General features: G+C 38.1%; 4 protein-coding genes across 4 annotated transcripts; 3 read left to right on the top strand and 1 right to left on the bottom strand.

Annotated features, from left to right (window-relative positions):
- Positions 1-1,575: 1,575 nt before the first annotated feature.
- On the top strand, positions 1,576-5,095 carry LOC134817109 (GPI mannosyltransferase 3-like). Its single transcript, XM_063826215.1, has 5 exons — positions 1,576-1,652; positions 1,943-2,027; positions 3,423-3,509; positions 3,684-3,775; positions 3,934-5,095. The coding sequence occupies exons 2-5, from the start codon at positions 2,011-2,013 to the stop codon at positions 4,854-4,856; spliced, it is 1,119 nt and encodes a 372-aa protein (XP_063682285.1). The 5' UTR covers positions 1,576-1,652; positions 1,943-2,010; the 3' UTR covers positions 4,857-5,095.
- Positions 5,096-25,505: 20,410 nt separating this feature from the next.
- LOC134816818 (carbohydrate sulfotransferase 8-like) lies at positions 25,506-39,764 on the top strand. The gene is made up of 4 exons (XM_063825810.1): positions 25,506-25,541; positions 32,986-33,060; positions 33,360-33,407; positions 38,846-39,764. The coding sequence occupies exons 1-4, from the start codon at positions 25,506-25,508 to the stop codon at positions 39,695-39,697; spliced, it is 1,011 nt and encodes a 336-aa protein (XP_063681880.1). The 3' UTR covers positions 39,698-39,764.
- On the bottom strand, positions 35,671-37,258 carry LOC134817279 (ras-related GTP-binding protein D-like). The gene is made up of 5 exons (XM_063826414.1): positions 37,206-37,258; positions 36,709-36,894; positions 36,524-36,593; positions 35,833-35,928; positions 35,671-35,684 (listed from the first exon to the last, which is right to left on the bottom strand). Exons 1-4 carry the CDS (start codon positions 37,251-37,253, stop codon positions 35,882-35,884), a joined length of 351 nt encoding a protein of 116 aa, XP_063682484.1. The 5' UTR covers positions 37,254-37,258; the 3' UTR covers positions 35,671-35,684; positions 35,833-35,881.
- Positions 39,765-45,922: 6,158 nt separating the features above from the next.
- LOC134816816 (carbohydrate sulfotransferase 9-like) lies at positions 45,923-46,747 on the top strand. Its single transcript, XM_063825808.1, has one exon. The coding sequence runs from the start codon at positions 45,923-45,925 to the stop codon at positions 46,745-46,747; it is 825 nt and encodes a 274-aa protein (XP_063681878.1).
- Positions 46,748-56,220: the final 9,473 nt, after the last annotated feature.

Genomic DNA, 56,220 nt, shown 5'->3' with positions numbered 1-56,220 from the left:
ATCACATTCCACCTCGTACAAAACCCGCATCACGTACATCACGTACATCTCGTACATCACGTACAATTCGTACATCACGTACATCACGTACAAAACACTGTTCTAAGAGTTTCTTTGCTTCATTAAAGTGTGTAGAGCTCTCTCGTATGTTTCAACTCATAATATGAAATTTGAGAAGATATAATCCCATGCAATGTCTTATGTAATGTAATATAATGTATAACGCAAGCCCTCCACATACCTTCCCACCTCTATAGTACGTAGTAATGCTACTATGTATTATGTAACGTAGTATGTAGGTAGTTACATACTACTGATTAATTGAGTGGATTAAAAGTGTGACATGCAGTTCTAAGTGGATAGAATATGCCAAGTCATGGGCTATACACTCAGTCAGTGATAGTTCACATATTAAGCAAGCCATTTCTGGCCGTTTTAGACTCCCTCCTCTCTCTGTAAACCACTTTACACAAATTACACCAGCGTTTACTTTGTTAAGCTTGATCATTATCTTTAGCTTCCAAGGGCTAACTTATAGCGACTCCAGCAGTCTTGTAACCGACATATTATTATAATGCCAAGTTGCCATGCAAGCCAGGGCAGATTAATGTTGTGGGATTTAGTTATAATGTTAACTGTTTACTGTCTAGACTCTAGCCTTATCAACTCAACTGCTTAGTATAGACAAAAGAGATGTATTATATAATACGCCAAATTAGTAATGAGCTGCTCTGGTTTCCTAGAAGATTATCAACTGATAATTGTAGGAGTATTTTATTATTTTTACGTATCAGCTGAAATTTGTGGACCAACAATTTATAATTTCATGATAATGACGTCTTAATGTACCAATCACCAGTGCGAATTGTTAACACGTGATATTTACATGCATTAAATTGTTCTTCAATATCTTATCATGATCCCCGCATGAAGGAGCCATGATAAGGGGCGATAACGAAAAAGAGAAAATATGTGCCTTGTTTAAGAAACGCAGTAAATTGGGCTAGTTATATATTTCACTAAAAATGATAAAACTTGGAATTTTGAAACTCTAAATTACTTGCTTCAACATGTTTCAATGATTCTACACATTATCTTCCAAACGTTACGATCATAACGCACACTGATGATTATCGTACACTGCTGTGATGTAAATACATCAACTAATTATCTGAGGAAACATAATGAACTAATTACCTGCCTACACACATTCTCCAAATAATATTCATCAATACATTCCCCCATCATTGCCTATTATCGTATCACAACCGACTGTACCTTGATTTAAGCAGTTTAGCCAGGTTGTCTAATTTTACCAAAACCCATAATTGGTTATAATATGTATAATAACGGAGTAATAGCTTAGTGGACCGCTGCCAGTATCTCCCTTACCCAAACAGTAAAGGGGGTAAATACTATAAAAGTAGAGGGGTATAATAGTATAGGGGGTATAATAGTATAGGAGATAAGGGCGATGGTCGTGCTTGCCAGCACTGTGATGTGTATATCAGTCTCTTATTAGCATACTAGTAAACTAATTGATAAATACTTAGTAACTCCTCTTCTTCAGGTACTCAAGTTACTAAGGTTCGACTCAGCTGCACTTGTCATTCTGGTACCTCGACTATTTCAAGCTCTGCTCTGTTTTGCGGGTAATTGTATTTAGGCAAACATTTTTAATCATCTATCAATTAGACACATCTTAGGTACATAATATGTAGCCTTTTTAAGAGTTTATCCCATTTTCATAACACCGGACTCAAATACGATGTCAGTGGAAATTTGTTAAGTACGTCACTTTTAGAATTGTATTATATTGTAAAAAGAAATTTATGACAATGAAACTGATGACAAGTTTTAAATTCTTTATAATATTATGTTCTAAATATTAAATCATAATATTATGATCTTATTGAATCTGACCTCCCTTATCATTGAGCAGGTGACGTGTTGTTGTACCGACTAGTGGTCAAGTTATACGGCCACTCCCAAGCTACCTACTCCGTCATAATGCAACTCTCATCCTGGTGAGGGAATGTTTAATTAGGACTAATTAGATCTAATTAGGACGTATTAGGACTAATTTACTAAATTAGTAATTTAGTAATCATCTTCTTTTTTGTTGTTGATTTGGTAAATAATTACCTGTGATGTACGAGCACTTGTTCACGAGGTCGCTGACACATATTTTGTGCTATTTCATGAGATCCATTGTACGGGACTCGGGGAGAACTAATTATTGTACAATTGGTAATGATATAAATGAACAAGTCACACTGATTGTAGTGTAAGCTTTTTCTAAAGTGGAGCTGTGGAGTTCGTCTTCATTGGTATTTGTAGACCTACTCACTTTCAACTTCCAAGCAATTCTTAACGTAGGTTTGACTACTATCAGATTGACACCGTAACCATCACAACTTCCTCATTATTTCTACATTTATAAGCCGAGCAAACTGATTAGATGTCTGACATCGCAGATGTGAATAACAATTAACATCTAATCGCTTACTTGATACGTTCAGATTTTGGCAAAATCAAGCGCGTTCGCGTAACGCGTGATACCATAATGGTGATGCCGTTCACGCGCACATACGTACGACCTCATGTTATAGATCATATAATAATATTATGTGCACTTAAAATAGATTCTTATCGTGTATTTTAACAGGTGATACCCGTACTATACAATATCTTTTTGTAATATAACATCTTCGATGAGTTGTGAAGCAACTCGGCGCGTGCGTTAATAGGCTATAAAACACACTTTTTTTATATGACCAGGTGGAAAACAGAAAGTACGGGACATTTTGCAGATTAAGGGGATAAGTCGCAATGAAACTACCGGACCACGATGTATGGGGACTTACCACCCCATGGCAACATTAAAATATATCGACTCTGTTACATCGTTTCCTGTTAATATAAAACTCCGTTACAAATTGAACGATGAACTTGGATCTGGCAATACTACAACTTAGTTCAATAAAATATGATAAAGTAATGTATAAAAGTCTGATAGAATATAGAAAACAAAATAGTATACTGCTTGAAAGCTTAACAATACACTGTGAAAGAGTAGTCCACGTTAATAAAACTGTTCCGATACAACTAAAGAAATAGATCACGCTAAAGGTAATATGCATATTGCATAAGGACACGGAAATCGTCTGTTGCGCGTGATAATCTTGGTTACTGACAATAAAGCAATAAGCACATGTTACTAATGGGCTCATGAAGACCAATTTTTGATTAGATTGTCAAGCATAGCTCGTCACAACATACCGTGAGGTGTAACATTTTCAATCAAGGTCACAAAAAGTAATATCATGGTTTGTTTTGTAATGTCAACGGAAAATATCGATAAACCTACCTGCTTTTCAAAATCTCCCTGTACTTCTCCATTTATAATGTCTAATTTCCAGGTACCTGTTTTACGTTTCCCCGCGTCCACTCGTCAACAACATTGAAACATTGCTGATAACAGCTACTTTGAACTTATGGCCGACCAGGTAAGCTTTTCTTTGTTATTGTCCACAGGGAACTTGATATTTGATCTTGAGTCCTCCACAATCTCCTAGTGGTTGATAATATTGGATATTTGCTTAAATGAATCGTATAAAAACTTTCATAGATCGTTGAAAAAAAATTGTGATACTCACTAAAGATAATGAGAGGAATCTCAGGTACAACGACAAAGTAACCTACCCGGCTGTAATACTGGCGGCTCTCAGTGTGGCTATACGTCCTACTCTGGTCCTTTTCTGGGTCTTTCTAGGTTTGCCATTCTTATAAATATCACTGATATTCATATTCATATTCCAATTAACAGCTATCTCTGGATTTTAACCTCCGATCTTAAACCGGTTCTTCTTTACACTGAAAACAGTTTGCAGGCTAGTTAGAAACACCTCGACTCACCAAACTAAACCTCAGGTGTCCACTACCTGATAAAATGTCCCGAGAGAAGATTCTCCTCGATCATCAAAGCATTTGTCATCGGACTTCCTACTCTTGTTCTAACCACCCTTCTGGACTCCTACATGTACGGAAAATTCACCTTCGTCTTCCAGAACTTCCTCAAGTTCAACATGGCTGGTAGTGAGGTGTACGGGGCACATCCCTGGCATTGGTACCTGTCTCAGGGTGTTCCCGCCATTCTTGGCACTCATTCTATTTTCATTGCGGTGGCGTTCATCAAGGAGCGGGACTATCCTAGGCAGTTCTTGGGTGTTGTGCTGGCAACATTGTTCTTCTTCTCGACAATATCCCACAAAGAGTTCCGGTTTGTGCAACACCTGATGCCAATATGCATGGTCTGGGCCGGGCTGGGTTTACATTGGATCAGTCGGCACATTGAAAGGTCCTCTCTTTACACCATCATAATGCTCAACGCCCTCGTTAATATAATTGTAGCCTTTTACATTGGCTTCTTCCACCAGCGCGGTACTATTTCTGTTGTACATGATTTATCGAGCTCAGTTAAATCGGGCGACAGTGTGGTGTTCCTGACACCGTGCCATGCTACCCCCTACCACTCTCACATTCACAATGCTGAGGTAGACCTCCGGTTTCTGGACTGTTCCCCCGACTTGTCCGGGCTCGAGAGCTACGAGCACGAGGAGAAACAATTTTATCGGGATCCTCAGAGTTGGTGGAAAAAGTTCAGCGGCGAGAAGAAAAGGGTGGCCAAAAGTACTGAGTACGTTGTGGCGTTCGAGGAAAATCTACCGCATCTTCATAAGCTGCTGAAGGATTCGGGTTATAAAGTGGACAGGAAATATTTCTTTGCTCATTTGTTGGTCGACGATAAACTTACTTCTCATTTGTTACTCTACAAGAAAACGTGGGGTACATGATAGCATGTGGCAATCCTAACTTCTAGTTCTATGCTGTGTGTGCATTTTATTTTTATTTCGATTAGAATTTGTCTCTAATATCTTTTCAAGTGATACCTATTAGGAGTTTGATGATTCCGTGAGTATTTTAAGCGAATGCATGTCTTTTTATTAATATTGTTTGATGTTTTTATTGCTATACCATGTAAACTTAGCTTATGAAGTCATTTTGAATGTTTTAGTCTGTGATTAACTTTATATACAAATTTTTTGTTCAAATGTGCCAAACACTGTCTTTTTTCTGTTTTCGATGTTTTGCGTCACCCTTTACTGGGCCGCGCTCAGCCTGTCATTCCGCCGAATCTCTATATGTTTATGAACATAATAGCGTGAGGTCCCCAGGTAACGCCACCCTATACTTTACCCATATTGCATATCTTTGTACAATTTACATGTATTATGTATTAACCAGCTAAAAAATTACATAGAAGTTTTACCTGAGGACCCCAGGCTATTATATTATTATGTTCATAATCATGAAATAGAGATTTGGAGGAATGACAGGATAGTGAGCGCCGCCCAGTAAATATAAGAAGTTTAGAACATGAAAGATTAAGTGACACGTTTGATTAAACGCGACGACGGGCGCGATATTGCAAGCGCGTCGCGTAGGGGCGCGTTTTCACGTTTTGTTAAATTACAAATTGAAGCGATGAGAGCATTTTGCATTAATTGATCATGCGCGGCGTGATATGTCTAGGTTCATAACTTAATTGACGATGTCACTTCATCGCAGCTCGGCGAGGCACAGTAGCGCATTTCGCTGCATGAGAAGCCTCATTGAGTGCGCGGCGCGGCACAGTAACGCATCGCGCTACAAGTTCATAACCGAACCAAGTAGTGCTTAAACTTACCTAGCCTGTTATATAATAAACTAGCGCTATTAACCCCTCGGATCGCTCAGTTCCCTTAACTGGGCGGTGCTCACTGCTCAGCCTGTCATTCCGCCTAATCTCTATTCGGTAATTATGAACATAAATATAATAGACTGAAGTCCCAAGGTAAGGTTACCTTCACGCATATAAAAAAATCGAATACAGAATAGTATAGGGATAAGCACGTTTGTTAAACACAAAAGTGCGCGCCGCGCGACAAGTTTGAAAAATTGATTTGCAAGCTATCGACAATATTTTTACTGGGCGGCGCTCAGCCTGTCATTCCGCCGAATCTTTATTATATTTATGAACATAATAGCCTGGGGTCCTCAGGTAACAATATTTTTGTAGGTTTATAACCTACCAGGACGTTAAAACAAATATTTTACGAGTATCAGCCGTTAACAATATTTCAAATATTGTACCGGCCGGGTACCGTTTACTTATTTTTTATGTTTAAGGTCAGAACAATTAAGAGTGATTCAAAATTGGTAAACGATAAAAAGTGCTGCAGCTGATTGTAGGGGGACAAAACATATACATTGATTGCAGTAATTTAGTATTACAGTAAATACTAAATTTAAGTTGAATCGTGTTCAAAGTCAATTAATTAAGTAAAAGTAAAGTAAAATGTATGACATCACATTATCACATGTCTACAAAATATCATCGCACTATGTTGTATGTGAAGAAATATGTAAATATTTCTCCACCAACATTAATTATTTATCAAATACAATATTTAAAAAAAAATTATCAAAATATTATCCTATTTTAAAAATTGAATGACGATTGACAAAGATGTAATAATATGGTCAACACTCCCAAACCCAATACTAAAAGTTCAAGAATGCTTGTTGGATGGGGGTATAACTGCTTTTGTTGTGAGTGAAGTTGTTATATATTTATTGCAAAGGGTTTTATTTTTAACCTCAGTTTTTAAAATTTGGACCATTAAAAAATATTTGTATAGGTCATAGCATGCTTTCCTTTATTTTTGTAAGTCGCGTCGGCTGACATCTTGGTTGTACAGTATGTAACAAGTTTATTAATCGGATGTCTACTTATATTTAATTATGATACATTATTCATTGTAATGGAAAATAAAATTTAAATTTTGTTTTATACTTATAATTTTGTTTTACTTTATGTGTATATCGTTTGAATAATTTTCTGCAAGAGCCACTTTGGTCTACTTGCCCGTGAGGGTGTCCTCAGCTAAAAATAATATGGTCCCAATATCAAATTATAACTAACACTTCAACAAGTTACTGGGCTGTGCCCAGCTGTTATTCCGCTGAGCCTACCATTCCGCCTAAATCTTTATGTTTATGAACATGATACCTAGTCCCAGGTAATTTAACAAGGAGTGTTATTTTACACAAAACATTTTCCTGCCCAATAAAGGGCCCTATTATTTCAAGTTGTTGCAACTGTATAGATTTATTATTATAATTAAATATAATAATCAAATTCCTGAAGTCAATCCTCAATGGCAAGGAAGGCAATATGGCTTGTTGGTGTGAATGATGTCCAAGCAGTGCGTAACGAAGGCCCGCTGACCCGCTGTTTGGGGGGGGGGATGTGGGGCGCCATCTTAGGGGGCGCCAAAATCGTCGTTTGAACGTACAATTTTGAAAAACTTTGGGGGGGGGGGGGCCAACCATTTTTTTTTTTTTTATTTAGAGAGGCTGGGCCTGGTTGGGCCCACGCGAGGATAGCATATGAAGCTTTGCCTACCTCAGGGGGATGGCAGTCCAGTGGGAGGATGCCAGAGGGAATCAAGATGTGAAATCAAGGGATGATGGTAAGTGTTGTAGGTTGTCATGGTTAAAACGCGTTAATTGGTGGTTGAGTGTGGGAAGAGAGAGGCGAAATAAGACTGGCGTTAAAATAGTCGCTAAGTTACAACTGTCCTGGTCCAACTCCTCTGCACCACTAATTAGTGGTGTTTGTCAAGTTGACAATGTGAGATGTTGTTGGTTCGACATATGTCATGGACAGAGAGGTATAGTCCCGGTAATATGTCCTCTTATTTGGCAATAAGCCGGCACTGTCCGAGAAAGTGTAGACAGCTCCGCTTTCGGTGCCGCATTAGGACAAGCCACTGGTGGCGGATTTGCGAATGGTTTAGTGTTTGTTTGTGGCCACAATGTCCCGTGATGAGGTGCACTGCAGTTCTATAATTTTGTCTGTTGTTACTGAGTGAATGTTTGAGATTTTTGATGTTTGAGGTTTTTTATGTCCAAGTGTCAAGTTTAGGTGTCGGGGACATCAGTAATCCATGATTCTTGATTAAGTTTTTGTGACTTTTGTCGTTGATCAGCGTTTGATGTAAGATTGGGAATTGGGCAATTCAAAGTGGATTCACCTGGTTGTACCATGTATTTGCCAGCCTCGTCTGCTTTTTCATACCCCCCAATTTCCATGTGTGCAGCTATCCATCTGATCTCTAAGGTGTTTGTGGATCCGAGTGTATTGAGGGTGTAAGTATATCCCCGGGTCAAAATCGGAAAAAATCCTACATTTTAATATACTTTAATATACGTACAATTAGAAGATTTATATTCTTCGTTAAGATTTAAACTGACCTTTAAACATGACCACCAGCTATACCACGGAACCATAGCTCCGAAATAAATAAATTGCTTTACATAGAAACATCTGGCCTGAATCCTATCAATGTGGTCCCCAGGGGTTCGTAAAGCCCTTACAGGCAACTTGTTCCCTTTTAACCAGCCACAATAAAATTGGGTCATGCCAGTACTCTCTGTCCATAAACTGTAACCAACTATTTAAAATTAATATCTTTTTGCTAAATTTTAAATTTTAAGTCCATAGAGCAATCTTCTTAAATTTTTAAATAAATAAGAATAAAATTTTACCCTAACTATGATGTGTGCATTTCATACTACACAACTAAAAATTCAACTTTGTAAGTAAATAATTACTGTGACAACAAAATTAAAGTTTAGAGACATCCATTCCTGCATTGTGTTTCCAATGTAAGATTATGATAGTATTGACTGAATAATTGGTATACATTTTTTGTTTTATTAACTTTTGTTTTATTAAATTAACATGTTGAACTGTATTTTTCACTCAGATTCGCATGATAAGCCCTGTTTTAGACTAGTACATGAATTTCCATTCAGATTGGTCAAAAATTGCTTGAGCTAGAGCTAAAAAATATGCCCATATTTGGCATAACCCTTTTGCCCAAATTCGCTTTTTTGCCCAAATGCGATAAAAGTTCAATATTTTTAATATACTAACTCAGTGAAAAGATATTAAAATCATGTTTGTTGAATATAATGGATACAAGTAAAAAAGACCTCAATGAACAAAATTGGGAAAATTGCACATAATACTTGGAACGGAATACTAGAGCCAAAATGGACTCATTAAAATTGAAATAACACCATCAGTTTTTCAATATTTTTTCAAGAACTTTTGATCGATTAAGAATGGCATTTCAGCTTATTTTGGTCAACAATTTTTGATGTAAGCCTCCTAGCGATAGGGATATATTAAAGTAAATTGTAGGTATATTACATATGTTAAAGTTAATAAACCCGGGACCCGGGTCAAAATCGGGAAAAATCCTACATTTTAATATACTTTAATATGGTTTGCCCCCCCCCCCCCAAACTTAACTGAGGTACTTGAAAACTGCGCGTTTTATGCTCTATGAACCGCTTTTTTTAGAGATTTTAAACTGGTGTATCTTTTAAAATCATCTAATGGTTCAATTTTAGGGAGGGGTCGCCAAAGGGGAGGGCATTTTCGGCGGGGGGGGGGGGGGGGGGAGCCAACAGGCATGGTTACCCACTGTGTCCAAGAATTGTTTATTGAGGGGTGATGCCTGTTGGCTGATAAAGATTTAGTTTCTTGAATATTTTCCTCTTGAGATAACAATACCTGGTCTCAAAGTGTCTGGTAATTGTGATGAAATGATATTGAGTTTCCCTGGATATTCCCCTGCTGTTTTATGTCCTAAAAGCTTGTGGCCGGAATCCTCGTATTTTGCACACCTGTTTTCCTGCAGCAGCGCTGCAGACAATTTACAAGCACAATTTGTAATAACAGTTCAACCATGTATAGATGAAGGCAAGCGAGTAAATCCAATATGGAAGAAAGTTGAAGAATAAATCGAAAAGTCCTATAAATCTCAGACATCCCATCTTTTAATGGACTCGGGTAATGTAACCCTCATTCGTGACAAAGAGACAGGGATTTGGAATTTGAATGACGAATTGAGCTGATAAACTGCTCCAATCGCCTTAAAAATGAAAACCAATACTTGACATTAACGGGATATGACACTCAAGCTACCCAGCATATAACTATCTTTTGTCGCTGCTTTTTTCTCTTCGTCCACTTTTGATTTCATAATTGCAACTGTTGGCCATCTTCCGAATTTTCTTTAGATATAGCTGGAATTTGCTCGTAATGAGACATTTTTGCCTTCACATTATCATTTGTTTCTGCAAATGGGGGAAAAAAAAAAGTGTCGGTCTTTTCAAATTTAACAACTGTGATTACAAGGGGAAAAAAAGAAACAAACTGCTTTAAAAACATTTCTAAAACGACAGCTTGAGCTTGGAATGAACTCATATTACTTCTCCTATCCAAAGTAGTCAAGGAAAGATTCTGCACGATCCTTCTGTTATGTAGATAACTATGGAGACATAAAGATTACCTATGGCACGAAGGTGACAATGCCACTAGTATTAAAAGAGAACTCTGAATTCTTTTGCGGAAACAGAACTTCCCAAAATCGGCCATAATATTAGTATCAACAGAGGTGTTTTCAGTGATCCAACCCGCAGACATAAGCTATCATTGAGTTGTTCACATACACATTTCTTGATATGTGCTTACTTATCAATCCACCCGGGGGGGGGGGTTCTAGATTGTAGAAATAAATGCATCGAAGACAACTTCTATAGAGTCCTCATCCCACACAAGTGGAACTCACTGGTTGATGTACACAATGACATGGAATTTTGTACTTGTACCATTTTCCTGGATCCAACTGTGCTTTTTATTGGTATCAGCATCATTGTTCTTTTTCCTTTTGAAGTAAGCCCTACTTTTCAAAGTTTTCGCCCATATAATTGGAAGCCCTATCACAAGGTGCACATCCGGAGATAAGCAAGGAAATACCACAAACAAGCTAGGGTAGCACTTTTTAATGAGTCCTTGGGACCCACTGTTGGTATTCCAACAGTACTCCAGGGTAATGTGTTCCTTCTGTGTAACAAAATGTTGTGTTGTTCATTCTGCTCCCTGATTTTTAATAAAACAAAAGTGATAAAAATGACACAGAAAGAACTTATTGCAAACAAAAATAATACAGTTGCATACTTTTTCAGATTGTCAAAACAATACTGGTTTTTAGTTTTTTTTCATCAATTGGAGACTTTTAGTACAAACACTATGAAATAAACATCATTATTCTCTAATTTTTAACAACATGGTTTGAGACAGCGCTTGTGTATACATAATTTAATGTGCTAATACACACTGAAATTTAAATTATCATTTAAACCCTCTGTAAACAAGCAAACCTGCTAGGGCAAAAATAAATTATAATGGTAAATAAATCTTGTTTCAATAGATTTATCATTCTAGGCCAACATTTTACGTCTGTGTTCAAGACAGTTGGAAGCCTCGTCAAGCTATGTATCCCAACAGTCCCTCTCAATCAGCTTAAGGGTATGTGGACAAACACACATCAGGAAAGCAGCATGAGATTTTCCAGCCCTTTTATCCAGCCTTAACTAATTTCATGTTTAATTTTAACATCATGATGAATTCCTACATACGGTTATCCTGAACCAGTTCATAATGCTGTGTGGCATTTATGTTAGTGCAAGTTCTACCATTCCAATGATATGTACTATAAATAACACCTCTCCCCATACAGTTCCAAGTGTGCAAGTTTACGGACAGTACCCGTCACCTCACTCAGTCAGTTCACCTGGACTGTAACCCCCAGATACCCCCTGTTCTGATCCTGAAACCTTCTCTCCTGACAAGTGGAGCGAGAGTGAGACTGGAGCAAAATCTGGAATGAAGGTGGGATATGTTTCATGTTAGGGTTATGCTATGAAGAGGATATCGGACTATGGCGTGGCGTTGGGTTTTATACTCTAGAGGGTGTGACATATGTGTGGTGGTTTAGTGTTAATTCCTTTATGAGGTAATTCAGGGGACTAGAGCAAAACTACTATACATTACAATCAGTACATGTAATGCGTACTCAATTATATTTCTAAGAAGTACAGTCTTCCATTTTCAGTCACTGGTTCATAAATATTTGTGATTTTTGCGATTTAGGTACAGCCGAGCCTCGGTACGTTACCATCTCAGATGATTTCTATGAGTTACTTCTTTTCCTTTGTTTTACAATTACAACTCTATACACTCCTCAGAATCTCCGAAGAAATTCGAGAATTCACAGATTTATTTTCATACAGAAATGTATAAAGTTTTAATGATTCATTTCCACATAGGATACGTGGATGGGTGCGCTGCGCTGGAATGAGAGAATGAGAGGAAGGAGCCCGCTGTCTGGTTACATTGGTTGGTAAGACCCTTGAGATCTTAACAACTACCTCATCCTGACGAGAAATGGTAATTGTATTTTTCAACTTTTAAACTTTAAAGAAAGCACTGTAAGCGCTACAAAGCCATAGTGTCTTAGAATTGTTTCCTCCCAGACCTGTTTTTAATTATACTTAATTATATTATTAATATATTATCATAACAATATGTAAGACGTGTAAAAATGCAGATGTGTACGAATCTTTCACTAAAATGTGAACTATAAATTTCATGTGTTACACGTTTCTCTATTTCATTTCCACAAAAGGGAACTAGTTCTCCACTGTAATGGGTGAATTTATGGGGGTGCCGTAAGAACATGAAATATCAGTTAAAAAACGTTGGACGACCTCAGGTTTGCTGATTGGAGCGTGTCAACGTTCTTATGTTATTGAGGTATTTTTAATAAACATTAACACCATATCATTAATTTATTAATTAATCGCTGAGGAGTAAAATATAAAGAATACATTTCCTCTACGACATTCCATGTAAAATACCTAGCTCCATGACCTTATAATTAAATACTTAGAATAACTAAAAAATATAATACTTAATGGTAATACTTAAGAATAACTAAAAATAAGAAAACTTAATGTAAACTTTAAGAATAAACTCAATAAAACTCTCAATGAAAATACACTCTCTGAAGGGTCCCACACGGATGATAGTGGTTACACCACCTACCAAACGTGCGATATTCCAGAAAGTATTGACATGTATAGAGTCTTTAAAACAGTGTCAAAAGGATCATGCCGAGGAAACCTGCCCGATCATGTTATCCTTAACTTTTCAAATTAATAAAGATTGATTGATTCTTTTCTATCATCCGTGGGTTCAACATTCCAATTTCATACTATATAAATTGTTTGGATATAATGAAAAATCGTAATGTAATAAACATAATGATGATATTCTTATGATTTAAACGGTATATTTTTTCTTTCAGGGATGCTGGTAGAATTCTCCATAAAGAAGTCGTTTTGTAAGACTAAATTATGAATTAAGCGTTTCATTCAATGGGAACTCGTAATATTAGTACTGTTCAAACTTAGTCTCTTGGAAGACGAGTTTCGAAATTGTAAAGCCATAAAGTTTTGATCATGGATTGTTTTCCCTTTAAGCACCATTATTTGTGGATTCTCATTGTTTACAACCTAAGAATTTCTTAATTTAAGGATGAGTCATTACTAATGACTACACTAACTTAGATAGTTTCCTACTTGATTACTCCATTTAAGAATTACATTTTAAAAGAGCACCTGTTCTAACGCAAGAGTCTAATTCAAAATAAGAATCGTCATAAAAATTACAAAATAATACAGCAATCACATTAGTTAAGATAGGCTAAATAATTAATTTTCGAAACCAATAATTTTAATAAATGATGTCACTTTTTGTATTGTACTTTGTAATTGGTATTACAACTAAATATCCATCGATTTACTGATAAAATGTGTAAGCTCATTCGACTACTGACTAAATATGATACTCCTATTACAGCTTATTATTTCATCAGCTAATAATTATTATAAATTACAAATAATCTGCGAAAAGGTGCAAAGTGGTCATGATACAAATAACTTCTTTAAATTCGCTGAGAGGCTATGATAGTAATAATTCCTCTTATCTTCCCCCTAATAAATTCCTAAACCCTTGATAGATAATAAAGTATGATAACGGATTTAAACCAGCATCCCCAAACTAAAAGTAACGGCCATGGCCTTGTTCCACCTGGTTGTGGATAATGAGATGAGAGGGCCCAATATGCCAGAAGTACCTAAACTAGGGTTGTTGACCAGGAAAATGAGGAATGACCCTCCACATCGTCGTTATTAGAGCCTTGTTCTGAATACTAGAGCTGCCTCTGTTGTCTTTCTGGTCCCTTTCTTTCAAGAATGCGGATTGATGAGTCGCATTTTTTTAAGATGCTGATCGAGATTCGCAGTTCTTCAGGAATGCTAACTGAAGATTCTTTTTTCTCACAATGCTCTCGTGATCCTTCCATCTTTATAATATACCTGATGACGATTCCTCTTGTTTGTGTAAGCTACCTGAAGGTTTCTTCTTTCAGTAGGACTGATGAGTTTTGGTATGCAAGTCTGATTTCCGTTAAGAGAGTGCAGTGGGAACCACCTTCAGCCTCACCACACTTCCTCACAAATGTTCCACATAACACATTAGTGAACAAATTGACAACAACACGCTACTCTAACGAGCGAACTCATGAAGAAAAATGTTGGATTCGCTCACATCTCAAACGGTGTACACACGCAAATTCATATGTTTTCTGTTGAACTCCTGTTTGGACCCGCAGCACTGCGTTACCAACCCAAAGGAGAGACAGATAGCCCACTGGTAAACACCATTATCCGGTGTGTTCGGGTTTATCAGACCTGCTTTCCAGCGGCCATTTGCCCCGTATGAACCTAGGATACACCGAGTGAGCTCAAGTGTAAACATTGTGTACGGAATGTATCACTGGACTACTGCAGACAAATCTTTGTAAAGATATCAATTGATAATTATCCACTCTAAAAACATAAACTCCAAACCTGTGCGAAGAGACGAGTTACATGACAAAAGCCATGTTTAGCAACAACCCGGAACCACAAACCTCCCAAAGCCACCACATAGCACATGTCTCCCGCCAGCACCCACATCCTAGCCAGATGGGTAACCAACAGCGGCATATCGTACAAAACACCAACCATCAGGTCCTCTATTGCCAGTTCCTCACCAACACTATCGCAACCACGGTCTAGTTTAAGGTGCCTTCGTATTTTAACAACGAAGAATTATCACCATGGTGTTACCGATCAGTGCCGATAGGATGCCAATGAGAAGGGATGGTGATACTGGGATACCCCGTTCCCATGTATCCTGATTCCTGTTCGTAGATGTAAGAGCATACAGTTTACGTGTTGAGAGATGGAGGAAGAGTTGGGATGGTAGGGAGGGTATTGGGTGTTGAGGACCCTTTTCGCAGGAGTCAGCTGACATCTTCTGTGCTAAGAATGAGATTAATAACTCTTCAACAAATAGTCTTGAATGTGTACACTCGAACTAATAGCATTACGAAGGATAAGAAAATACCAACTGGCAATTGGCCTCCGCTAGATAATAAGAAAAATTTATCATTGATGAGCTTGATTTGCGGGCAATAAGCTCGATCTGAAAATGTTACTACTACCAACTAGGATAGGTACGTTGATCTTCGTCTGTCCATACCAGTCTTACAGTATACTTCCATACATAATTAATGATGTAGATGAATGTCCGAGATAAACATTTTTCCCGCGTACTTAACAAAAGACACAAGACTTAATACGTCGTCCGATGAAATAATATGATAAACAATTTGAATATAAACGATTTGGTATTGGAGTGTTATTAGCATATACCTGAATGCGAAACTTCTGCAGTTTCGTCGGCACAAAAAAGTTGTAAGCATATTTTATATTGTAGCCTGTTATAGTATGACTATAATTCTTGTGATCCACTGAAATAACATGAACAAAATGAAAAGCTTGCAAGTTTTTACTGATCTCTTGTTTGATTACCATAACCTCAAAATAATTGACGATCTGGCTCACCCTGAGCTGAAGGCCTGGAAGCAATTTGGCAATAGGGATTCTAGATTCAAACACAGATTCTATAAACGATTACAAATAATGGAATTTGTAGTGCATATTATATTAGGCCTACCAGCAACAATTGTAGACGAGTTTGTGTCGTAAAAGGGATGTAATTGCCAAAAATTTTTATAAATTTTTGCTTTAGGATAGATTTTACAATGAAGATGATAAATATACAAGTTTCGTTTGTCCAATTAGTAATCTAGGGCTATCGTACCACTTTTGAAAGTTAAGTAATCGTAAGTGAGTTTAACTTGCAAATGGAGGACTCGAACCTTTGACCACTGTGCAACATATGAATGCATGGTAGAGAGATAGGACACTTACATGGGTGTGAAGGTGAATAGGTGCATACTCTAAAAAGTACTGATTACTGAATGCCTTTCTAAATAAAACTTAAAGAGCCAAGCGAACTGCAATTCTAATGAATTTTCAGATTCTGTAGCGATTTATTGAAATCTAAAAGAAATCTGATCAGAAGTAGTTTAGCAGGACTTAACAAATGCATGTTCAAATGTCATTTTGATTCGTGTTCCAATGTATCGTAAGAATATTGGACTGACTAGCGTTTTAGTAAAGCAAACAATATACACATATAATCGAAGTTGAAACTTATAAGTTAAAAACTCTAAAAACCAATAACCATCACCAATAAACCAATTTTTCCACACTATCAAGCTGTTAAATGCAAACCATAGTCTATATAATAGGCCATGAAAAAAAAGCAATAAAGCATTAAGAAACTGAACCATAGTGATTACACAACACATTCTGACGACACTAACCTAGTTCTGAACGACACTAACATAAGTTCTGAGACGACACTAACCCAAGTTCTGACTGGACACTAACCTAAAGTTCTGACGACACGAACCTAAGTTCTGACGATAGCTATAGTACGGCAGTACCACATGAATTGTAATGATACTAATTGTCCGCGATGAATCGATGACGTGATGCCAGTGATGCTGGCATATTAATGAATACACGCAACTGATATAAATTGGTTACCACTAATTACTTAATTATTTACAACATACTATAGATATGATAAGTTATGGAAACCCATTGTGTGTCTCATAGGCGGGTACCTATACACTTCATGGATATAGGGCTAGGAGGACCTTTGTGGAAACAGAATATTATAGATATTGGCTTTTGTGATTACTTTTTAATTAAGTAATCGAACCACTATTAAACAAACTAACGCTATGATTATTGATTATGAATATCACGATTATCCATTAATCATAACTCTGTATTTAATATGTGACAAAAACTGACCGTTAAAACAAACAAACAAAACAAATAAGGAAACTAGGAGTAATAGCACGAATTAGATTTCAATGGCAACTGAGCATTATCTATCCATCCACTTGATGTATGCATATTGTGATGTCAACCTTGTGTCTTTGGTCGAAATAAAAAGCTATTTAATGTTATCTAACCAATTAACCAAACAGTTTTATTATCCACATTCCACATCTCACGTCTTAACAATGCCCTACATACTGTTAAATTACTTACTCAATATTAACAATATTCTATTCTTTCCATCTTCGACATATGATCTAGAAAATAGAGCAAGACGCAACAATTTCATCTTTTTGTGCGATACATTCGTCTCTGGTAACAGAAATTGCTGTACTCATCATGTTGAACATCTAATTTTGGACGCACTTTATTGCCGGATAAAGATCGATGGTTAGTTTTAGCCTAGTGCGGAGTTTTAACTTTCTATACTGGATCTGCAAACAATTGTCCGTACATTGAAGTTGGATATCAAGAGTCAAGACTACGTCTATCTCCTCATACCCTATAAGAACTATTTGGTGGAACTGTGGAGGCGAAGTGATAACCATTCCAAACATTTTGAACAAACGACCAACTTGTAGGTTTGAGGAATGAGCAACTGCACTTAACATGAATTCCTAGTACTAACATTACCCTACAAACTAGTACTAAGTACTAGAAAAAGATCTTTAAAGACCTGAACTATTCACCATATCAGTCGAGTAAGTCGAGTACATCACGAAGCATTTATCCTGTTGAGGTAAAGCGGAAAATGATTGATCGTCAGATAATCCGAATCAAACACTTGGAAATTTTAAATGGACCAGTCATTTGTGAAACAATATAGACCAGGAGCCAAAGCAATGAGCAATTTGAACAACAACATCACAATAGCGAACTGTTCAAAAAATGACCAGTTGAATTGTATGTTAAACCTTTAATAATATATAAGATCGTTCATTAAATGTTCATAAACTAAACTGTATTATAATTATCGTTTCTACGAAGTGATCGGACGGACACGAAATACCATCACAAGTAGATAAAAGGAAGCGACAAAAACTCTTGGCTTCTCTGGAATCCAATTTTCGAGCTCAAAGAATTCTTTTGAAATACTCGAATTCTCCCCAACCCAATTCCAGTGATGAGTACATGATCTGATATTGTTAATGTGCACCATGTCATAACATCATGAAATAACGGACAATGTCCAGTGTGAATCCTTTATTATAATAACAATATTTCCATGTGACGGTTTACATGTAAAAAAGCAAGTGGTGGCCTGTGTTTGGATTACAGATTAATACTATCGCGCTTAAAGAAAATAGAGGCTATCCGTGGCTTTTAAAGTTTTAAGTTAAGGAGCTTTCCAGTTTCCGAATCCTAATAGGGCGGAGTGTATAGAGCATTAAACAAAAGGAGGCCGACCAAAAGTAGGGGAACATTGCAAATTGCACAGAGCCTCGTTATATGGGACGTACAAGAGAACGGATACACAAGTTTTGAGCTGAAAATTATTCAGTGAATAATAGTGACGCTACTACTATGATAACAAGGATAATTGTAAATTTTGTAGCCTACAGAGCGGAGTGTCCGGCGGTTGAGGCTGCTCTCAGGCGCTCAGAGCCCTGTTATAGTTGTTTACTAAACAGTGGGAGTTCACACATATGACAGGTATACGTAGCATTATATATAGACACATATTATAATAGAGCGCTGGGCGAGTAATTCATCGTACAACAATAACATGAAAGTGGTTTTCTAACTGTGCGGAGGTGGATGGGGTCCCTAAAATGTGAACATCTCCAAGTTCTAAAAGTCTAAACGAGTTATCTAATATTATGTACGCTCACAGACTTTACAGCATAAGCAGCTTGTAATACAGAGATAATCCCACTTTAAAACAGTACTTTACATACTTTGGTATAGTGATGGGAAAGTGATGAATTTCATGACTTAGATTGAAAATACTAAATACCAAACGGAATCATTTTAAATAGTAATACAAATACTGTAACATCCCAGGGTTATCAGCAGCTACCACCAACCCTTAATTGTGATTTAACGAGGCCAATTATATTTATAGCTCATTACAAATACTATCAGTATCTTAAGTTCCCACTGAATGATTTAAAATCATATTTTATCGGACCATAAACTTTCCTCATTTTCACATTCGCTACATGTCCACCATTTTGAGATTCAGAAAGTGAATGAATCGAAGAAGCTTTCGAAGAGTTTCGTTCCTAAAATAATAAACAGCTATTGTTAGCCCACTTCCCTCTCACCGATTCAGCCTTTACAATAATCGAACCTGTTATCATTACAATTTAATACACAGACCAGAACTAGCTTAAACTACGAATATATGACATTTTTTTGTTTTTTTTTGTTTTTTGCAATAAATATTATTGAGCTTGAAGAAATTAAAATTAACATTCCAATTATAGATCGTAAGTAAAAATTTGAGGACTAAATCAAAGAATTTATCCCATGAAAATCAATCGAAAACTCTGAAACTGATGGAATAATAATACTATATTTTGGTATCGTCCACATGAAATGAATATCAGATTCAGATCGATTGTCATATAAAGAAATATCTAATGATACAGCTCGAATCAATAATGAAATCTAATCTTCAAACTTGCCACTTTGATTACATCCCGTAGAATTACTTGTATGTTGAGATGATACTTTATAGGAAAACGTATCAAGTATTTTATTATAAATATCAGATGGGGTATCAGTGGTGCAATTCACTGCTGAATCTTACTTAAGCTTCTTGACAACAGTAACAGTACGTCCTCCAATCACTCCTGGCTTAGATCTTTTTTGAAGATTTCCATTCCATTCAAGGCCGGTATATCCTTATTGGTGGGCACTGTGCAGGGATCACACCTTTCAAGAATTTAAGCAAGGAGGATATGAAAGTTTCCAAGACATTTATTGAATTAACTTGGGGAGCAGGTTCCATAACTAGCTAATTTTATTCCCCAAATAGTCCTTTTTTTTCGCTGTTGAAAAGTACGGTGAGTCTAATAACCAGCAGGCTGTATATCGTCGTCCTTCTGTTGTACCGCACAACTCACAACTTTAAACGCTCGAAAATCGAGCGTGCAAAATTTTTGTATTTATATGAAATATAATATTTATTAAATTTAAATATATTCACACTAGACCCAGGTTATAGAGAAACCTGATTAGCGTTTGTTAGCGTAACGAGGGACACTCGTTACTAATTCCGGTACCGATAAATGACAATTTATCAAATCAGAGAATAGTACTGTTAATAATGTACTAATAGAGGGCCTCGGGTTGGGATACTGTTTTCCATGGTGGCTAGTCGGCTGGCGGGTTATAAGTTAGACTTAAAAGAGCAAAGAGGACAAAGCCAGAACCATATTTAATGTTATAGGGTCGTTCGCATATTACGTAATCATTATTGGACAATTTTTCGACCCCCCGCCTTCCTTTCGAAATCAGTTTATTGTGTCAAAATTACACTAGTAATCGTTTGGAAACCCCCGCCCCCCTCCCCCTCGGCTGATACGTAATATTATGGAAAAAACCCCTAAAGTGAGACCAGCTGTTTGTTCTCGTTTTTGGTGGAAGGTTTAACTAGTTAGGTTTAACTATTCGGTTAGATGCTAAATGGCAGGTACCCCCCGTATTCACCTCAACCTGATGTTAAGTCATTTTCCGATACGAGATTGGGGGCGGGTTCTAAAACATACTAACAAACAGATGCTAAGTGGCTGGTAAATCAGCATTAGTTAGTGAAGGCTCCTAAACGTGTAGAATGGTTCGCAGAGTGTAAAGCAGACCGCTCAAAAGTTGCCCTTTAATGCCCATGATCGGTATTACGTACTTTACCTGTTCTAGAGCTGCGTCCTGACCGTTCTAAAGCGTGGTCGTGTTTATCTTAATTACATTTAACGGAGTCTGCATTTTGGCACTATGCCATGTCATGCGTGGTTTCCAACTGATAATATCCGATATCCAATAAAATCATGATTTGTAATTTTAATATCATCTAAATTAATTTATTAGTATGATTTTAAAACTCCACAACGTTCCATATAAATACCTCCTAAAAAATTCGTTCATACACACTCTTATTGTTCTGGAGTTAGATTTAAGGTTCTTCTCAGATTTTAAAAGTTACATGACACACACTAGTACTGTATCCAATATTCTAATCCTTGTTTTGTGTTAAGTTTTGTATAATTCTGTACGGCCCATGGACCCAGAAATCTAATTTTACTGTATCAAAACTCCTGCGAAATACCGTCCTTTAATATCTCACATTCTCTCCCACTTACTCACCAACGACTCCCCAACACACAACTCATCTGGCCGCGCTTTTCTCTGAAACGTTTCCATCACCTCCTATTTCCACTTCGGTCTCTGGATTGTGCCAAAACCGCAACTGCCAACATTCCAGATGAGACCGACACACGTTCTGAAATACCTCATCCCCCAAGTACTCTAGCTCCACTAACATGGCTTGCAGTGCGGGACGCTTGTAGGAAATCACCCCCAGCGTCCATGTAGATGGAGGTGTTTCGGTAGGTTCCATTATTCTTCTGCCTCGTTGTCACTCATTACTCACTGAATCTGTTGATCCACATACAAACCGGCAATCCACAAACAAACTTCTCCCACACACTTGGGTCCTTTATCCTTCGGCTCAACAATTTTATCCCAGCAGATAATCCGCCTTAATTTCCTCGCCCTTTTTTTTGATAACGTTAACAGATCGTATCTCTATCTTTCCCACCGCTTCCCCACTCACAGGACTCCGAACTATGTTTGGTCCACAAGAAATGTTTTGACACGTGACAGGACGAAGTAACGCGCTTTGACCCGCCCTTACACTTACCTATTGTCTTATGTTTCGTCTTTGCGGAATAAACTAGGACTTTTTTTAGAAGAGACCTCCGCGGATGTAGCGAGGCTCAACACTTTCTCCTGTTGTTTTTGAGATCAAGTTTCTTGACTCAGTCAAGAATCATCATCTGAAGAATATCAGTAGTGTAAAGGATAGATCTTCCTTCTAATTAACGGAGGCCTGTTTGGTGTAGCCGACCAGCTACCAATACTTTTTCTCTGTCGGAGGGGGGTTTGTTAGACGGTAAGGGGAGGACTGGCTTGTTTCTCTATCGTCTTCTAGGCTCCTTTAATTTGGGGCTACCGAAATTTGAGTTAGAAAAAAGGTTAAACATATTTATTGGATGGATCTGCACTAGATTGGTGGGGGAATCAAAATTAAAATCAGTTCATTAATAAGTAACAACTCGCAAAGAAAAATCAAATTTCCCCATTTAAAACGAATGACTTAATAGGAACTATCGATATTAAGACCAACCAAATCATACTTTAATTAAGGTAAAATAAAAAAACATTTCTACATATATATGATAGTGCTAGCCCATCAAACAGAAGGCGTACTCTAATTGATAGCTGGCAGCTAAATATATTTCTTGTATCAATGACACTTTCAAAACGACCAATAATGTTTAGCCCATATCAATGCATATTTATAGAATATATTCTGGAAACACTAAATGATAGAAATTCCCCGACTTTCCGCGAACAAATAGTTGGAAGGCGAAATAGTATTATTAACAATCATGCATTCAAAAATTATTGTAGATTATATGATTGTTTATTAAAATGTTTTTTTCTTAGGATGTATTGATATGATGATGACCAAAGTCCTAACTCCTATAGTCAAGTATGTACAATTATTACTACTTCATCCCGTTACCCAAGGACTTTCTAGTAAATTATAAAGTCAGGGTCGTTCACATAATATGACATCAGTATGTTTAGCAATTTTTACCCCCCACCCTCCCGCCGTAATCAAACCGTAATCACAAGACGCCAAAACCCCCCCCCCCTCCCAGACAGCAATATTACGTAATCATGCCGACTCCCCCCCCCCCCCCCCCCCCCCCCCCCCCCCCCCCTTGACTTTTTCCCCTGGAAATCTTTTTTCTTTACGTTTCATGCATGCTACCATGATCATGATGAGCCGATATCAATGTTATGGATATCATTTTATGATATCTGGCCTAGCACCTTTCAAAACTATCACTAATACTATAGGAGTCGAATATCCCGATCAATTTCTAAATTTATCACTATCAGAATGAAATTGAGTGAGTTTTGAATAAAATATTTTTCCAATTGTTATTAGTTCCATGGAGGGTAAAAAAGATAATTTTGATTAACTAATCACCGACAAAACCCCCCCCCCCCCCCCCCCGCGTAATCAACCGTAAGCAATTGGGAAACCCCCCCTCGCTGATTACGTAAATATGTGAACGAACCCCTAAGAGTCAATGATAATGCAAAATTGAATACGAGTTTGCGAAGGGAAAAGAGTTTTAAATAATAGAAAATAGAAGGAACTTGGAGCATTTATTGAATATACAGTTACAATTATTGAGCGCCATTTTTGCGAATAAAAATCCCAAAGTTGCCTAAAAAGTATACTTGGCCAAAAAATATTCTCAATGCAAAAGTGAGCAAAGGAAATTATTTACTTTCTATGCATCGTAAAGGAAAATCAGGGTGGAGAAGTTGCTGTAGACCATTAAAGCGAAAACCGCGATGTAAAGTGGTACACAACCTATCAATGACCTGGTGATCCCTGTTGACAGAAGCCACTCCTGGCCATAACACAAGGCCGAGGACCTGCAATCGAGAATCACTAACAGAGTCATATGCACCAGACAAGTTGCAAGTGTGTTTATCCTCTGTATTAATGTCCCTGTTGAGAACACCGCTGTACTCTCAAGGTATGACCGTATCGTATCTAGCTGAAGGGATGCAACAGTTGGAGGTGCTGGGGTTGTAAAGTGGTCGTTTAACTATTAAGGTTGTCCACCAGCCATCTCAATACTGGTTAAAAGTTGGGTGTGTTTTCCGCTAATTGTCATGTATCTCGCAGGTTCATCTCATGGTGCGATTCTCCGGGGCTAATCCACTAAAGAGGGTCTCCCAGGTGTAACCTCGCCGACATAGCGAGTCTCTGTAACCCAAACTAACCTTGTGTCCATGGGTTGCGAACCACTGCAAAACTGAAAATAAATTTCACACTCTTTTAACTGCCTTCCCCTAACGTCAACAGCATTGAATGAGCGCCTAACCGGAACTCATCGGAATTCAACTTTGAAAGGTATGACTTGACTTGGTCCCTAAACTCATGTTTAAGGTACCTTCCGCTCCATTAAGAAACTCTTTCCAGTTTGATGACCCGAGTTGGGAGCCTGTGAAATATGGTCTTGATTTTAGGAAAATAGTAAGTATGGCTTAGAGTTTCCTGCATATCCATTTGTTGGGTGGACAAGACCTTATAGTTTAACATAGGCCATAGTCCGGTTTATTGGCTGGTCGATCCACTGGTGAGAAGTGAGAGATGAAAGATAATTGGTAACACTGCCTTTTGAATATTCACTGGAAATAACAGACCCAAAGATTGGTTCAAGAAGAGATAAAAAGAACATAGACAAGAGTCCAAAAAAGGAGAATTTTGAACGTATTCTCTCTTTCCGGTTAGGTTTACGAACTTCTCTGCCCATGGACAACTAGTTCTGGACTTCGTTTCAGACTCTTTGGTATCGACGTTACCTACTTTTTTTTTTTTTTTTTATATTTTTTTTTTTTTTTTTTTTTTTTTTTTTTTTTTTTTTTTTTTTTTTTTTTTTTTTTTTTTTTTTTTTTTTTTTTTTGTTTTTTTTTTTTTTTTTTTTTTTTTTTTTTTTGAGAGAAGAAGAAAAATTTGAAACTGACTAAGAAACCAAGGGATTTAATTTTACTTCCCTAAAAATTAAAATCTTTATTCATTTTAGACCACTTAAAAAAAAACATTCCCATTCATTGTGCAAAAAGTGGAGATTTACATTTTGTAACTAATGTAATCCGCTATCGATCGTAATTACTAAAAATACAAAAATACTCTACAAATTGTAACTGCAGTTTTACGGGAACGCTAAATGCTAATGAATCACTTGCAGGTACTTACCTCATAAGCATTTAGAGTCCTTGTGACCACGGTTTTCTAGTCCATCTTCCTTATATTCAGCGAATTATTTCTGCTTAAGCAGAAGTAATATTCAGTTATTGATCGCAAGCTAGGAAGAGTCAAGAAATAGACTCGCACTTTCTCGAACCCTCACGATATGTCGAAGAAAAGAACCCTTAACTTCGTAGCGCTGGTAACGTTCTACTTCGATTACATATGAGCTTTGTTAATTAAAGGACCAGTTAAACTGAAAAAAAAGTTATCCTCAAATTTAGCAGATGTGACAAATACAACTACAGCAACGAGTTTTCTAAATTCCTAAATCTCTAACTGCTCCTCTAACGCGTGTAATTAGCGTTTTGTATTATTTATGGAGCGATGACGTCAGAAAGTCCCTTGCGCGGCACTGAGTAGCTCGTGAGACTGGTATTTTAATAAACAGGTAGAAAATGGACATAATACAATGTTTCACTTTCTTTCTCCCCCACACTAACATCGAAAAGTAGTATTTTAGGGTACAATGTTGCTTCATAATTGTATAGAAACATGGCCATTCCGCACAATTTGCACTCATTCTAAATCATTAGGGCCTTCATAGCCCAATTTAGCGAGATGCCCATATTTTAGCATGATTTCTGGAACCCCAAAATCAGTTTTTTTTCATCTTTTTTCGGCCAATAACTGAAAAAGTAAGCACTTTAAAGGCATATGTTTGTTCGTAGTCATATATATATGCTAATTGCGATCTTTTGCACCCTTTCTAAAGACTCTATCACGATCCTATCAAAAATGGGCTCAGCACCACGCCCAAATGTTTTGGCAAATTCTCGAAAAGTAAGATATTAGGCCATAGGTTTTGCTCAGTAACTCCCTATATAAACAAGCAATGCGCTTGGTTTAAGCCGATTTAGGAAGTCCTACTACCTTTAGAAGTCAAGGGTTCGGTTACGTTGTTTGGGTCAATATGGCGGTGGCCCTCCTGGTTTTCTCCACAGGTCAAAAATGTCTCCAAACAGAAATCGTTTATACATACCTTCAGGAAGGTCGTCAAAGTTTTCGTGAGTATTAGAACAATGCAGGTTCATTTCCATAAATGTCCATAAATGACTGGACTTACACAACTTAAAGAGTAACTTAGAGAAAACTCTAATCATTTATCTCAAATTAAACTGTTAGTGGCCATGATCAACCTGTGGCCGACAATGTTTTAACGTAAATGTAAAAATCAGGAGTAATAAAAACAGTGTATTTTTTAGATTAAAGTGCTAGCTCATAGTTTGAGAATTGAATAGATATCGATGGTTCGTTTAGCCCATCTAACAATCGATCGTGGCCGTAATATATGGCCTAGAAGAATAGGGTCTGGAAATTCTATAGTTGTTTCAGTGGTCGATTGACTGAACACGTTTGCACTTGGTATTTTACACTTAACCAGTAGTTTAATTTATGTTATGTACCGAGATAATGCAATTAGGATAACACTAGGTAAGCCGTAAGCCCTATTTTCAAATCTACAACCGCACACCGTACACACCAATCAGTATTACTATTTGGTATGACCGGGTATTTTGGCGGAATTCTGTTCCCACGGCACTGTTCAGATAGAAGCTACATCTACGAATAATCCCAGAGGAACGGCCGTAAAGTACCGCCAGAACTTCTTGTCTCCTGTTTCTGGCTGACACAATGTGATTAAAGTTATAAATTCCGCTATGATATAAATATAATTGCTCTCGGAATTGAACCAACTCTACTTATCACGATCCTTCTAAACTCGTTAGAGTTTCATGGACCTGGGAAAAATAATTGGGGTAATCGGTACATGTCTCCCGGCTGTGTAATTAAGCAATGAAAACAATCCAAAATTATCACATTATATGACATAAGTTGTAATGAGCAGAAACTTTCTAACCGTAGCATCACCCGCCACTGTTTCAAGAAATTAGTCACTGTTTAAAATCAACGTGAGCACTGTACATACAAAATCGCTATTCCTTTAGTTAGGAGATACCAAAACTATAAGGATTTTGGAGAACTAAGGTAACTAGTCATATTTCTAAATTTGAGTGAGTTACAACGTGTGTTTATTGACGATGAAAGCATTCAATGTATTATACGCTATGCAAGCGCGCACGTGAGGGACTTTAGAAGGCACGACGCCACAGCTTATTTTTGCACATAAACACGCGTACTCGTACCTAGAGAATTGGTTCTTTCGGCGATACGATTCTTTACAGTTTTTTGTCACAGCTGTTTTAATCTTAGCCAAATTGGAGACCTACAAATGTTTCAGTTAATGTCCGTTTAAAGAGCAATGCTAATATGCAATTGGATTCTATAACCAAGCAAGCAATAAAGAACACATAATGCGATCAAAGTTTTTCTATTTTTATCTTTGTGAAGTTCGAAGTTTAACCGATATTATTTATATAAAGGATACGTAATGCAAACCTTGTACTGTGTATCTGGGCATGCTTGTTATTGCGCTATGTCATAGTAATGCTCTGTGGATAGTTTTGGAATCTCTATCTACTTCCTACGCCACGCTACAGCTAAAATTAAGAAGTGATGCGTTACGTAGAAACGTTCCTATGCTCAAAGGGACTGCCCTCTCATAAACTGTGTAAACACACTATTTAAGTAACAGCAGACGTGATCGTCCGATTTTTATACGGTGTTGGGCTTCGCCGGTGAGCTCGATATGGAGACGTGTTTTTGTATGTCCGTTTTTGTCCTTCGTGTGATTTGTCGCGTGTCGAGCGGGGAGCCCGGTGGTGACACTATATGATAGTACAGCCAAAACGGACATAATATGGTAATGGAAGCGCTGTGGATGTAAGCCTCTTGATTATACTCATCTTAGTGCGGACAAAAACGGACAAAAAAAGTTTATGAAAATAACATTTAGAATGCTTCCTCCTCCTCAGCGTCCCCTCAGTCCTCCTTCTCCTCCGCAGCAGTCCTCCTCCTAAGTCCATTCGTACCTTCGTACTCAGTATCCTCCTCCTCCTCCTCTGCAGTACTCAGTCGGCAGTCCTCGCTCCTCCACCTCACAGTCGCAGTCCTCCTTCGCCTCCTCCTCAGCAGTCCTCAGTCCTCCTCCTCTTCCGCCGCCTCCTCCTCTCCCACTCCTCCTCCTCCTCCTCCTCCTCCTCCTCCACCTCCTCCTCCTCTCCTCCTCCTCCTCCACCTCCTCCGCCTCCTCCTCTTCCGCCACCTCCTCTTCCGCCTCCTCCTCCTCTTCCCTCCTCCGCAGTCCTCAGTCCTCCTGCGCCTCACCCCCTCCTCTCCTCCTCTGCAGTCCCAGTCCGCCTCCTCCTCCTCCTCAGCAGTCCTCCCCCTATGTCCTCGGCCCGTGCCTCCTAATCCTCGTCCTCCGTCCTCCTCACAGTCCGTCAGTCTGCTCCTCCTCCTCACAAGTCCTCAGTCATCCTCTCCTCTCCTCAGGCCTCAGGCAGTCCTCAGTTCTCCTCCTCCTCCTCCTCCTCCTCCTCCTCCTCCTCCTCCGCCCTCCTCCTCCTCCTCCCCTCCTCCTTCCGCAGTTCCACAGTCCTCAGACCCTCCTCCTCCTCCTCCTCCTCCTCAGCTGTCCTCCCTCCTAATCCTCCCGTCCTCGTCCTCGTCCTCCTAAGTTCTCGTCCTCCTCATATTCCTCCTCCTCCTCCACACAGTCCTCAGATCCATCTCCTCCTCCCAGCATCCTCAGTCCTCCTTCTCCTCTCTCCTCACAGTCCTCAGTCCTCTCCTCAACCTCCTCCTCCCCTCCTCCTCCTCCTCCTCTCACCTCCTCCTCACTCTCCTCCCTCCATCTCCTCCTCCTCCTCCTCCTCCTCAGCTCCTCCTGCTCCTCCTCCCTTCCTCCTCCTCCTCCTCCTCCCTCCTCCTCCTCCTCCTCCTCCCAATACCTCATCCACCTCAGTTCTCTTCTCCTCCTCAGCCCGCCTCTCCCCGATACTCATCCTCCTCTTCAGCACCTACTCATCTCATTCCTCCCCTCATCATCCTCCTCATTATCCTCCTCCTCATCAGTCCCTCCTCCTCCTCCTGATCCTCCCGCGTCCTACCTCCTGAGTCCGCCTCCCATCCCCCCCAGCCGGAAAATGCAAGTCTCCTTACCGGGAGCAATTTACTCGCGGATTTAGAGCGTTTTAAGGATTTTTTATGTTTTTAAAGTCTGTTTCTATGTCAAATACCGACGGTAAAACTTCTCATAACAATTATGTTAATTAATTGTTAACGGACCAAACGTTACAAAATTAAAATATTGAGCCTTCTAACGAACGAAAAAAGAAGGCAAACACACATAAACAACTGTACTGAGAGGGAACAACTTTCACACAGAACTAAGAAATTTAGTGTCGTGATATCTCCATTAAATGAGAAGCTAAAATTCCGTTCTTTAAATCATATTAGGTATCTAGGGCCCTAAGTTAACGTCAACATGCACCACAAAATCTTTGCCAAAAGTTAAAAACTCTTTTACGTCATCCTTTAAGGATTTGTCATGACTCATTGTTCTGCATTTTTGAAAATTAAATTCAATTAATGAAAATTGTAACTATATAATGATGATGTAACAAGGGTACATAGCATAGGAGCATAATTCAAGCTATGCAGAGTGCAGACCAAATATTACTTTGTTATCTTGCCAAATTTATCGCCGATAAACCGTATTATTCGCGATAAATTTGAAAAAGTTATTTATTATCGCGATAAAGAAATTGTACAGATAATGGCAACCCTAATTAGCTTCCTCCTTGACCACGGGCTTTTTAGTCTATATTATAATTCAAAGAATATTCTGTCAGTTACGACCGCCACGGCCAAATTTGATTAGAAATAGAAGTTGCATAGAGCTATAGTAACTAAAGTGACGAGGGTTGTTGAACGTGCAAAGATTTTGGAATGGCATTTTGATCGTTTTGTGTTAATTACTTGTGTTTCATGCGGGGGGGGGGGGGGTCATAATATTCTTCCAAAACACAGTTAAGTAACTTTTGTACAAGTGGGGGTCTGCTGCTCATTTCCCAGAAAAACAGTTAGTACATGGTAAATAAGGGGGTGTCCATCCCCAAAAAACCCATTTTAACCTGTAATTTTCAATTTGGTAATGGTTGTTGGAGTTTTTTTTGGTTTTAAAAAATTTGTTTCCTATTTGTAACTTTTTGTCTAATTCGACTACATGCAAACAAAACCCCTACTAAATATGGGTATAAATTTGCCCATTGCTCATGTTTCATGAGCTGTTTAAAGGCAATTTTTTAAAACTCTAAATGCAAGCAGTCAGCAAAATATATGTCTTGCAATCATGAAACTTTCAAGACGACCAATAATGTTTTAGCCATGATCATGCATATTTTTAGAATATATTCTGAATACTAAATGATAGAAATTCCCGACTTTTCCTGCAAACAGTAATTGGAAGGCCGAAATATATATTGGCAAATAATTCATTCAAAAATTAACTGTAAATTATTTGCGATATTTTATTAAAATGTTTTTTTCTCTAGAAGTAAGTTTGATGATGATAATGACCAAATCCAACATCCTATAGTCTAGTATGTAAAATTAACTACTAACTTCACTCCTGTTACCACGGGCTTTCTAGTGATTTTATAAAGTAAGAGTCAATGATAATTACAAATTGAAATACGAGTTTGCAACGGAAAGTTTATAATAGGATAATAGAAGTAACTTGACAGTTAAATAAATATACAGTTTACAATTATTGAGCGCCAGTTTTGCAAAATAAAATCCCCAAAGTTGCCTAAAAGTATACATCCAACATATTCTTCAGCCAAGTACAAAGGAACTTATTTTACTTTCTAAAATGCATCGGTAAAGGAAAATTCAGGGTGGAAGAAGTTGCCTGTAGTCCATTAAAGGAAATCCGCTTTGTAAATGGGTACAACCTATCAATGACCTTGGGTGAATCCTGTTGAGATAGCCACTCCCAGGACAGACAGCCGAGGACTGCAATCTAGGATCACTAACAGAGTCATATGCACCAGACAGCTGCAGAGTCTGTTTATCTTCTGGTAAGGTCCTTGATAAGCACACTGCCTGTACTCCAAAGGTATGACGTAGTCGTATCTAGCTGATGGATGCAACATTGGAGGTGCTTGGGGTGTAAGTGGTCGTTTAACTGAGTAGGATTGTCCACCCAGCCATCTCAGTACTGGTTAAAAGTGGGGTGTGTTTCCGCTATTGGTCATGTTATTCTCTCGCAGGTTCCATCTCCATGTGCTTATTCTACCGGCTAATCCTCTGAAAGCAGTCTCCCAGATGTAGCCTCGCCGAAAGTTTGGTCTCTGTACCCAGAACTAACCTGGTCCAGGGGTTTGCGAACCACTCAAAACTGAAAAAATTTTTCAACCCTCTTTTAACTGCCTTCCTAACTTCAGCAGCTTTGATGAGCGTCAACCGGAACGCATCGGAATACAACAGTGAATTGTATTGACTTGACCTTGGTCATAAACTCATGTTTAAGGTACCTTCCGCTCTCGATAAACCATTCAGTGTGAAGACCCGGATTTGGGGAGCCTGTGAATAATGGTCTTGATTTTAGGAAAATAGTAAGTATGTCTTGGTTTTCCTGCATTTCCATTTGTTGGGTGACTAACAGCTTTATAGTTTACATAGTCCCCATTTAGTCCGGGTTTATTGCTGTTCGACCACTGGTGAGAAGGTGGAGTGAAGATGAAAGATCATTGGTTAACATTGCCTTTTGAATATTCACTTAAATGACAGACCCTAAGTTTGGTTTCAAGAAGAGGATAAAAATAACAGAGACCAGAGTCCAAAAAATGCGAGAATTACTGAACAGTTTTTCTCTCTTTCCGGTTATGTTCACGATCATCTGTCTGCATGGATATTGACAACTAGTTCTGGACTCAGCCTCTGTCTGAAAAATTGAAATTATACAAACTTAAATTAAGTTCCAGTCAATGCAAAGCTACAACTATACTCGAAGAAACTGATTTTAAAATAAGCGAAACGAATAAATTGAAATGCTTATTTTGAACGATAACAGTAAGTTGCCCGTATTAATGTTTTCTTAACTAAAACTTTTCCACTTTATCTAAAGGATACGCGCTTTGTTGAGGCAAATGTAAACAGTAAAAAGTTTAAGGTCGAACATTAACAGAAACTAGTTACTTTTCATACCGCTGAAGGAGTGCATTACCAAAAAAATGGGAAAGTGCTTTCCTGAAGGGGTGAAAATAGCATCCAGGGCTTCCCCAAAAAAAGGGCAACTATTCAACTTAACATTAACATAAACGTGCTCAAAACCAATGGATATTGATTTAAAAACCATTTGTTAGTACGCCGACTTACCATTATCAACAGGAAAGTGGTAAACCCGTTAAATGACGTGTTTAACCATTGGCTACCTGGGGAAATGGCATGTCATGCATAGAATAGATACTGATATACAATCTGATATACAATCTGGAGTACAAACAAAATTTAATATTTTTCTGAACTATTTAAATTATTTATCTTAATATCGTCCGCTCCCCTACGATAATTCACGTGCCTGCATCACATGAATCACACATTGGGTTTTCCCTTTTCTGAACCACATGAAGGTCGCGGAAGCGTAACAAATAAATGAGGAAAGAAAATATGGACAGAACAACAAGAACAAAAACCACATTAAAAAACTGAGGAATCAGGAGAACCATCTGCAACCCAATTTTGTGGTAATTATGTTGTGTTTAAATTGTTTACATTTAAAAACGGCTGTAATCTTCGTGGGATGAATATTCTGTATGTGATTTATTTTAGAAGAAACTACTACTAGCTTCCTCCCTTTTAACACGAGCTTTCCTAATCATTATTATAATCAAAGAATTATTCCTATCGGTCTTCTGTATGTACGACTCGCCCAACGTGCAAATTAGAAACAAATAGAAGTTGCATAGTAACCATAGTAACGAGAGTTGTTGGAAAGCGTGCCTGCAAAGATTGTTGGAATGGATTTTTGATCTTTTTTTGTTGTTATTACGTTGTGTTCAGTGCGAGCTACATCTTAAATATTTCGTTGTATCTTGCGGTTGTGACTTGCGATGGATATTTTTTTGATTCGATAAAAACTGACCGCCATGAATTCTCTTGTATCATGACACTTTCAAAACGCACCAATTAATTTAGGCCAAGATCAATGCATATTTATAGAATATATCTGAATACAAAATGAGAGTTATTATTGCAAATAATGCATTACATAAATATAATTTGCAGATTATTCATTATTATTGTTACGATATATTATCGAAAGGATGTTTCCTAGAATGTTTATGTATGATATGATGAAGACCAAATTCCTAACTCCTACAGTCAGTATGAAAATAAACGTCGTAATTTAAAATATATGTTGTGATCACTGTAGATCATAGAGCTGTAAATATCAACTTTCACATGGCCTAATAAATGAGGTCTATCTCTAAAACATAATATACAGTGTAGAAGATTGCGAATTTCGAGTAATAATGCATTGTCTCAAATGAAATAATGATTTTAAAAGGGTCTATTTACACTATACAAGTTTTATCACCACGAAGAATCTCAAACCCTCAAAAAACCATTCAATCATTTCCCCATCACCACAACCAATTCCCAAAACATTAGATCAATGACATTTCAGAGACCTATAACACAAGCCATAAACCCTCCTCCACTGGATGATCCCAAGTAGAAAAGTCTTAATGATGTCAAACCCTAAAATACTAACATAGAGAGTAGGGTCTCGAAGAAGTGGCAAAACCAGTATCCAGGAAGGATGGTTGTTCATAAGATGATGCAAATGAGACGATATTTCTGGAAAGCACACACCAAGGACACGTCATCTATCACACGTCGTATCCTACGTTTCTTGATTTTAGCAAACTGTATATGACATCATGGAAAGATCGTGGGATTGGTGCTTTTTATCACACATTGCAGCTCTAGTTGATATTGTTTGTCTTTGATTTTAACCAGCGGGGATTCGAACAGTGTTCTCTAGTCTAGGTATCACTTCACGAGACTGAGCACGAGGACGTTTCTAAGAACTGTTATAGAATGTATCTACGATTTTTCCTGGGCAAGTAGGTATCAAAATAATGTTAACATTTCAGTACCATATTTATATGTATAATCTTATCTTGTGTCATTCTCATAATTGTCGTCAATCTTTTAATTAATACCTGTTACAATAGATGTCTCTTTTCGAGCAATTTTTAGATAATGTTTTTTTCATGAGGAGAAGAAGTGCTTTTTTTACGCACGATTGTAAGGGGATTTGTCGTTGGATGGGGGAAAGGGACTGCAGGAGAAGGCGCGAAGAGCACATATCCTGATTCTGTGTAATAAACGTACATTAAAATACATACTGAGAATGATATTTTGGTCGACCGCAGGATACTATTTCGACTAATTGCGTTTCGACCACGGCCCTCTCGGACAGGCGTTTCACTGTAGCATAGGGTGGCACAACCCCAAGTGGCTTGAGTGGTTTGAGAGGTCAAAACTTGGTTTTTATGATGGTTTGGGATAGGCAGTACCCATTTTTATACTAAAACATGGGCCACCTACCCCGGAACATAAATCGCATACGGGGGTAAAGATTTTCAATCTTGATTTGACCTGGATTTCAGCTATTTTGGGATGGGCGTGGCCCCTGGGAGTGGCCCGAGTGGGTTGGGAGGTCGAAACTTGATTTTTATGATGGTTTGGGACAGGTACTAACTATTTAAACCCCTAAACCTGTTCCAAATACCCCGGAACACAAATCGCATACAGGGGTGAAATCGCATACAAATCGCATACACAAATCAAGGAAACGTGCTCTCAAATATAAAGTAGACCCTTTCGAAGTATGTGCCGGAATTGACCTACGATCAAAACATTCACGTTAGCATGTGACTCTTTTCAATTTACACCACGGACCACCTAGAACTATAACATTATAACAGTACGGAGTTTTTTATAAAACGCTGTGCATACTTTATCGGCCCACAACTTCAAGTCATGTGGTTATTTTATCGCAAAATTTGCTGGGTATCTTGGAGATAAATAGAAGATTGTTGGTACAAAGTCTGAAGTCTCTACTCTCAAATCTGTTACATCAGATTAACCGAGTTTTACAAAAAATCGAACTGTGGAATATTTTCGGACCATGGTATCTGTCACGTGATGAGGCGACCATAACACAGTTTCAGGAAACTTTAGTCATGGACCGGCAAAGTGTGCAAACCTTTTTACGTAGATTAAAACACCGTACCTCAATATTTTCAAGCATTCCCTTGTTATCCAGACCAACGAGTGTGTTAACTATTTTATCTAATGCCTCCTGAAATATAACATTTTGTAAAACGTCTACTTTAACTTAAAAGCTGTAATCAGTATCTAAAATTAAGTAAAAATAATATTTCACGCATAATTAACAAACACTATCTAAATGATACAAAATAAACGGGTTAATATCAAACTAGAAGTACCTTATATTCTTCCAAAACATCGATAACAAAAATAAGAGCACATTTTCCATCAAAAATATGTGAGTAGTCTATTGCCGAGTCCTCCAATGCGTCTGCCTGAAAAATGGTTGGTAAAACAGAATGGGGATGAGAGCTTACTTTAGGTGAACATTTCGTTGATTCTGATAAAATCTTCAGGTTTTGTACGTAACAGTTCATAATTTGTATCTAGATGAGCTGCCAGGTTTGCAGTAACTTTCATAAAAGTATGAAATGGATTTTTGCTACTTTGCACGAGTTTTTATTTAGGTATGTGTAGAATTAAAGCAGAATGCTTCATAAATCTCGCGGCACAGGAGATGGTTGGGGTTGTGCCCACCTATGCTACAGTGAAAGCTGTACCGAGAGGGCCGTGGTCGAAACGCAATTAGTCAGGGAAATAGGATCCCTGCGGTCGACAAAATTATCATTATCAGTATGTATTATAATGTACGTTATTACACAGAATCAGGATATTGATTTCGAAAGAGTTTTAAGACAAATTTTCAATCGTGGTAAAAAAGCCTTTTTCTATGAAAAAACATCTATCTAAAATTGCTGATAAGAGATATATTGTAACAGTATTAATACATAATTCTAAGAATTATGAGAATGACACAAGATATGATTATACATATAAATATGTACTGAAATGTTAACATTATTTTGATACCTACTTGCCCAGGAAAATCGTAGATAACATAGTCTATAAAACAGTTCTTAGAAACGTCCTCGTGCTCCAACTGGAATGTTAGAATGTGGTTAAAATCAACAGCACAACAATATCAACTAGAGCTGCAATGTGTGATAAAAAAGCAAGTCAAACCAGTTTGATAAAATCAAGAAAGTGAACTCTACCTTGGTGGTGCTTTCCAGAAATATCGTCTCATTTGCACTCATCTTATGAAACACCACCTTCCTGATACTGGTTTTGCCACTTCTTCGCAGACCAAAAAGTAGTATTTTAGGTTTGACATCATTAATGTCTTCTTCTACTTCGGGATCATCCAGTGGAGGAGGGTTTATGGCTTGTGTTATAGGTCTCTGAAATGTTCATTGATCTAATGAATTTTGGAATGTGTGGTGATGGGGAAATGATTTGAATGGTTTTTTGAGGGTTCTGAGATTCTTCGTGGTGATAAAACTTGTATTGTGTAACTAAGATCCTTTAAAATCATTATTTATTTGAGACATTGCATTATTACTCGAAATCTCGCATTCTTCTACACTGTATATTATGTTTTAGAGATAAGACCTCATTTAATTAGGCCGAATGTGAAAGTCTGATATTTACAGCTCTATGATTACAGTTGATCACAACAAATATTTTAAATTACGAGTTTAATTTTACATACTTGACTGTAGGAGTTAGGAATTTGGTCATCATCATCATCAACATACATTCCTAGAGAAAAATCCTTTCGATAAATATATCGTACAATAATAATGAATAATCTGCAATTAATTTTGTAATGCATTATTTGCAATAAACTATCATTTAGTATTCAGAATATATTCTATAAATATGCATTGATCATGGCTAAACATTATTGGTCGTTTTGAAAGTGTCATGATACAAGAATTCATGGCGGTCAGTTTTTATCGAATCAAAAAATATCCATCGCAAGTCACAACCGAAGATACAACCGATTAAGATGTAGCTCGCACTGAACACAACGTAATAACAACAAAAACGATCAAAATTCCATTCCAACAATCTTTGCAGGTGCACGTTCAACAACTCTCGTTACTATGGTTACTATGCAACTTCTATTTGTTTACCTAATTTGCACGTGGGCGGTCGTACATACAGACAGACAGACTAGAATAATTCTTTGAATTATAATAATGATTAGAAAGCTCGTGTTAAAAGGGAGGAAGCTAGTAGTATTCTTTAAAATAAATCACATACAGAAATATTCATCCCAACCGAAGATACAGCCGATTTAAATGTAAACAATTTAAACACAACATAATTACCACAAAATTGGGTTGCAGAGTTCTCCTGATTCCTCAGTTTTTTAATGTGGTTTTTGTTCTTGTTCAGTTCTGTCCATATTTTCTTCCTCAAATTATTTGTTACGACTTCCGCGACTCATGCTGGTTCAGAAAGGAAAACCAAAGTGTTTTAATCATGTGATGCAGGCACGTGAAATATCGTAGGGGAGCGGACGATAATAAGATAAATAATTTAAATAGTTCAGAAAAATATAAATATTGTATTGTATCAGATGTATATCAGATGTATATCAGTATCTATATCCTAAGCATTAAATAGCCATTTCCCCATGTAGCAATGGTTAACACGTCATTTACACGGGTTTACACTTCCTGTGATAATGGTAATTAGGCGTCCTAAAAATGGTTTAAATCCAATATCCATTTGTTGAGCACGTTTATGTTAATGTTAAGTTGAAATAAGTAGCCCTTTTTTTGGGAAGCCCTGGATGATATTTTCACCCCTTCAGGAAAGCACGTTCCCAATTTTTTTGATAATTGCACTCTTCATGCGGTTTGAAAAGTAACTAGTTTCCTGTTAATGTTCGACCTTAACTATTTTACTGTTTACATTTGCCTCAACAAAGCGCGTATCTTTAGATAAAGTGAAAAGTTTTAGTTAAGAAAACATATAATACGGGCAACCTTACTGTTATCGTTCAACATAAGCATTTCAATTTATTCGTTCGCTTATTTTAAAATCAGTTTCTTCGAGTATAGTTGTAGCTTTGCATTGAATGGAGACTTAATTTAAGTTGTAATAATTTCAATTTTTCAGACCAGAGCTGAGTCCAGAACTAGTTGTCCAATATCCATGGCAGAAGTTCGTGAACATAACCGAAAGAGAGAAAAACTGTACAAAATTCTCATTTTTTGGACTCTTGTCTCTGTTATTTTTATCCTCTTCTTGAAACCAAACTTAGGGTCTGTCATTTCAAGTGAATATTCAAAAGGCAATGTTACCAATGATCTTCATCTCACTCCACCTTCTCACCAGTGGATCGAACAGCAAATAAACCGGACTATGGCTATGTTAAACTATAAAGCTGTTAGTCCACCCAACAAATGGAAATGCAGGAAACCAAGACATACTTACTATTTTCCTAAAATCAAGACCATATTCACAGGCATCCCCAAATCCGGGTCTTCAAACTGGAAAGAGTTCCTAATGAGAGCGGAAGGTACCTTAAACATGAGTTTAGGACCAAGTCAAGTCAATACCATTCACAAGTTGTATTCCGATGAGTTCCGGTTAGACGCTCATTCAAATGCTGCTGACGTTAGGAAGGCAGTTAAAAGAGGTGAAAATATTTTCAGTTTTGCAGTGGTTCGCAACCCCTGGACCAGGTTAGTCTCTGGGTACAGAGACAAACTTTCCGGCGAGGCTACACCTGGGAGACCTGCTTTCAGAGGATTAGCCCGGAGAATAGCACATGAGATGAACCTGCGAGATAACATGACCAATAGCGGAACACACCCCACTTTTAACCAGTATCTGAGATGGCTGGTGGACAATCCTAATAAGTTAAACGACCACTTTACACCCCAGCACCTCCAACTGTGCATCCATTCAGCTAGATACGACTACGTCATACCTTTGGAGTACAGCAGTGTGCTTAACAAGGACATTAACCAGAAGATAAACACTACTCTGCAGCTGTCTGGTGCATATGACTCTGTTAGTGATCCTAGATTGCAGTCCTCGGCTGTTCTGTCCAGGGAGTGGCTATCTCAACAGGATCACCAGGTCATTGATAGGTTGTACCACATTTACAAAGCGGATTTCGCTTTAATGGACTACAGCAACTTCTCCCACCCTGATTTTCCTTTACCGATGCATAGAAAGTAAAATAAGTTCCTTTGCTCACTTTGGCATGAAGAATATTTTGGCATGTATACTTTTAGGCAACTTTGGGGATTTTATTTTGCAAAAATGGCGCTCAATAATTGTAACTGTATATTTATTTAACTGCTCAAGTTCCTTCTATTATCCTATTATTAACTCTTCCGTTTGCAAACTCGTATTTCAATTTGTAATTATCATTGACTCTTACTTTATAAATCACTAGAAAGCCCGTGGTAACAGGAGTGAAGTTAGTAGTAATTTTACATACTAGACTATAGGAGTTAGGAATTTGGTCATTATCATCATCAACATACATTCCTAGAGAAAAAACATTTTAATAAACATATCGCAAATAATTTACAGTTAATTTTTGAATGAATTATTTGCAATATACTATTTCGCATTCCAATTACTGTTTGCAGGAAAGTCGGGAATTTCTATCATTTAGTATTCAGAATATATTCTAAAAATATGCATTGATCATGGCTAAACATTATTGGTCGTCTTGAAAGTTTCATGATGCAAGACATATATTTAGCTGCTGCTATCATTTAGAGTTTTAAAAATTGCTTTAAACAGCTCATTAAACATTGAGAAATGGGCAAATTATACCCACTATTTAGTAGGGGTTTTGTTTTCAATGTAGTCGAATTAGACAAAAAGTTACAAAAAAGGAAACAAATTTTTTAAAACCCAAAAAAAACCTCAAAAACCATTACCAAAATTGAAATTAGAGGTAAAATGGGTTTTTTGGGGTTGGACACCCCCCTTATTACCATGTACTAACTGTTTTTCTGGGAAATGAGCAGCAGACCCACCACTTAGTACAAAAGTACTAACTGTGTTTTGGAAGAAAATATGACCCCCCCCCCCCCCCCCGCACTGAACACAACGTAATAACAACAAAAACGATCAAAATGCCATTCCAAAAATCTTTGCACGTTCAACAACCCTCGTCACTTTAGTTACTATAGCATATATGCAACTTCCTATTTCTCATCAAATTTGGACGTGGGCGGTCGTACAGACAGAATAATTCTTTGAATTATAATATAGACTAAAAAGCCCGTGGTCACACGGAGGAAGCTAATTAGGGTTGCCATTATCGGTACAATTTCTTTTATCGCGATAATCAATAACTTTTTCAAAATTATCGCGATAATATCGGTTATCGGCGATAAATTTGGCAAGATAACAAAAGTAATATTTGTCTGCACTCTGCATACTTGAATTATGCTCCTATGCTATGTAACCTTGTTACATCATCATTATATAGTTACAATATCATTAATTGAATTTAATTTTCAAAAATGCAGAAACAATGAGTCATGACAAATCCTTAAAGGATGACGTAAATGAGTTTTTAACTTTTGGCAAAGATTTTGTGGTGCATGTTACGTTAACTTAGGCCTCGCATACCCTAATATGATTAAAGAACGGAATTTCTAGCTTCCACATTTAATGGAGATATCACGCACACTAAATTTCTAGTTCCTAGTTTGAAATGTTGTTCCCTCTCAGTACAGTGTTTATGTGATGTTTGCCTTCTTTTTTCCGTTCGTTAGAAGGCTCAATATTTTATTTTTGTAACGTTTGGATCGTTAAATTAATTAACATAATTGTATGAGAAAGTTTTACGTCGGTATTTGACATAGAACAGACTTTAAAACCATAAAAAATCCATTAAAACGCTCTAAATCCGCGAGTAAATTGCTCCCGGTAAGGAGACTTTGCATTTTCCGGCTGGGGATGGAGGAGGACTCAGGAGGAGGACTCGGGAGGACTCAGGAGGAGGAGGAGGACTGATGAGGAGGAGGACTAATGAGGAGGAAGATGAGGAGGAGGACTGAGTAGGAGCTGAAGAGGAGGATGAGTATCGGGGAGGAGGAGGGCTGAGGAGGAGGAGAACTGAGGAGGATGAGGATTGAGGAGGAGGAGGAGGAGGAGGAGGAGGAGGAGGAGGAGGAGGAGGAGGAGGAGGAGGAGGAGCTGAGGAGGAGGAGGAGGAGGAGGAGGAGGAGGAGGAGGAGGAGGAGGAGGAGGAGGAGGAGGAGGAGGAGGAGGAGGAGGAGGAGGAGGATGAGGAGGACTGAGGACTGCTGAGGAGGAGGAGAAGGAGGACTGAGGACTGCTGAGGAGGAGGAGAAGGACTGAGGACTGCTGAGGAGGAGGAGGAGGAATACTGAGGAGGACGAGAACTTAGGAGGACGAGGACGAGGACGAGGACTTAGGAGGAGGACTGCTGAGGAGGAGGAGGAGGAGGAGGAGGACTGAGGACTGAGGACTGCGGAGGAGGAGGAGGAGGAGGAGGAGGAGGAGGAGGAGGAGGAGGAGGAGGAGGAGGAGGAGGAGGAGGAGGACTGAGGACTGCTGAGGCCTGAGGAGGAGGAGAAGGAGGACTGAGGACTGCTGAGGAGGAGGAGAAGGACTGAGGACTGCTGAGGAGGACGAGGACGAGGACTTAGGAGGACGAGGACGAGGACTTAGGAGGAGGACTGCTGAGGAGGAGGAGGAGGAGGACTGAGGACTGCTGAGGAGGAGGAGGAGGAGGAGCAGGAGGACTGAGGACTGCGGAGGAGGAGGAAGAGGAGGAGGAGGAGGAAGAGGAGGAGGAGGAAGAGGAGGAGGAGGAGGGGGAGGAGGAGGAGGAGGAGGAGGAGGAGGAGGAGGAGGAGGAGGAGGAGGAGGAGGAGGAGGAGGAGGAGGAGGAGGAGGAGGAGGAGGAAGAGGAGGAGGACTGAGGACTGCTGAGGAGGAGGAGAAGGAGGACTGACGACTGCTGAGGAGGAGGAGGAGGACTGCCGACTGAGTACTGCTGAGGAGGAGGAGGAGGAATACTGAGGACGAGGACGAGGACTTAGGAGGAGGACTGCTGAGGAGGAGAAGGAGGACTGAGGACTGCTGAGGAGGAGGAAGCATCTAAATGTTATTTTCATAACTTTTTTTGTCCGTTTTTGTCCGCCCTACTTTATATAATCAAGAGGCTTACATATGAACATACATATTATGTCCGTTTTGAAAATATAGTAGTGGTACCGAACGGACAAAAACGAACGGACAAAAACGGACACAAAACATGATCCGGAAGCCGAAGCAAACCGTATAAAAATCGGACGATCACGTCTGCTAGATACTTAAATAGTGTGTTTACACAGTACTGAGAGGGCAGTCCCTTTGAGCATAGGAACGTTCTACGTAACGCATCACTTTCTTAATTTAGCTGTAGCGTGGCGTAGGAAGTAGATAGAGATTCCAAACTTTCACAGAGCAATTACATATGACATAGCGCAATACAAGCATGCCCCAGATACACAGTACAAGGTAGCATTACGTCATCCTTTAATAAAATTAATATCGGTAAAATTCGAACTTCAAAGATAAAAATAGAAAACTTTGATAGCATTATCGTGTTCTTTATTGCTTGCTTTGTTATAGAATCAATTGCAATATTAGCATTGCTCTTTAAAGGACCAGTTAACTGAAAAATTTGTAGTCTCCAATTTGGCTAAGATTTAAATCAGCTGTGACAAACTGGTAAAGAATCGTATCGCCGAAAGAACCAATTCTCTAGCGTACGTGTAACGCGTGTTATTGCAATAATAAGCTGTGGCGTCGTGACGTCATAAAGTCCCTCAGTGCGCGCTTGCATAGCGTAATACATTGCAAATGTTTATCATCGTCAATAAAACACGTGTAACTCACTCAAATTTTAGAATTATGACTATTACCCTAGTTCTCCAAAATCCTTATAGTTTTGGCTATCATCCTAACTAAAGGAATAGCTGATTGTATGTACAGTGCTCACGTCATGATTTTAAACAGTGACATAATTTCTTGAACAGTGGCGGGTGAATGTACGGTTAGAAAGTTTCTGCTATTACAACTTATGTCATATAATGTGATAATTTTGGATTGTTTTCATTGCTTAATTACACAAGCAGGGAGACTGTACCGATTATTTTTCCCCAGTCCATGAAACTCTAACGAGTTTAGAAAGGATCTAGATAAGTAGGAGTTTGTTCAATTCCGAGAGCAATTATATTTATATCATAGCGGAATTTCTAACTTTAATCCACATGTGTCAGCCAGTACAGGAGACAAGAAGTCTGGCTACTTTACGGCCGTTCCTCTGGGATTATTAGTAGAAGTAGCTTCTATCAGAACAGTGCCGTGGGAACAGAATTCCCGCCAAAATACCCGGTCTACCAAATAGTAATACTGATTGGTGTGTACGGTGTGCGGTGTGTTTTGAATTAGACTTACGGCTTACCTAGTTGTTATCCTAATTGCATTATCATCGGTACATAACATAAATAAACTACTGGTAAGTTTAAATACCAAGTGCAAACGTGTTCAGTCAATCGACCCACTGAACAACTATAGAATTTCCAAGACCCTATTATTCTCTGGCCATATATTACGGCACGATCGATTGTTAGATGGCTAAACGACCAACGTTAATCTATACAATTCTAAAACTATGAGCTAGCACTTTAATCTAAAAATACACTTTTTATATTACTCCTGATTTTTACATTTCACGTTAAACATTGTCGCCACAGGTTGATCATGGACACTAACAGCTTAATTTGAGATAAATGACTTAAGAGTTTCTCTAAAGTTAACTCTAAAGTTGTGTAGTCCAGTCATTTATGGACATTTATGGAAATGAACCTGCAAATGTTCAAATACTCACGAAACTTTGCACAGACCTTCCTGAAGGTATGAATAAACGATTTTCGTTTGGAGACATTTTTTGACCGTGGAGAAAACCCAGGAGGGCCACGCCCATATTGACCCAACAACGTAACCGACCCCTTGCTTCTAAAGGTCGTAGAGACTTCTAAATAGGCTTAAACCAAGCGGCATATGCTTGTTTATATAGGAGTTACTGAGCAACACATGGCCTAAAATCCTTACTTTTCGAGAAATTTGCCAAAAACCATTTTGGGCGTGGTGCTGAGCCCATTTTTGATAGGATCGTGATAGAGTCTTTAGACAGGGTGCAAAAGAACCGCAATTAGCATATTAATATATGACTTACGAACAAACATATGCCTTAAAGTGCTTACTTTTTCAGTTATTGGCGAAAAACTGATTTTCGGTTCCAGAAATCATGCTAAAATATGGGCATCTCGTAAATTGGGCTATGAAGGCCCTACAGATTTTTGAATGAGTGCAAATTGTGCAGAATGGCCATGTTTATATACAACTTATGAAGCAACATGTACCCTAAAATACTTACTTTTCGAGTTATTTGGGGGAGAAACATTGTATTATGTCCATTTTCTACCTGTAAAATACAGTCTCACGAGCTACTCAGTGCGCGCAAGGGACTTTATGACGTCATCGCCAAAATAATACAAACGCTAATTACACGCGTTAGAGAGCAGTTAGAGATTTAGGAATTTCGACTCGTTGCTTAGTTTGCTATTTGTCACAATCTGTCAAAATATGAGGATAACTTTTTTTTCAGTTAACTGGTCCTTTAATAACAAGCTCATATTTCATCGAGTAGAACGTTACCAGCGATACGAAGTTAAGGTTCTTTCTCTCGACATATCGTGAGGGTTCGAGAAAGTGGCGAGTCTATTTCTTGACTCTTCCAGCTTGCTATCAATAAACTGAATATTCACTTCTGCTTAAGCAGAAATAATTCTCTGAATCATAAGTAAGATGACTAGAAAACCCGTGGTCACAAGGACTCTAAATGCTTAGAGGTAGTACCTGCAAGTGTATTCATTAAGCATTTAGAGTCCCGTAAAACTGCAGTTACAAGTTTGCTAGAGTATTTTTGTATTTTTAGTAATTACGATCGATATCGGATACATAGTTACAAAATGTAAATCTCCAACTTTTTGCACAATGAACTGGAATGTTTTTTTTAAGTGGTATAAAAATGAAATAAAAGATTTAATTTTTAGGAAAGTAAAATTAATTCCCTTGGTTTCTTAGTCAGTTTCAAAGTATGTAACGTCGATACCAAAGAGTCAGAACGAAGTCCAGAACTAGTTGTCCATGGCAGAAGTTCGTAAACATAACCGAAAGAGAGAAATACTGTTCAAAATTCTCCTTTTTTGGACTCTTGTCTATGTTATTTTTATCCTCTTCTTGAAACCAAACTTTGGGTCTGTTATTTCCAGTGAATATTCAAAAGGCAGTGTTACCAATGATCTTCATCTCACTCCACCTTCTCACCAGTGGATCGAACAGCAAATAAACCGGACTATGGCTATGTTAAACTATAAGGCTCTTAGTCCACCCAACAAATGGATATGCAGGAAACTAAGACATACTTACTATTTTCCTAAAATCAAGACCATATTCACAGGCATCCCCAAATCCGGGTCTTCAAACTGGAAAGAGTTCCTAATGAGAGCGGAAGGTACCTTAAACATGAGTTTAGGACCAAGTCAAGTCAATACCATTCACAAGTTGTATTCCGATGAGTTCCGGTTAGGCGCTCATTCAAATGCTGCTGACGTTAGGAAGGCAGTTAAAAGAGGTGAAAATATTTTCAGTTTTGCAGTGGTTCGCAACCCCTGGACCAGGTTAGTCTCTGGGTACAGAGACAAACTGTCCGGCGAGGTTACACCTGGGAGACCTGCTTTCAGAGGATTAGCCCGGAGAATAGCACATGAGATGAACCTGCGAGATAACATGACCAATAGCGGAACACACCCCACTTTTAACCAGTATCTGAGATGGCTGGTGGACAATCCTAATAAGTTAAACGACCACTTTACACCCCAGCACCTCCAACTGTGCATCCCTTCAGCTAGATACGACTACGTCATACCTTTAGAGTACAGCGGTGTTCTCAACAGGGACATTAAACAGAGGATAAACACTACTCTGCAGCTGTCTGGTGCATATGACTCTGTTAGTGATCCTAGATTGCAGTCCTCGGCTGTTCTGGCCAGGGAGTGGCTATCTCAACAGGATCACCAGGTCATTGATAGGTTGTACCAAATTTACATAGCGGATTTCGCTTTAATGGACTACAGCAACTTCTCCCACCCTGATTTTCCTTTACCGATGCATAGAAAGTAAAATAATTTCCTTTGCTCACTTTGGCATGAAGAATTTTTTGGCATGTATACTTTTAGGCAACTTTGGGGATTTTTATTGCAAAAATGGCGCTCAATAATTGTAACTGTATATTCAATAACTGCTCAAGTTCCTTCTATTATTCTATTATTTAAAACTCTTCCCTTCGCAAACTCGTATTTCAATTTGTCATTATCATTGACTCTTAGGGGTCGTTCACATATTACGTAATCAGCCGAGGGGGGGTTTCCAAATGCTTACGGTTGATTACGCGGGGGGGGGGGGGGGGGGGGGTTTTGGTCGTTGATTACGTAATCAAAATTATCTTTTTTACCCTCCAGAATAATAACAATTGGAAAATATTTTAATTCAAACTCCACTCAATTTCATTCTGATAGTGATAAAATTTAGAAATTGATCGGATATTCGACTATAGTATTAGTGAGTAGTTTGAAAGGTGCTAGGCCAGATATCATAACAATGATATCATAACAATGATATCGGCTCATCATGATCATGGTAGCATGAAACGTAAAGAAAAATGATTTCCAGGGAAAAAGTCAAAGGGGGGGGGGGGGGGGGGGGGGGGGGGGGGGGGGGGGGGGGAAGTCAGGCCATGATTACGTAATATTGCTGTCAGGGAGGGGGGGGGGTTGGGTCTTGATTACGTTGATTACGGAGGAGGGAGGGGGGTAAAAAATTGCTAAAAAATGATGACGTAATATGTGAACGACCCCTGACTTTATAAATTACTAGAAAGTCCGTGGTAACAGGGATGAAGCTAGTAATAATTGTACATACTTGACTATAGGAGTTAGGACTTTGGTCATCATCATCATCAACATACATTCCTAAAGAAAAAACATTTTAATAAACATATCAAATAATCTACAATTAATTTTTGAATGCATTATTTGTAATAAACTATTTCGCATTCCAACTATTGTTCGCAGGAAAGTCGGGAATTTCTATCATTTAGTATTCAGAATATATTCTATAAATATGCATTGATCATGGCTAAACATTATTGGTCGTTTTGAAAGTGTCATGATACAAGAAAATATTTAGCTGCAGCTATCATTTAGAGTACGCTTTGTTTGATGGGCTAGCACTATCATATATATGCTAGAAAATGTTTTTTGATTTTACCTTAATTAAAGTATGATTTGGTTGGTCTTAATACTCGATAGTTCCTATTAAGTCATTCGTAAAATGGGAAATTTGATTTTCTTTGCGAGTTGTTTACTTATTAATGAACTGATTTTTAATTTCTGATTCCCCCACCAATCTAGTGCAGCATTCCATCCAATAATTATGTTAACCTTTTTTCTAACTCCAAATTCTCGGTAGCCCCCAAATAAAGATGCCTCAGAAGAAGAAGAGAAACAAGCCAGTCCTCCCCTACCGTCTACAAACCACCTCCGACAAGGGGAAAGTAGTGGTAGCTGGTCGGTACACCAAACAAGGCTCCGTTATATTCGAAGAAGATCCTATCCTTTACACTACTGATATCTCAGATGATGATATCTTGTCTGAGTTCAAGAAACTTGATCTCAAACAACAGGAGAAAGTGTTGAGCCTCGCTACCATCCCCGAGGAGGACTCTTCTAAAAAAGTCCTCAGTTTATTCCAAAGACGAAACATAAACAATAGTAAGTGTAAGGGCGGTCAAAGCGCTCTACTTCGTCCTGTCACGTGTCAAACATTCTTGTGGACCCAAACCTAGTTCTGAGTCCTGTGAGTGGGAAAGCGGTGGGAAGATAGAGATACGAGCATGTAAAGATATCAAAAAAGGGGAGGAATTAAGGGCGGATTATCTGCCTGGGATAAAATTGTTTGAGCCGAAGGATAAAAGGACCCAAGTGTTTGGGGAGAAGTTTGTTTGTGATTGCCCGGTTTGTTTGATGGAATCAACAGATTCAGTGAGTAATGAGACAACGAGGCAGAAGATTAAGGAACACTACCCGAAACACCTCCATCTACATGACGCTGGGTGATTTCCTACAAGCGTTCCAGCACTGCAAAGCCATGTTAGTGGAGCTAGAGACCTGGGGGATGAGGTATTTCAGAAACGTGTGTCGGTATCTCTGGAATGTTGGCAGTTGGCGGTCTTGGCACAACTCCAGAGACCAGAAGTGGAAATAGAGGTGGAAACGTTCAGAGAAAAAGCGCGGCAGTTGAGTTGTGTGTTGGGGAAGTCGTTGGTGAGTAAGTGGGAGAGAACTGACGAGAATATTAAAGACGGTACTTACGCAGAGTTTGATACAGTAAAACTTAGATCTTCTGGTCCATGGGCAGTACAGATTATACAAAACTTAACACAAAACAAGGATTAGAATATTGGAGTACAAGTACATTAGTGTCGTGTCATGTAACTTAAAATCTGAGAAGAAACCTTAAATCTACTCAAAACAATAAAGAGTGTGTATGAACGAACTTTTAGGAAGGTATTTATATGGAACGTTGTGGAAGTTTTATAATCATACTAAAAAATATTTAGATGATATAAAATTACAAATCATTATTTTAATGAGATATCCGGATATTATCAGTTGGAAACCCGCATGACATGGCATAGTGCCAAAAATGCAGAATACCCCGTTAAATGTAATTAAGATAATCACCGACCACCGCTTTAGAACCGGTCAGGAGCAGCTCTAGAACCGGTAAAGTACCGAATACCGATCATGAGCCATTAAAGGGCAACTTTAGAGCCCGGTCTGCTTTACACTCTGCGAACCATTCTACACCGATTAGGAGCCTACACTAACTAATGCTGATTTACCAGCCACTTAGCATCTGTTTGTTTGTTTGTTTTTAGAACCCGCCCCCAATCTCGTATCGGAAAATGACTAAACTCAGGTCTGAGTGTGAATACGGGGGGTACCTGCCATTTAGCATCTAACCGACTAGTTAAACTAACTAGTTAAACCTTCCACCAAAAACGAGAACATAACAGCTGGTCTCACATTAGGGGTTGTTCCCATAATATTACGTATCAGCCGAGGGGGAGGGGGGCCGGGGGTTTCCAAACGATTACACTAGTGTAATTTTGACACAATAAAACTGATTACGAAAGGGAAGGGGGGTCGAAAATTGTCCAATAAGTGATTACGTAATATGCGAACGACCCCTTAAACATTAATATGGTTCAGGCTATGTCCTCTTTGCCTCTTTTCAGACTAACTTATAACCCGCCAGCCGACTAGCCACCATGGAAACAGTATCCCCAACCCGAGGCCCTCTATTAGTACATTATTAACAGTACTATTCTCTGATTTGATAATTGTCATTTATCGGAACCAGGAATTAGTAACTAGTGTCCCCTAGTTACGCTAACAACCGCTAATCAGTTTCTCTATAACCTGGGTCTAGTGTGAAATATAATTTAAATTTAAATAAATATTATATTCATAAATACAAAAATTTTGCACGCTCGATTTTCGAGCGTTAAAGTTGTGAGTTTGAGCGTTACAACTAGAAGGACGACGATACAGCCTGCTGTTATTAGACTCACGTACTTTTCAACAGCGAAAAAAAAAACCTCTTTTGGAATAAAATTAGCCAAGTTATGGAACCTGCTCCCCAAGTTAATTCAATAAATGTCTTGGAAACTTTCAAATCCTCCCTTGCTAAATTCTTGAAAGGTGATACCCTGCCCCAGTGCCACAAAAGGATATACCGCCTTGAATGGAATTGGAATCTTCAAAAAGATCTAAGCCAGGAGTGATTGGAGGACGTACTTGATACTGTTGTCCAGAAGCTTAAGTAAGTATTCCAGCAGTGAACATGCACCACTGATACCCATCTGATATTTATAATAAAATACTTTGATACGTTTGCCTAAAATGTATCATCTCAACATACAAAGTAATTCTACAGGAGTAATCAAAGTGGCAAAGTTTGAAGATGTGATTTCATTATTGATATCGTGCTGTATCACTTAGAATTTCTTTATAGATCAATCGATCCTGAATCTGATATCATTCATGTGGACGATACCAAAATATCGTACTTATTATTCCATCAGTTTCAGTTTCGATTGATTTTCATGGGATAAATTCTTTGATTTTGTCCTCAAATTATACTAACGATCTATAATTGGAATGTTAAATTTTAATCTTCAAGCTCAATAATATTTATTGCAAAATGTCATATTCGTAGTTTCAGCTAGTTCTTTGTCTGTGTATTAAATTGTACTGATAACCAGGTTCGATATTGTAAAGGCTGAATCGGTGAGAGAAGTGGGCTAACATTAGCTGTTAATAATTTTAGAACGAAACCTCTTCGAAAGCCTCTTCGATCATTCACTTTCTGAATCTCAAAATGGGGAAATTGTAGCGAATGTGAAATGATGAAAAGTATGGTCCGATAAAATTATTGATTTAAATAATTCAAGTGGAACTTAAGATACTGATAGGTATTTGGAAATGAGCTATAAATATAATTGGCCTCGTTAAATCACATATTAAGCAGCTGCTGAATAACCCTGGGAGGTACAGTATTAGTATTACTATTTAAATGATTCCGTTTGGTAATTTCAGTATTTTCCATCATTAAGTCATGAAATCATCACTTTACCATCTAAGTACTATACCAAAGTACTGTATAGTGTATTATCTCTGTATTTACAAGCTGCTTAACTGCTGTAAAGTCTGTGAGGTACATAATATAGCATAACCTCGTAGACTTTTAGAACTTGGAGATTGTTCCACATTTTAGACCCCAATCCTCCTCGCACAGTAGTAAACCACTTTACACTTAGTTATTGTTGTACGTTGAATTACTCGCCCTGCGCTATATTATAATATGTGTATATATAATATGCTACGCTATACATGTAAATTATGTGAACCATCCCTTGTTTTAGTAAACAAATATAACAGGGCTATGAGCGCCTGAGAGCTGCTAAATCGCTGACACTCAGCTCTGTAGGCTACAAATTACAATTTTTCCTTGTTATGGTCATATTATTCACTGATAATTTTCAGCTCAAACATGTTTTATCGTTCTATTACGTCCCATATAACGAAGGCTTGAGCAATGTGCAATGTTCTACTTTTGGCCTCTGCCTCCTGTGTTTAATGCTCTAGAAGCTCCGCCTATAGGAGATTCGGTAACATGGAAGCTCCGTAACTTAAAAACTTAAAAGACCGAGAGGTAGCCTCTTATTTTCATCTCAGCAGAGATAAGTATTAATCTGTAATTAAAGAGAACACAGCCAACACTTGCATCTTTTTAAAGTCCGTAAAACCGTCTCCACCCCATCCCGCTCTCTCCTGCCCCCCTCGCTCGCCCTTTATTATAATAAAGGATTTTCCACATGGACATTTGTCGTTATTGCATGATGTTTGTCATGGTGCACAATTAACAAATCTGATTGCAAGAGTATCATCCCAGGAAATTGGTGGAATATCGAGATATTCAAAGATTCTTGTTGAGCGAAAATTGGATTCCAGAGAAGCAAGAGTTTTTGTCGCTTCCTTTTATCTACTTTGTGATGGTCTTCGTTGTCCTTCCGATACTTCGTAGAAACGATCATATATACCGTAGTTTTATGAACATTTAATGACCGATCTTATATATTATTAAGGTTTTAAAACAATTCAACTGAGTCAATTTTTGAACAGTTCGCTATTGTGATGTTGTTGTTCAAATTTGCAATTGCTTTGGCTCCTGGACAAATATTGTTTAAACAAATGACTGGTTCATTTAAATATCCAAGTGTTTGATTCGGATTATCTGACGATTAAACATTTTCCGCTTACCTCAACAGGATATAAAAGCTTCGTGATGTACTCGACTTACTCGACTGATATGGTTGAATAGTTCAGTCTTCTAAAGATATTTTCTAGTACTCTAGTACTAGTTGTAGGGTATGTCAAAGTACTAGGTAATTCAGTTAAATTGCAGAGAAAGTAGCTCATTCCTCAACTACAAGATGATGGTCGAGTTTTGGTTCAAATGTTTATGGTTATCACTTCGCTTCCTACAGTCCACAAAAGTAGTATTATAGGTATGAAGTAGATAGACGTCAGTCTTGACTTCTTGATTATCCTACTTCAATGAACAGACCATATATTGGGCAGGGATACTCAGTCATAGAAAGTTAAAAACTCGCACTAGCTAAAACTATACAAATCGATCTTAGTTTACGGCAATATAGTGGTCCAAATTAGTATGTTCAACAGATGAGATACAGCAATTTCTAGTTACCAGAGACGACTAGAGATTCGCAAAGATGAAATTGTGCAGTCTTGCTCTACTAATTTCTCTAGTTCATAAGTCGAAGTTGTGACATACAGCAGTACCATCTACGACATATTGTAGTAAGACTCTTGAACGTAAGTTATATTTAACAGTAATAGTAGGCGACATTGTCTGAACGCCCTGACCCAGCCTCGGAGATGTGGAACTCGTGGATAATAAAATGTTTGGTTAATGTTAGTAACAGTAAGATAGCTATGAGTCTATACGCCTTAGACCCAAAGACTCATGAAGTTGACATCACTAGTATGCATACATCAAGAGTGGACTTGATAGATCTAATGCTCAGTTCGCATTTAAATAATAAATAGTCGTGCATAATGTAGACCTAGTTTCCTTATTTGTTCGTTTGTATTTAGAGATCGTTAAACGTTCAGTTTGTCGACATATTAAAATACAGAGTTATGAATTAATGATAATCGTTGTGTTATTCACGATCAATAATCTTAGCGTTAGTAGTTTAATAGTGGTTACGAATTTACTTAATTAAAGGTAAATCTCAATAAAGACAATATCTATAAATATTCCTGTTTCCCACAATCGGTCTTCAATCGCCCCTATTAACATGGAAGTGTAGTAGGTTCCCGCCCTAATGAGACACACAATGGGTTTCATCAACTTATATATCTATAGTATGTTGTAACTAATTAAGTAATTAGTGGTAACCAATTATATATCAGTTGCGTTCGGTATTCATAATATGCCAGCATCACTGCATCAGGGGTCATCAATTATCTGCGACAATTTAGTAATCATTACAATTCATGTGGTACTGCCTTATTTATAGCTAATCGTCAGAACTTAGGTTTAGTGTCGTCAGAACTTAGGTTAGTGTGTCAGAACTTAGGTTAGTGTCGTCAGAATTAGTTAGTGTCGTCAGAACTTAGGTTTAGTGTCGTCAGAATGTTTGTGTATCACTTAGGGTTTCCCGTTTTTTCTAATGTTTTAAATTTGCTTTTTTTTTTCATGGCCTTTTTAAATATATATAGGGTATGATTTAACAGTTTTGTAGTTGTTTTAAATTGGGGTTTATTGGTGATGGTATTGTTTTTTAGATTTTACTTTATAAGTTTTCAACTTCGATATTATGAGTATTTTGGGTTTGCTCTTAATAAAAAGTTAGTCAGTCACCAATATTCTTACGAAATACATGACCCGAATTAAAATTGACATTTTGACCATGCATTTGATAAGTCCTGCTAAACTACTTTCTGATCAGATTTTCTTTTGATTTCAATAAATCGCTTAAATAACCCTGAAAAATTCTTAGGGAAATAGCAGATTAGCTTGGTCTTAAGTTTAAATAAAAGGCATTCAGTAAATCAGTACTTTTTAGAGTAAGCACTATTCACCTTTTCCCCCAGTAAGTGCCTAATACCCTGCCTTCCTTATGTTGCAAGCTGTCAAAGTCGAGTCCGTCATATTGCAAGGTTAACTCACGTTACGATTACTTACCTTCAAAGTGGTTACGATAGCCCTTTTGATTACTAATGGGACAACGAAACTTGAATATATTTATCATTCTCAATTGTAAAATTTTCCCAAACCTAAAAGCAAATTTATAAAAATTTTGGGAAATCTACATCCCTTTTACGAAACCAAACTAGTCTCACAATTGTTGCTGGAGGCCTAAAAATAATATGCACTACAAAATTCCATTATTTGGAATCGTTTAGAAACTGTGTTTGAAAAAGATCCCTATTGCCAAAATTGCTTCCAGGCCTTCAGCTCAGGGTAGCAAGATCGTCCCAATACTTTGAGGTTATGGTAAATAACAAGGATACAAATTAAAAACTTGCAGCTTTCATTTTGTTCAGTGTTATTTCAGTGGATCACAATAATTATACGTCATACTATAACAGGCTACAATATAAAATATGCTTACAACTTTTTTGTGACGAAACTGCAGAAGTTTCGCATTCAGATATAAGCTAATACACCTCCAATACCAAAATCGTTATATATTCAAATTGTTTATCATATTATATCATCGGACGACGTATGTCTTTTGACTTTTTGTTAAGTACGCGGAAATGATTATCTACGGACATTCATCTACATCATTAATTATTGTATGAAGTATACTGTAGACTGGTATGGCAGACAGAAATAACTACATATCCTAGTTGTAGTAGTAACATTTTCAGATCGAGCCTAATTGCCCGCAAATCAGCTCATAATGATAAATTTTTCTTATTATCTAGCGGAGGCCAATTGCCAGTTGGTATTTTCTTATCCTTCGTAATGCTATAGTTCGATTGTACACATTCAAGACTATTTGTTGGGAAGTGATTATTAATCTCAATCTTAAGCAACAGAAGATGTCAGCTGACTACTGCGAAAGGGTCCTCAACACCCAATACCCCTACACTACCCAACTCTTCCTCCATCTCTCAACAACTAAACTGTAGCTCTTACATCTACGAACAGGGAATCAGGATACCATGGGAGAACGGGGATCAGTATCACCATCCTTCTCATTGGCATCCTAAACGGCCCTGATCGGTAACACCATGGTGATAATGTCTTCGTTAAAATACGGCACCTTTAAAACTAGACCGGGTGACGATAGTGTTGGTGAGGAACCTGGCAATAGCGGACCTGATGTTGGTGTTTATGTACGATATGCCCGCTGTTGGTAACCCATCTGGCTAGAAGTGGGGTGCTGGGGGAGCACATGTGCTATGTGGTGGGCTTTGGGTTTGTGGTTCCGGGTTGTGCTAACATGGCTTTTGTCATGCTCGTCTCTTCGCACAGGTTTGGAGTTTATGTTTTTAGAGTGGTATAATTATCAAAATGATATCTTTCCCAAATATTGTCTGCAAGTATGTCCACGTGATACATTCCGTACACAATTTACACTTGAGCTCACTCGGTGTATCCTAGGTACATACGGTGCAAATGGCCGCTGAAAGCAGGTCTGATAAACCCGAACCCACACCCGGATAAAGGTGTTTACCCAGTGGGCTATCTGTCTTCTCCTTTGGGTTGGTTACGCAGCTGCTGCCAGGTCAAACTGGAGTTCAACAGAAACATCATGATTTGCGTGTACACGTTTGCAGATGCTGAGCGAATCCCACATTTTCTCTTCATGAGTAGCACGTTAGTAGCGTGTGTTGTCACTTTGATTCACTAATGTGTCAATGTGGAACATTGTGAGGAAGTGTGGTGAAGAAGGTGGTTCCCCTATCTTTAAACGGAAATCGCTT

Source organism: Bolinopsis microptera, chromosome 6, assembly GCF_026151205.1.
Source record: "Bolinopsis microptera isolate Bmic1 chromosome 6, MBARI_Bmic_1.0, whole genome shotgun sequence".
Classification (NCBI taxonomy): Eukaryota; Metazoa; Ctenophora; class Tentaculata; order Lobata; family Bolinopsidae; genus Bolinopsis; species Bolinopsis microptera.
Note: the sequence above shows the minus strand (reverse complement) of the source record. Positions and strands in the feature narration are given on the sequence as shown.

Coding starts and splice junctions, on each gene's coding strand:
- LOC134817109 (XM_063826215.1), top strand. Junction 3,510..3,683: donor TTGAACTTATGGCCGACCAG/GTAAGCTTTTCT, acceptor GAGGAATCTCAG/GTACAACGACAAAGTAACCT. Junction 3,776..3,933: donor CCTTTTCTGGGTCTTTCTAG/GTTTGCCATTCT, acceptor ACTAAACCTCAG/GTGTCCACTACCTGATAAAA.
- LOC134816818 (XM_063825810.1), top strand. CDS start 25,506: ATGTCGAAGAAAAGAACCCTTAACTTCGTAGCGCTG. Junction 25,542..32,985: donor CCCTTAACTTCGTAGCGCTG/GTAACGTTCTAC, acceptor AAATATGGACAG/AACAACAAGAACAAAAACCA. Junction 33,408..38,845: donor ATATTTCGTTGTATCTTGCG/GTTGTGACTTGC, acceptor CCTTCTCACCAG/TGGATCGAACAGCAAATAAA.
- LOC134817279 (XM_063826414.1), bottom strand. CDS start 37,253: ATGTATGTTGATGATGATGATGACCAAATTCCTAACTCCTACAGTCAA. Junction 36,594..36,708: donor TTCTGGAAAGCACCACCAAG/GTAGAGTTCACT, acceptor CTAACATTCCAG/TTGGAGCACGAGGACGTTTC. Junction 35,929..36,523: donor CGATTTTCCTGGGCAAGTAG/GTATCAAAATAA, acceptor ACCATTTTTCAG/GCAGACGCATTGGAGGACTC.
- LOC134816816 (XM_063825808.1), top strand. CDS start 45,923: ATGGCTATGTTAAACTATAAGGCTCTTAGTCCACCCAACAAATGGATA.